The sequence below is a fragment of the Trachemys scripta genome, chromosome 5 (assembly GCF_013100865.1).
Source record: "Trachemys scripta elegans isolate TJP31775 chromosome 5, CAS_Tse_1.0, whole genome shotgun sequence".
NCBI lineage: Eukaryota > Metazoa > Chordata > Testudines > Emydidae > Trachemys > Trachemys scripta.
The window spans coordinates 60175916-60248004 of record NC_048302.1 but is presented as its reverse complement, the minus strand read 5'-3'; the positions used below and the strand labels follow the sequence as shown (position 1 = coordinate 60248004).

General features: G+C 39.8%; 2 protein-coding genes across 3 annotated transcripts; one reads left to right on the top strand and one right to left on the bottom strand.

The window, feature by feature from the left end:
- The first annotated feature begins 29858 nt into the window (after positions 1-29858).
- CTSO (cathepsin O) lies at positions 29859-44038 on the top strand. Its single transcript, XM_034771526.1, has 8 exons — positions 29859-29903; positions 30932-31040; positions 32973-33106; positions 36011-36178; positions 37176-37297; positions 38852-39015; positions 39538-39630; positions 42042-44038. Exons 1-8 carry the CDS (start codon positions 29859-29861, stop codon positions 42074-42076), a joined length of 870 nt encoding a protein of 289 aa, XP_034627417.1. The 3' UTR covers positions 42077-44038.
- A 1465-nt stretch (positions 44039-45503) lies between these two features.
- Positions 45504-68536, bottom strand: TDO2 (tryptophan 2,3-dioxygenase). 2 transcript variants are annotated; one of them, XM_034770973.1, is made up of 12 exons: positions 68417-68536; positions 59860-59968; positions 57184-57274; positions 56293-56363; positions 53668-53795; positions 51443-51629; positions 51035-51142; positions 49811-49922; positions 49435-49492; positions 48948-49027; positions 47854-47944; positions 45504-46517 (listed from the first exon to the last, which is right to left on the bottom strand). In XM_034770973.1, the coding sequence occupies exons 1-12, from the start codon at positions 68476-68478 to the stop codon at positions 46364-46366; spliced, it is 1251 nt and encodes a 416-aa protein (XP_034626864.1). In that variant the 5' UTR covers positions 68479-68536; the 3' UTR covers positions 45504-46363. The 2 variants fall into 2 exon arrangements, with proteins under 2 accessions (XP_034626864.1, XP_034626865.1); XM_034770974.1 differs by lacking the exon at positions 68417-68536 and adding an exon at positions 60349-60509.
- Positions 68537-72089: the final 3553 nt, after the last annotated feature.

Sequence of the window (72089 nt, the reverse complement as noted above, 5' to 3'; positions counted from 1 at the left end):
TTGATGAGAACTAGCACGAGTACGTGTATGCAATATGGGTAACCTCTAGCTCATAGTTTAGACATAACCTGAGGTAACCAAGCAGATGTCTAAGTTACACTGCCCAATAGCAGCCCAGCATAAGAAACTAACATTTTCTTACGCTCTGTTATTTACTTTTCTTCCTCCCACCACTATTCTGGTCCCTTGACATGTGATTTACAGAAACCTAGACTCCCTTACACTTGTTAGGCTCAGGGAGCCATATTCAGAGATGTAATGGAAGAGGGACATTTAATTACATGCTGGTAAGTGGGTGAAAATCAAAGTAAGTCAGACATGGGAAATCAAGATAAGTCTAAGGAGGTATAGAGGGAATTAAAGCTCTGGTAACATATACATTTAAAGGAGTTTGAAAAAGATGTAAGTTACACCAGTTTAGACTCATGTAAACATCTTAGAATCTGTCCCATTCTCTTACTTCAAAATAAATATTTCTATGCTTGTATAAAATAGTATTAATAATGCACAAAGGAATTTTAATAAATTAAAGTAGAGAAAAGAAAACATGGCAATATTTAATGTTGTCATTTCCTAAAGCATATTGTATTCCTCCATAAATGCCCAGTCCTTGATAGGAGGAGAACACTAGATTGGATAGACAAGAAAAGTCAGGGCCTGATTCTCAAATGTTTTACACATAGTCATAGTCATTTATACTTGTGAAAAAATGAGCGCAACACATTAGTGTTTTGACTTGGTAGTATTTTATACTCTCTTTGCACAGGTATAAATCACTACACAAAGTGCAAATCAGAGGAGCATCTGAGTCTGAGGTTCCATCCATTAAATGAACGCTTTCCAGCAGTTAATCTTGACTGCAGTTTTCTGATGCTAAAATATGACTTGCTGTGTTTAGCTACTGGAGACTGGGACCATCTAGTATGAAGAGCTACTAAACTATCTTATTAGGGCAGGGGTTATCAAACTGTGATCTGTGGAACATGAGTGGTCCACAGAGAGTTGGCAAACCACGACTCATTATTTCCTCTTGCTATATTGCATTTTAAAAAGCTGAAAAAATAGATTAAAGTTTCCTAACATTTTTCCAGGGAAGCAATTGCTGTAGTAGCCATAGAATGCTATGGAATCACAAGCAGGAAGGCAGGCTGTCTATAAGACCATCTCTGTATCAAATGTTTCCAGTGTCTATGGGGATCTATGATATACACCCAGGCCTGAGAGGAGAGGAGACTCCAGGGAGAAAAATCACCAGTATGTTCAAACTGGCACCTCGATGGTATGAACAGAGAGATTGCCTTCCTCTCAAAATTATCAAGCACATAATTAATGTCAGTCTGTGGTGCATAATCCACTATCTGAAATTCAGTCACCCTTCATAAAGAATACAGAACACTCCTTACTTTCACTATCTGTCTTTGCTAATGCATTCCCCTAGGGATGACAACTTTTAAAGGAAATGAAAGCATCACATCTTCTATGCCTGTCTCAACTGCTTTAATCTTTTATGCCCTTGTTTATACGTCTCAGGATAGTCTGTACATTTCTAGTTCACCAGGAGAGATTTGATGAGATTATGGCAGTGTTTAAAACCCTGTCATTTTCATATGTTGACTTAATAAAGTGAATTCATAATAAGATTAAAAAGAGGCCCAAAAAAATGTAATAAATACCTGTGCAGGTATTTCAGTGCTGCCAGTATTGCTCTTCTGGTGGCACAAAATCATGGCCTTATTCTTCTCACCAGTATTAGGAAATAAGGGGAACTAGATCAGGTAGATGAAGTGGGATAGGTGTGGAAGCCGGTTGAGCATAACACTCTGCAATGTGATCCCCTTACTTGCTGAGTCCACAGAAGCCCCTTCATCCTAATTACGTAAAATCAAGGTTCTGAGAGTCAGAAAGGGACATGACCAGGACAGAATGAGGAGGAAGTGGAGAGAAGCCACACTGCATGGTGCCTGGGGGCCTTGTTACCAGAGGATGAAGCCTTGTTACCAGAGAATATGATGTGATTGACAAAGCTTCTAAGAGAATCAGTTCTCACCTGCAGAGGCTCAGAGACCCAGTGGATTGGAAGCAGTGATCCTTTTGGGTCCCTGGGCTCTGCAGATTTGGTGCTTCATAACCCCCTCCACTGAGGTTAGGAGGAAACCTCTACTCCTCGCTGAATTTCCTGTTTCCTCTATCCCTCTTTCATGAATTTTCCCTGGGAAGGGGATAATATAGACCTCAGAAAAGAACAAACAAGTCAATTTTATTTATGTCTGCAATTCATCTAAGATATTAAGCCTGGTACAGTACTAGAAACATTTTTAGAAAGCTCACTGATCACACAGACCAAACGGAGAGGCATATATAGTAAAATCAGCTACTGTAATGCTCAGCAGCACATCTGAGATCAGAATTTAAATCAAAACCTACAGGTTGTTTGTGCTGGTTGATCAAGCAAGATCTTTAAAATAAAGAACTCATTCAAAAGCAAGTGTGTTGTCCATGGAGGTAGAATATTGAAAGACAAAAAGACAAACCCAATGAGTCATAGGTTCTAAGGCTAGAAGGGACCATTGTGATCATCTACTTTGATTTCATGTATAGCACAGGCCATAGACCTGCCCCAAAATCATTTCTTAAGCAGATCTTTTAGAAAACCATCCAATCTTGGTTTTAAAATGGTCAGTGATGGAGAATCCATCCCAACCCTGGATAAATTGTTCCAATGATTAATTAATTTCACCATTAAAAATGTTCACCAGTCTGAATTTGTCTAGCTTTAACTTGGAGACATTGGATCATGTTATTCCTTTCTCTTCTAGATTGGAGAGCCCATTATTAAATATTTATTCCCTATGTAGGTACTTATAGTCTGTAATCAAGTCACCCCTTAGCCTTCTCCTTGTTACGCTCAATAGATTGAGCTCCTGGAGTCTATCAACATAAGGAATGTTTTCTAATCATTTAATCAACTTGTGGCTCTTTTTCTGAACTCTTTCCAATTTATCAACATCCTTCTTGAATTGTGGGCACCACAACAGGACACAATAGTCCAGCAGCAGTCGCATCAGTGAAATTTCAAAGGTAAAATAATCTCTGTGCTCCCAGTCAAGATTCCCCTGTCTGATTATCCACTATGACCCCCAAATATTTTTCAGAGACACTGCTTCCTAGCATAGAGTCCCCCATCCTGCAAGTATGGCCTACTTTTTTGTTCCCAGATGTGTACCTTCAGACTTGTCAATTTTTAACGTTCTCTCTAAGAAGTTCATGACCTTAAAACCAACCATTTCAGCTGCAAAGGGTTAATAATTTGTTTTCCAGACCTGTTTAAAATCCACAACATAGACTTCTTCATTATTTAACTATTATTGACCTTAAAATGCATTCTAGTTTGAACATGGATAGAGTTAAATGTGAAAAAGACTTATATAACACTTAAATGTTCTGGCTGTTTTAAAACTCCAGTTATGTAACAGTTTTCTGAAAAAACTAACACAGAATGCTACAAGAATAGTGTAACCTTTTCTCGGCAGTTTCCATAGCAACCCACTTGAACATCATTTTAAACAAACTTCGGTATTCTTTTTATTACTTTGAAGTTTATCTTACTGCTTTGGTTTATAATGCAAGATAAAATGTTGCAAAATATGAGTTAGATAACCCTGCTACTAAATTTTATTTGCATATAAACAATAATTCACTGATGTCTACACAGATATAGTAAATACACAGATATCTGTGTATGTAAGAAGCTATGTGTATGTATGCTTGTATATATAGCAGGTGAGAACAGTATGGCATTTTGACCCCCACTGTTTCCTGAGTGGAGCATTCAGCATGATAAAGCTTAAAGAAAAAGTACTGTATACTAGTCAGTCAGCTCACATCCATCCCAATGAAACTATTTTAACAATAATTTTATATCCTCTTTAGATCATTTTTAACACACTGGGAGGTGCCACTTACTGGTAATTCTTCTGCAAGTTATGGTTAAAATATATAGTTTTTATAGTACTTTGAAAACTGGCAATCTGAATAGTAAATAAAAATGCTATCCAATGGCCTTTAATCGGATTAGTACTATTAAACAGGGGGAAATCTTTGCCCATATATCACTCACTGAAATACAATAATTATTCAGTTCCTGTTTCCTGAAATAGTACTGGACATATTTTTGTCTCCTGCTCTCTCAAGTTCTTGTTCAAAAGAAGCTGAAGATAAATCATTTACAAATCAGCAACAGTGTTTCTAAATCCAGTCCCAGCGAGACTCCATCATTTATTGAAGGGCTGTCCAAAAATGCATTACCAGCTCTAATTTGATGTTTTACTTTTAGGTAAGTACAATCTAAGCCATTACTGGGCCACCACAGTTTGTCAAGTTAACTTATTCATACAGAAAGTGTTTTTCCTAAAAATGAAATAGTAACAAAAAAGTTACAAAATATAATCATTCCTTTCAATTATTTCTCTCACAAGTTACTATGAGTGTGAATAAATATCTTACAATGATGTGCATATTTAGCAGTATGCAGGACACATTCAGCAGATATAAGTTTACACTACTACTATGCTTAGGCCTTGGCTACACTTGCAGCTGTACAGCACTGTGAGATAACCTCTCTTCATACAGCTGAGTAGGGAAAAGTGCTGCAGTCTGTCCACATGGACAGCTGACAGCACAGTGGCGTGGCCACACTTGCAACATTTGCAGCTGTGTTGGGAGTGGTGCATTATGGGCAGCTATCCCAGCATTCATGTGGCTGCAACATGCTTTTCAAAACGGGGGCGGGGTGGAGTGTGACAGGGAGTGTGGGGGGAGAGGGTGTGCTTTTTGGAGCGTGTTAGCACTCTATTTTGCAAGTTCCGAACTCCCGGCCCCCTGCTCATTCATTCACTCACTCAAAGCATACAGCAAATTGTTTGCTTTTTCTCTGAGGTATGATCTTTGAAACCGGCACTTCGCATTCCCGCAGCCGGTCACAACAATGGAGAGAATTGGCCACTTGACAAGGTGATTAGTACAGCGCTGCAAGCATTTACACTCACACCCATGAGTCGTAGCCACTCCACTGTATCTCTTATGCTTCTTGGGGAGGTGGAGTACCTGCACCGGTATACCCAGGGAGATACAGCGCTGTAAGTGCCCTGCCAGTGTGGACATGGAGTGAGTTACAGCGCTGGGGGAGGCTTTACAGTGCTGTAACTCGCAAGTGTAGCCAAGGCCTTAGACTCATGGTGATGCTGCTGCATCATCAGACTCTAGAATAGATGCAAAGACCCAGCTGCACTGGAAAGGACCAAAGTGGGATATCAAAAACCATGTAATCTCCCTAAGAACAAATCACTTGCAACTAATCAGTATTCTGGGGCTAAACTTGCATTTGAATCACTCTATTTTTTCCCTACAGTTACTGAAGACCATTTCACAGCCTGGGGCCTAACTCTGCAATGAATTGAATACATTCATAAAAGATGCTTGATGTGTCAAGCAGTGTGTGCATATTAGATTGTTATGGTCTCATCAGATTCCCCTTTCTAGTGCACAAAAGTGGTGTTTTAATAACAAAAGGGCCATTCCCACACAAAATGATTATAGGCCAAAACTCACTGAAGACATTCTTAATGTACTTTAGGAAAGCTAGACAGGCAAAGTTGAGATATATATAACTAGGGTTACCATTCGTCCGGATTCCCCCGGACATGTCCGGGTTTTTGAGCTAAAAATAACGTCCGGGGGGAATTTGTAAATGTCCGGACTCTCCCGCCCCCCGCCCCCCCATGCAGAGCGCGCGCAGCTAACAGGGCAGCCGGACGGATGGTGTCACTTACATGGGGCTCCGACAGCCAGAGAGACCCCTCCTCCCCCCTGCAGCAGAGCTCACTCCCTCCCTCCCTGCATTCCCTGCCTCCGGCAGTCTGGAGCTCCTCCCCCACTGCTGCCCAGCGTGCCGGGACGAACGGCTCAGGCAGTTCCTGAGCAAGTTCACAGAGATGTTAGGCGAACCGAAGGCCAACAACAAGGGGACCAGGGGGTCGGAGAAGGGGCAGGGAGGTTCTGGAGGGGGCAGACAAGAGACGGGGGGGTCGGGAGTTGGGGAGGCTTTCTGGGGGTGGGGGGGTGGATAAGGTTTTGGGCAGTCAGGGTACAGGTAGGGGGTAGGGTGCTGGGGGGCATTTGGGGGGGTAGTTAGGGGACAAGGAACAGGGAGGCTTAGGTAGGGGGTGGGGTTCTGGAGGGCAGTTAGGAGCAGGGGTCCCAGGAGGGGGCAGTCAGGGGACAAGGAGCGGGGGGGAGGGAGCAGAGGGGTTTTAGATGGGTCGGGAGTTCTGGGGGGGGCTGTCAGGGGGTGGGGAGTGGTTGGATGGGGAGTGGGAGTCCCAGGGGTCTGTCTGGGGGTAGGGGTGTGGATAAGGGTTGGGGCAGTCAGGGTACAGGTAGGGAGTAGAGTCCTAGCGGGCCAGTTAGGATTGGGGGAGGGTTTCAGGAGGGGGCAGTCAGGGGACAAGAGGCAGGGAGGCTTGGGTAGGGGGTGGAGTCCTGGGGGGAAGTTAGGGGCGGGGGTCCCAGGAGGGGGCAGTCAGGGGACAAGGAGCAGGGGGAGGGTTGGAGGTTCTGAGGGGGGGAAGTGGGAGGGGCAGGGGCAGGGCTAGGGCAGGACAGGGGCGTGGCTAGGCCAGGGCTCCTCCCATCCTCTTTTTTGCTTGCTGAAATATGGTAACCCTATATATAACTTACCAATGACTTACAGACCAGTCTCTGTTTAAAGTTTGCCTTTGCAGTTAAGCACCATAACTGAGATTGGGCAAGAGTCACCCTTATGTCTATTACAAATAGATTAGTCCTTCAAAGAGTGTTAATCTATTTCATATTTTGACTTGCATAAGAGATTGAAGAATTATCTCCTCTTCTCAAGACAACCAAAAAAATTAATCAATCAAAAGTAGTATTAGTGAACCTTTTAATTAGTGCTGTAGAAAGTCCAATTGCATTTCATGCAGATTTTGCAGTTAGCTTGCAACAGAGATTAGTTTCAAATTGTAAAGGATTGCATTAAGCATAATTAGAAACATCACACTCCTAAAAAACATAACAAAACAAAACAACGCTTTTGAAAGAAAGAAAGTAAGTTATTAGGAAAATTTGAACATATCGGTGGTCTGAGATGGCAATGATTTTTAAAACTCTGGCTGAAATGGCTGGAGTGAAAGTCCAGTTTGAGACAAATACATTAGTTTTATGTATATTTGAACAAATATTGAAAAATGTTTCCCACAAATATTTGTTCAAATCTTCTAAAGAGGTTTTGTTTTTACTTCAGACATGTTGGTGCCCTATTTGTGATTGTTTTTCATAAACATTTGTGCAAATGAACTTGGCTACCACAAATGAACAAGGAAAACAAATTTTAAGCTTACATGCTCAAATGTTCATATCAAGTGAATTTAAAAGTTGGTTTCTGCAGGAATTTTTGCAGAATTGGAGTTATAGAGGGCAGGTTGTGATCTGGGAGTCTTAAGTGGAAGAAAAAAATCTTATGGCAACCTTAATCAGATCTGCTTATAATGCATCTTAAAAATATTCTCCATTCTCAGAGCTGGGCTTAATTAAGTATCTCTTACTAGAGCAGTTATTTTTCTTCTGGACTGACCCCAACAGTCTTTAATTCCACATGCTTCAGGATAGAATCAGCTCCAAATTACAATGCACAGTTAAGGCAAAGAACATCTCAATTATTTAACTGTTGGGGCCAGTCAGTCTGAGCTTTTAATACTAGGGTTACCATACCTCCTCTTTTTCCTGGACACGTCCATCTTTTCGGCACTCAAACCCCCGTCTGGGGGGAATTGCCAAAAAGCCGAACATGTCCGGGAAAATGGCAGCTCTGCTCCTCCCCGACTCTTCGGCTCTGTTTAAGAGCCGGGCTGCCCGAGAGCTACCGGCTTTGGGCAGCCCCCGTGCCTCCGGACCCTGCGCCGCCGGAACCCGGGAGGGGAAGTGCCCGGCTGGGGGCGCAGGGTCCGGAGGCATAGGGGCTGCCCAAAGTCCGAGTGCTACCGGCTTCACGGTTTGCTGGGCAGCCCCCAGACCCTGCGCCCCCGGCTGGGCGCTTCCCCTCCCAGGCTCCAGCTGCGCTGGGGAAGCGCCGGCTGGGGGCGCAGGGTCTGGGGGCTGCCCGGCAAACCCTGAAGCCGGTAGCACTGGGGCAGCCCTTTCCCCCTGGCTGGGAGTGGAAGGGAGGAGGGGGCAGAGTTAGGGTGGGGAAGGGGCGGGGTTGGGCGGGGCTAGGGGTGGGGAAATGGGCGGGGCCAGGGCCCATGGAGGGTCCTCTTTTTTTATTTTTGAGATATGGTAACCCTATTTAATACTGAAGAGAATGTACAGGTCTGTCGCATCTTAGGCGCATTTAACATGTGCGATTTCAGCTTTACACGGTCGGCAAAACCAAAACAAAAACAAAACAAAAAAGAGAAAAATAACAATTTAAATACTGTTTCTGTAGTACGGGCAATTCCGCCCACCATTACACTCAATGTAATTTTGACTATAGGCGATTTTTGCTTTAGGCACTGACTGCGGAACGTAACCCCAGCATAAGATGAGACAGACCTGTATTCTGTATTTTAGGAATTACCTATTCTTCCTGCTAACCGGAAAATAGGGGTAGATGAATTACATCAACATTTGCTATGATTCATATTGACGTAATGGTAATAAATTACTCAAAGTACATTTAAATTGCACTCAAATTCCACTGCCTAGCATCTAGTGTAGTCCCTTAAATGTATATGATGTGGGTGTAAAAAATCTGATTTGGAAGCATTTTACACCCACTTTGCATTCACTTTATATGGGGGGGTGGTGGTAAATGATGACACAAAATGCCTGGCAGTGGAAAATCAGCCTCTTAATATTTAATCAAACATTGAAGGTATAGCAAAATCATGTATCATCAAACTTAAATACTACTACTACTGCAATAAGACATTTATTAGAGCAAGTTGTATCAGACATAGCTGCAGAGGGTTGAACAATAAGGTGAGCACCCCTCTTCAGTTCTTAGAGGCCTTGAACTGATGACGTCTGAACAATCCACAGAGCTAATGCATTGTTTCAGGGTTAGGAAGTATCAAAATTGTTGTTGCACCGCCTGCTGCCACCTGAGCTAAGGAGTGTTATTGATATTGTTTCAGGCCAGTATACAACACTCTCTTCTTCAACCATAACTAAGAAATTCAGGTTACATTAAATTATACAATAGGAAATCTAACACCAGAAATGAAAAAGAAACAGTATCTCTACACGGTAACCTGTCAACAGGCAGAGCAGTGGCTGAGTCAAAGACAGATGGCCACATGCCATGAAAAATAAAAAGAATGCTTTATCTTAAATAGACAAGCAGGAATGTATTCTGATCATAATTACACATTAACACCTGTCCACATAACCAGACAAGCCTGATGTTAGGGTGCCATTTTTACTTAATTGGCCTCTCAGAATTGGTAAGACAACTCCCACCTGTTCATGCTCTCTGTATGTGTGTATATATATCTCCTCAATATATGTTCCACTCTATATGCATCCAAAGTGGGCTGTAGCCCATGAAAGCTTATGCTCTAATAAATTTGTTAGTCTCTAAGGTGCCACAAGTACTCCTGTTCTTTTTGCGGATACAGACTAACACGGCTGCTACTCTGAAACTTGACAAACGAAGAACACTCATACAAATACATTTCCATAAGCAATATGCTCCTTCAGGTATACCTGTGTTAACTAGAGCTGTTTGGAAAACAGAAAACATGTATTGACAAAAAAGAATTGCTTATTTTTAACTGAAATTTCGAACATTTCTGACCACCTCTAATATTAAGGATTTTCCCCCTCAAAACCTAGCATCAGCGATTCTGTGGAAACAAATGTGGTGTTTCAAATGCCAAATTATTTTATTGCTGCCCTGAAGCATCCAATTTGATAAGATGGACTGAATGGAGTAAACTCTTGTTTTATACTTTGGCAATTAAAACATACAAAAAGAAAAAAATTGAGACAAAAAATGAAAATATCAAATTATTTCTCTATTAAGATGGATATATTTATTGAAAGCCTTTTTTTAGGAATGCCCTTTTTTAATGTTCTCCTAAGTCTCCCTCAAGACAGAAGGTTGCAACTTTAATAAACTCCCAGCCTCTCAGCTAGAGGACCCAATTACAACAAACCTGAAGTAATAGGTTTCTTCTCCGTCATGGGAGGCATGTGCAGAGACAGTTGCTCTTCTAATTTTCCATCTGTTCAGTTATACATCAAAACAGCAAATAACATGAGCTGATTGGTGCTGAGAGCTTTTGAAAATCTGGCTACATCATTTAGGAATCTAAGTGGTAAAAGAGCTCTTTTGAAAATGTGACTTTCAGAGCCCCTACTCTGTGGGCAAAGCCAAAGAGCAGTGCAATATATTCAGGAACCAAAACAATGCTGATGGATCTAAGTTTAAGCTTGATAGATTTGACAATATTCCTTTAAAATTGGGATTTTAAGACCTAGTAACATAGGAAGGGTGGAATACATTCTTAAAATGTTTAAAATAATCCCAAATAGAGTAAATATTCCTCAGTAATTAATGGAACTTTGTTTCTTTGTGGAATGGTTTCTGACATCATCTAATTTTTTCAAAACAATGTAATTTAATCTTCTGGGAAACTTCACTTGCACTACCATTTAGGGAATTATACTGAAAGCTGAAATTGCTGTTTTGTAAGAGAAAGACTAGAGGCTGTAAAAAGATTTTACCCTTCCCCCTAACAACTGAAGCTGCAAGCCAAGGTCCATAACTAAATAAATACATAAGACCTGATTCTACTCTCTAGGACGGGGTAGGCAACCTATGGCACGCGTGCTGAAGGCGGCACGCAAGCTGATTTTCAGTGGCACTCACACTGCCTGGGTTCTGGCCACCGGTCGGGGGGGCCTCTGCATTTTAATTTAATTTTAAATGAAGTTTCTTAAACATTTTAAAAACTTTATTTACTTTACATACAATAGTTTAGTTATATATTATAGACTTATAGAAAGATCTTCTAAAAATGTTAAAATGTATTACTGGCACACGAAATTTTAAATTAGAGTGAATAAATGAAGACTCGGCACACCACTTCTGAAAGGTTGCCGACCCCTGCTCTAGGACATTGATTTTACACCAGGGCAATTTCATTGACATCAGTGGAGCTATTTTTGTTTTACAGCCATGTAAATTCAGAATGAGGCCCACAAAATAATTGTGAGAACACATATTTGTTTACAGCATTGGAAAATGCATCAATTTTACAACATAGTCAATGTTTCATTTTTAATCATTCTGAATATTGTTTAAATCCAATGTATGCAACAAAAAAATAACCCCACAATTGATTTGGCTGAGTGATTTTCATGCTGTTAAAATTTATATGAGCTTAGTTCATTGTGGTACTTCCTTCTGAGTTGCAGATACGCTCAAATTCTTATTCATAAAATGATTGCATTCATTTCAGTGAAGGAAAACCTATCTCAGCCCCTGGGAATTCTGCCTTTCAGTATAGTAAATTAATATTTGCCTTTAATTTTGGCTCCCACTTTTTAATCAGTGTAATAATTCTGAGCTCTTTGTATGAGATGCATTTTTATTACTTGTTTTTTCCAAATAGCAACACTTGAATAACGAATAGCCCAAAATAAAGATGGCATTCAACTGAAAGCACGGTCATTGAATAACAGAAATAAGGACCTGAAGGTACCTCATGGGTCATCTAGTTTATTTCCTCACCTCTCAGCAGGGTACTATAGGTGTAAATGAATTGTTGGGGAAAGTATGGTATTCAATAAGAAATTTTCAATAGTTTTTTTTAATAGTTGTGGTGGCTGTAGTGCCATAATGTAGATTCTTCCTACAGCAATGAAAGGGGTTTTCCTGTTGTTGTAGGTAATCCATCTATCCAAGTGGCAGTAGCTAGGCTAACAGAATAATTCTTCTTTTGTTCTAAGTGTGTATACACCAGGGTGAGGTTGGCATAGCTGTGGCTCTCAGGGGTTTGAATCTATAGCAAGAGCTAAACATTACCAGATCCACAGAGGTCACCCTAACATCCTTTCAGTTACAGCTTTAATTTTATTCCAGATCCATGTACTCTGGCTAACCTTGAAAGATATTAAAACACACAAGCAAAAAATCCACCCTACATTAAAATACAGTATAGTATTAGTGCATGGATGGCATGCTTGTTCTCAACTTATTCTCAAAGCACAGTGTCACCCAAACACAATGGTATGGGTTAAGTTTGGAATAAGAAGCCTTAACTAAGAATTTCCTACATTTAAGTCAGATGTCTAGTGTTCGTTTTTTATAATTGTGTTTAATTAGAGATACACTACAAATGACGCTCACTGAAACCAGTAATTTCTTGCTCAAGAACAGTCAGAAGAAACATGTCTAATATAGTTGTTCAACTGCAATTACCATACACAATGTAGAACTTAAGTAGAGCAAAAAAAAAAAAAAAAACACCAACAACCTTGCAGCAGCAAGTCGGAGTCCAAGTCAAAAGACTCGGGCTCTCAAGACTTGAGCTGTGGGGCTAAAAATAGAATAGACATTCAGGCTTAGGCTGGAGTTGTGATGCTCCCCTCCTCACCAGGTTTCAGAGTCCGGGATTAAGGTTGCCAACTTTCTAATCGCACAAAACCGAACACCCTAGCCTCGCCTCTTCCCTGAGACCACGCCTCTGCCCCAAGGCCCTGCCCCATGTTCACTACATTCCCCCTCCCTCAGTGGCTCACTCTCCCCCACTCTAACTCACTTTCACTAGGCTAGGGCAGGGGTTTGGGGTGTGGGAGGGCTCTAACATGTGGTGTGAGCTCTGGGGTGGGGCCAGAAATTAGGGGTTCAGGGAATGGGAGGGGACTACTGGCTGGGGAAGCGGGTTGGGGTGTGGGAGGGGGTGAGGGCTCTTGGGTGGGGCTGAGGGTGTGAGCTCTGGGGTGAGCTGGGGATGAGGAGTTCAGGGTGCAGGAGGGGACTGTGAGTTGAGACAGGGTGCAGGGGGGTTGAGGGCTTTGTCTGGGGGTTCAGGCTCTGGGGTGTGGCTGAGGATGAGGGGTTTTGGGTGCAGGAGGGAACTCCAGGACAGGGGTGAGGCAGAGGAGTCCAGGGCCTGGGAGGGGGCTCTGGGATGGGGGAGGGCTCCATCTGGGGGTGCAGGCTCTGGGGTGGGTCCGGGGATGAGGGTTTGGGGCTCCAGGCTGGGGCTCCAGGCTGGGGGATGGAGCAGAGGGGTTTAGGGTGTGGAAGGGGGCTCTGGGCTAGGGGTTGGGTTACGGGGGGGGGTGAGGGCTCCCTCTGGGGCTGTGGGCTCTGGAGTGGGGCCAGGAATGAGGGGTTTGGGGTGCAGGAGGGGTCTCCAGGCTGGTGGTGGGGAAGAGGGGTTCAGGGTGTGGGATGGGGCTCTGGGCTGGGTGAGGGGTTTGGGATGCTGGGGGGTTGAGGGCTCCATCTAGGGGGAGGGATGAGGGGTGCAGGAGGGGGCTCCAGTTTTGGTGGGGCTCAGGGCTGGGGCACAGGGTTGGGACGCAAGCTTACCTCCACGGCTCCCGGTCAGTGGCATAGCGGCGGGACTAAGGCAGGCTTCCTGCCTGTCCTGACTCTGCGCTGAGCCCCGAAGTGGCCAGCGTGTCTGGCTCCTAGGCAAAGGCATGGCAGGCAGCTCTGCACGCTGCTCTCGCCCTCAGGGACTGCCCCTGCAGATCGCATTGGCTGTGGTTCCTGGGCAATGGGAGCGCGGAGACGTTGCTTGGGGCAGTTGCAGTGCACGGAGCCCCATGGCTCCCTCTCCCCCACCTAGGAGCTGGATTTGCTGGCTGCTTCTGGGGCGCAGCGCAGAGCCAGGACAGGTAGGGACTAATCTACCTTAGCTCCACAGCACCGCTGACCGGAATTTTAATGGCCTGTACAGCAGCACTGACCAGAGCTGCCAGGGTCCCTTTTTGACCAGGTGTTCAGGTCAAAAGCTGGACATTTGCTTACCCTACCCAGGATCCAGCCCGAGCAAGGACTTCTACACTGCTATTTTTAGCCCGGGAATGTGTGTGCCCCTATCCTGAGTCAGTTGACCTGAGGCTCTGAGACTCGCTGCCCCGGGTCTTTTTTTGCTGTGTAGACATACCTATTAGTCTTGTCTACACTGAGAATAAGTCCCCGTCTCAGCTTTCATTCATGATTCACATCATGGAGCTTGATATTGGGTAAGTGTCCGGGATAAAATTCTGACCACATCTAAGTCAATGGCAAAACTCCCATTGACTTCAATAAGGCCAGGATTTAACCCCAGGAGTGCAATTTTGGTTTACCTTGTGTACACTCAGAAATTATATAATTGCAACTGCATTGGTAACTGGCATAGGGCATATTCTCAAAACAGGCAAGGCATTAGGCCTGGTTTACATTACAGAGTTAGGTCAATGTAAGACAACTTATGTTGACCTGTAAGTGTCTGCACTACAGTGGTGCTCCCGCCAAAGTAAGTTGCCCACCACAGTGACTTAACTCCACCTCCACAAGAGGCATAGTACTTAGGGCGATGTATTTAGGGCGACAAAGTGTCTGTGTAGCACTGCATTACGTACATCGCCAGTTGGCTTTCAGCTCCGCACAGGGTTCACAGTTGCTCCCATTCCACCCTGGTGCTGACAGCCCAACCTGGGGTGAGGAAGGGGCAGCTGTGAGCCCCGGACCCAGCTGACAGCTTGGGCTGTCAGCACAGGGTTGGGGGGGAGCCCCAGCTAAGAACCCCATGTAGAACTGAGAGCTGAGGCTGTCAGTCTCAGCGCTGCCAGGCTCCAGCTGTCAGTGTCCCACAATGCCTCACTTCAGTCGGTGGAAGCGCTTCTGGTGAGGATGTGTACCACCCACAGAAGGAGCATAGTGTGGATGTGAACCACCACTTTAATTACTGTGGTGGCTGTACGTCGACCTAACTTAGGTCGACTTAATTTTGTAGTTTAGACAGGCCCTTAGATTTACTAACTCATTACAACAAATATTCTTAGGAAAAATTGCTCAGGGCTTGTCTACACTTGGACAGCTGCAGTGGCACAGCTGCAACAGTGCAGCTGCGCCACTGTAGCAGTTAGTGAAGATGCTGCCTATGCTGATGAGAGAGCTTCTCCGACCAATGTAGGTACTCCACCTCCCCGACCTGCAGTAGCTATGCTGAAGGGAGAAACCCTCCTGTCAACATAGCACTGTCTACACTGGGGATCAGTGTAGATAGATAACTATCCATACCCCTGAGTGATGCAGTTATACTGACATAAGTTCCTAGTGTAGACCAAGCCACAGTTTGCCTCCAGGTGTGTCATTTGGGAGTTTGCAGGTGGACATAAAATGTCTCTTCTTAAAGGTTGCCGACAGTACAGTACAAAAAGAAGCAATTTGGCAAATTTTGCACATTATTTTAACATCTTATTTCCATGAGATTGCTGTTCATAAAAGTTAATAGACCTGGTTACTGCTGCTTAACTCTCTATCAGAATTGAAGGTAACATTATCTCACCAAGTGCCTTAAGCAGTTGCTATTTAACACAGCTCATTATTGGCTATGGGTTTAACACCTTCTAACAGAGCATATCTCATCATCTCAGACATAACTTACTGCATTAATTTGTAAATCTACCTTTCTGTGTCATTTGCTATGATATAGTAAAAACTGCATATAATTCTTATCTTTGATCTCCTCACACTCTGGCCATTAACAAATCTTAGCTGAAACTATTTAAAGCTCTGGGTATTTTCTAAACAGCAGCATTTTAAAAGAAAATAGGCTACAAAATATTTATTTTTTGCCCTCTGCTGATGTGGAATTGCTCCTCTTCCCCCTCCCCCCCCCTCCCCCCGGCAATGCCCACAACAACAACAACACTGTTCTGAGGTTCAGAACAAGACAGAAGTGGGTCCTTTATGTTATCAAGAAGTTGGGCATTCCCCCTTTGTAATCAGACATAGTGCTTGGCTCATAGCAAGGTACTAGCCTTAAAACTGTAACATCAGCTTTACATGTTCCTAAAATGTAATATTTATCAGGACTCTCTCTTTCCACACTATGAAGCTGGACCCCTGAAGTGAAGAGGACATGGCTTTCCAGGAAGGTGAAAGGATATGGAAAAACACCAATAAGATCAATTAAATGCTGAAACCAACCAAATATAATTTTACACATTTCTTAAACTAGTTTTTCTGTAAAATATTGTGACATAAAATACACAATAGAATGGCACAGTAAAAAGGTTTTAATGGTGCTTGTTTGGGATTATCTATGTAATTGATGCATGGCTTTCCTATGTAATACAGTCTATACAAACTCATGTCAAGAAGATTTTATATCACACCATTATGTATCCCTCTTTATGGGTTTGATTCTGATCTTACTTATACTAGTGAGATTCTTTTAATTTCCATGGAGTATGTCCAGATTTACACTGGAGTAACTCAGTACACAAGTAAGTGTTATATCTGTATCTATCTATATCTATAAGGAAAACAGCCTGGAAAAATAAAGCATTGTGAAGCAGAACAACAAATCAGTACTTTGCTTTGTCAGTCAGTCCCCTACCTTCTGTTATTTGTTGTTCTTCCATTCTCCCAGATAAAACTGAGTCTCATCAGAGAAGAGCACAAGCATTATTATTAACACTGTCTCTCTGTCCCCATGAGCAAGATAAACTGACACACCTGTTTAGCACACACAGAGGGCAAACCCAGCAGAAACACAGTTTCCTCCTGATCTGCCACACAGAATTTTTATTGTAAATTAGCCTGGGATACATGTACTTTTCCAATAAAGGCAAGTTTTATAACAGCATCTTCTAAAAGTATTTTCAAAAGTCCTTTGCTGCCCTCATGTGCTAAGTAAAATATTTCCTTCATACTGAATCTTGAGATTGTCTGTGCATGAGTTAGTAAAATATCTTTCCTTAACAGGACAACTGAGGCATATATTTAGAACAATTGTGTGTAGTCATCAGGTAGCGCCAAATTGTCTATTTTAGGGAGAAAAAATATATTAAAATTAAGCAAATATAGTTAAATTTGTAAGCATCATTTGCAAATAATAGGAGTACTTGTGGCACCTTAGAGACTAACAAATTTACTAAGGTGCCACAAGTACTCCTGTTCTTTTTCAGATACAGACTAACACGGCTGCTACTCTGAAACTTGCAAATAATAGATTCCCAGTTGTACTGGTATAAAGCCAAATGCTCTGCTGGCAAAACTTCACTGAAGTCAATAGTGTTAGGCTGGAAGGGAATTTGGCCCACGGTATTCAAGACATAGTGGAACAATTTTAAAGTTTCCATTAGAATTAATTTCAAAGTTATATTTAAATGTGTACATCTTTGTGCTGTTTCTGAAGTGACTGGCAAAACGAACTGTCATGTGCAATTATATTATTCAGTGCAAAAATGATGTGAATGCTATTTTAAATCTGAGATTTTAAACCCCCTAGTCAGGAAATTCAAAATCAAGATTCTCACAGAAGCCTTATCTCTGACAGTTATAATTACACTACCAAGTAACATTGGGTCATGTGACATAGTAATCAGGAAAGGCTGATTTTATAAATATTGATTAACTTTGTGGAGGTAGTTTAACCAGATGGGGGGTGATGCTGAAGATATGTAATGCTTGTTATATCCTGATGCTGAATAATGCAAATGTTAACCCACTGTTTTCTTGCAAACATTTCACAATAATTATAAACCGTACAATACTCTTATTGAAATGAAATGACATGGCATGAAAATTTTCAAATGAATACTTTGTATATATATTTGTATGGACTGTAAACCATGTATCAGGTTTCATGGCTAAAATATAAATTCCAATAAAATGAATCCAGTGGGCATTTTTAAATGATAAATAAAACCAAACTTATACTTTTGTAAAGTCCTCATTATTTCTATATAGTCTTAAATGCTGAAAATGACTTATCAGAAAGAGAAAGGAAGAAGAAAATAACTTTTCTGAAGATTCATTTGGACATATGCAGCAGTGCTTCTATCTACTCTTCAGTTATTTTAAGTGTGACGGGTTGCATCACAGAAACCCCCTTGGGAGCGGCCACCTGATGTGCAAAGACTACCTCTGCTCCTGTTTTCCCTGCCAGCTCAGGACTCCAGCACCCTGTCTTGCTGAGCCAGACTCTCCCATCTGCTCCAACACGGACCCAGGGTCTGAATCACTTGCCCCAAAGCTGCAAGTTTACCTGAAAACAGCTTACAGAAGTGTGTTTGTCTCTAGCACTCAGATGCCCAACTCCCAATGGGGTCTAAACCCAGATAAATCCATTTTACCCTGCATAAAGCTTATGCAGGGCAAACTCATAAATTGTTCACCCTCTATAACATTGATAGAGAGATATGCCCAGCTGTTTGCTCCCCCAGGTATTAATACATACTCTGAGTAAATTACTAAATAAAAAGTGATTTTATTAAATACAGACAGTGGGATTTAAGTGGTTCCAAGTAGTAACAGACAGAACAAAGTAAGTCACCAAGCAAAATAAAATAAAATGCACAAATCTATGTCTAATCAAACTAAATACAGATAATTTCCTCACCAGTTCCAGAGCACTCCCTTTTACAGGCTAACCTCCTTTTAGCCTGGGTCCAGCAATCACTCACACCCCCTGTAGTTACTGTCCTTTGTTTCAGTCTCCTTCAAGTATCTGGGGGGAGAGGGGGGTGTGGAGAGGCTCCTTCTTTAGCCAGCTGAAGACAAAATGGAGGGGTCTCCCACGGCTTTAAATAGACTCTCTCTTGTGTGCGGAGACCCCTCCCTCCTATGCAAAGTCCAGCTCCAAGATAGAGTTCTGGAGTCACCTGGGCAAGTCACATGTCCCTGCATGACTCAGTCTTTACAGGCCGAAGCCATTGTCCACATGGTATCTGGCATGTCTCCAGGAAGACTTCTTATGTGGATTGGAGCATTCCAAGATGCATTGTTCTCCAAATAAGAGGGGAAAAAAAAAAAAAAAACTTTTGAAGTGATCATCAAGATAGCCCAGTACAGACAGTTTGATAAGAAGTGTGAGAATACTTACAAGGGGAGATAGATTCAATATTTGTAATGGCTCAGCCATTCCCAGTCCTTATTCAATCCTTTGTTGATTGTGTCTAGTTTGCATATGAATTCCAGCTCAGCAGTCTCTCGTTGGAGTCTGTTTTTGAAGTTTTACTGTTGTAATATAGCCACCCGCAGGTCTGTCATTGAATGACCAGACAGGTTAAAGTGTTCTCCCACTGGTTTTTGAGTATTATGATTCCTGATGTCAGATTTGTGTCCATTAATTCTTTTGCGTAGAGACTGTCCGGTTTGGCCAATGTACATGGCAGAGGGGCATTGCTGGCACATGATGGCATATATCACATTGGTAAATGTGCAGGTGAACGAGCCCCTGATGGTATGGCTGATGTGATTAAGTCCTATGATGATGTCACTTGAATAGATATGTGGACAGAGTTGGCATCGGGCTTTGTTACAAGGATAGGTTCCAGTGTTTTTGTTCAGTGATGTGTGGTTACTGGTGAGTATTTGCTTTAGGTTGGGGGGTTGTCTGTAAGTGAGGACAGGTCTGTCTCCCAAGATCTGTGAGAGTAAAGGATCATCTTTCAGGATACGTTGTAGATCTCTGATGATGCGCTGGAGAGGTTTTAGTTGGGGGCTGAAGGTGACAGCTAGTGGTGTTCTGTTATTTTCTTTGTTGGGCCTGTCTTGTAGGAGGTGACTTCTGGGTACTCGTCTGGCTCTGTCAATCTGTTTTTTCACTTCAGCAGGTGGGTATTGTAGTTTTAAGAATGCTTGATAGAGATCTTGTAGGTGCTTGTGTCTATCTGAGAGATTGGAGCAAATGCGGTTATATCTTAGAGCTTGGCTGTAGACAATGGATCGTGTGGTGTGTCCTGGATGGAAGCTGGAGGCATGCAGGTAAGTGTAGCGGTCAGTAGGTTTCCGGTATAGGGTGGTATTGATGTGACTATCACTTATTAGCACAGTAGTGTCCAGGAAATGGACCGCTTGTGTGGATTGATCTAGGCTGAGGTTGATGGTGGGATGGAAATTATTGAAATCATGGTGAAATTCCTCAAGGGCTTCTTTTCCATGAGTCCAGATGATGAAGATGTCATCAATGTAGCGCAAGTAGAGTAGGGGTGTTAGGGGACGAGAGCTAAGGAAGTGTTGTTCTAAGTCAGCCATAAAAATGTTGGCATATTGTGGGGCCATGCGGGTACCCATAGCAGTGCCGCTGACTTGAAGGTATATATTGTCCCCAAATGTGAAATAGTTGTGGGTGAGGACAAAATCACAAAGTTCAGCCACCAGGTTAGCTGTGACATTATCGGGGATACTGTTCCTGATAGCTTGTAGTCCATCTTTGTGTGGAATATTGGTGTAGAGGGCTTCTACGTCCATAGTGGCCAGGATGGTGTTTTCTGGAAGATCACCGATGGATTGTAGTTTCCTCAGGAAGTCAGTGGTGTCTCGAAGATAGCTGGGAGTGCTGGTAGCGTAGGGTCTGAGGAGAGAGTCCACATAACCAGACAAGCCTGATGTTAGGGTGCCAATGCCTGAGATGATGGGGCGTCCAGGATTTCCAGGTTTATGCGGATACAGACTAACACGGCTGCTACTCTGAAACCTGTTCTCTAAGTGTTTCCTGATCAGGTACTTAACCTGGTGAATTCCTTCCTAAAGAAGCTGACCAAATGCCTCCCAAAGCTTACTTAAAAACCAAGCAAGCATACAGCCCATATTCTTAACCTTAAGTAGAAAATGATATATATATGTACAAATAGGATGAATAGATATAGTAGACCATAACCTTTACGGAGATATGTTACATGGCACAGGCAGCACAAAACATATTCCAGTTATGTCATACATACATTTATAGGTTTCAGAGTAGCAGCCGTGTTAATCTGTATCCGCAAAAAGAACAGGAGTACTTGTGGCACCTTAGAGACTAACAGATTTATTAGAGCATACATCCGAAGAAGTGGGCTGTAGTCCACGAAAGCTTATGCTCTAATAAATTTGTTAGTCTCTAAGGTGCCACAAGTACTCCTGTTTTTTATACATTTATAAGCACTTCCTCCCCATAAAGCCTTATGGGGTACACTGTCACATTAAGAACACTATGATCTGCTTGAGCAGATACAGCATTATGTCCTCTATTTTTAAAATACTGAGAATTGATAAATGCAAGTGATTTTATGTTTTTAAATAAAACAGCATTGCACTTAAACCAAAAAGTTCAAATGGCTTCTGCATTGTGAGCTTGAATTCAATTCATTCTACTGTAGAACTGGAGAGGGGAAAATATACAGAAAGCCAGATTCTCTCCTATGTTGGGAAGAAACCCTCAAAGGAGGCAGGAAACTCCTTGAATTTTAGGTGCATAGTTTCTTCATGGTTATTTCATTAGAGAGTCAGGGCTGCCCTAAACTCCCACAAAGAGGACAAAATGATTGGTAAGTCCCCTAATGCAGAGAATCCTGTCTGATTAAAATCATGGTTATAGACTTTGGTTGTTAAGGTTCAATATCTCCACTCTCTGCAATCAGGGCAAGAGACATTCCTCCAGCTCCTTCTCCCTATGGACATTCCTTTCTTGTAATTTCTACTAATGTGTCCCATCTAATGGATTAAAAATATTGTGATTTATGCAACCTGTGGGACAGCAACAATGAGTGCCCGAATTGGAACTTGATGATATTGGGCTATTCAGATCATTACACCCTAGAAAACAAAGATTAAGAAGAAAAAAACTTTTATGTATCTATTTGCTTACTAGCAAGATACAACCAATTGCTCAGGGAACTGCAATAAGTTGAATTTGCTAAAGATGTATCTTTTCAGACCAACTGCCTTGTAATCCTTTGATTAATAATTTCATTGATCTTGTATGTGGTGATTAAATTCAGTCTGTTCTTTGGGCCAAGATCAGGAATAACATTATGCTAAATTATCTCTGATCTGGAGAGATGTGGATTCTCTTCAAGCATTTTTTTGTGTGTGTGTGTGTGTGTTCCTGACCAGAAAGTAGACAACTAGCTTATGAGCCAGGACACCTTCCATCATAAAATCTTAGCTAATTGTCTACATTCAAATCCAGCTATCTACTAGGACACATGGATCAGGCATTTTTTCTGCCCAGTGCAAAATATCTACTGGTTGAATTAGAAAAAGATAATTACATCTTATACTTATCAGATCAGAACTCATCAAGTTGTCTAAATGATGTCAGATTCCATTGAGCCCTTGGAACATCTTCCAATAGTATTTCTAAAAGCAGACACTGTGGTTGCAATAATTGATTGTTCATCTGTTTAACCTTTGCATCTCTACATTTGCTATCACTGATACTATTCCTGATATCCAGTTCCCATTCTAATCCTCTATTATGTGTTCACCCATGTTGTGTTCTCCATTACACCACTGTAAATTTGTGGTAACTTCACTTAAATCAATTCTGGATTTACATCAGGGAAACAACTATCAGAATCTGAATGGTTCAAACTCTCCAAGCTCTTGCATGTGCCTCAAGATATTCTAGCCAAAGAGAATTAGAGCACCAAAAACAGCACTGCTCTAACTTAAGCAGCTGGAATGGTCCCCTGATAGCTGTTCCGCTGGGCCAGAATCACCGGAGTTTGGTGAACTCTAGTCTTACACTTTCCCACCCATGGTCACAACCCTGGCCCACTCCCGAACACTGCTTATGTGGGGGGTAAGGAAAGAGGTCATAAAGTCAGATATGATCACTTTACAGCGCTGGCAGATTTATCTGCGACAAGAACTTCCGTGGATTCCATTGTGATTACTGGTTTATTCTGAAGTGTACATGTAACTCTGCATTCCAGGTCTAATATTAGGGTTCTTTTCAACTGTCTCAGCCTTACTTTTTAATTGCAAATAGTAAGTTAATCTTCTTCACTATTAGTCCGAGTATGTCAGAAAAATTGCAAACTACAAAATTAACTTTTGTTTATCAACTTTCTTCTGAGATGGTGGAATATTACTCATGTTACAACCAAAATGTGCTCAACTTAGTTAGAAAGTTGGTTTTGTCAGGTAACTTTCTTCAACCAAACACAAACAAACACAAAGATCAGAAGAAGAGGAGAAAGGAAAAGGAAAAAAGAACAGATGCTGCTTTGGCAGTCTGGTGGGAATTATCTGGCAACCATTGTCAGCTGCAGGCTGAAATGGTGGCTTTTTCCTCAAGTAGCCAGGATCTCTGAACCAACTAAAATCTGATTGGAAAGGCTGATTTGGAGGTGTAGTCACATGGATAGATAAAGTTTCTCTCTCTCTCTCTCTCTCTCTCTATGGTAGGAACTCGCAGAGACAGTGTCTGAGAAACAGACAAAACCAAACCTTGGACTGGCTATGGTACATTGATAAAACCCGAAAAACATGCTGGCCTGACATTCAATAGGTTTGATACTTATAATATGGATCAGAAAATAAAGACAAGTGGAAAAGGACAGATACAAAACACAACCCAACAAAAGTAAAAACATAGATAAAATAAGCCCTTGCCCACTCTTTGGGTTATTCTGGATTTTATGCTACACATTCCATGGAAAGCATCTAAATTGTTTACAGCAGCTTGTCTAGCATTTTCAATAATCTTTGTAGTCCAAACAATCTTAAATCAGAATAAGGAAACCTTGAACAAACTCAAAATATGCATGCCTTAGTACCCCTACAACATATCGACAAATATCCACTTCCTGTAACAAAGTTCAAACAATGTTCCAGCATGAACTGGGCTCTTCACAGCATGATTGGGTAAATGATTTTTAAGCTTTTTCTCAAAGTTTAGGAAAATAATGCATAGTTCATTGGTCTTAAATCCATTACAGCATCTCTATGGAAGGTAGGCTAATGTATTTGATCCCATTGTAATGATGACACTTATCAGATTAATAATAGGAACTGGCAAGTCAAAGGAGATTCACCAGCTAAAGAACTACAGAGATAGACCAGCTGGTAGCTGAACTCCCCACAGACTTTCAGCTACCAGGATCCTCATCTGCCTACCCCTACAAAACAGGTAGCTGCACTTCAGTGAGGAGTACAACTACAATACAAACTCCCTCTACAGTTCCACCGTCAGCAAATCATCAACCATTAGCTGGCACATGGCAAATCAGACCAGTGGTAGCATTGAGGAGAGTAAGAATGTGGCAGTTGAAAGGACATAAATGAGCGTACATACTCTCTATTGTTTTCCGCACAGACACATAGCTTACCATTACCACAACTGGTGTACACCACAGTCCACTAATCACAACCTTAACTCTGCCCCCACAGGGATAACATCCCTTTCCAGTACTCTTACCCCATCCAATACACCAAAGTATTCCCCAACCCTTCCTTCTAATCAGTGGTAGTAGAACTATGCCCTGTATCATTGACTGACGGTTTTCATTACTTTCATTATTTTTTTTCTGACAGTTTTCTCACTTACCCTATTCTCCTTGTTTTCCTACCTTTTGGGGGCAGAGAGGAAAAGGCAGCTATTTTTGATTGCAACATTTCATCTCAGCATAACTGGAGGTGCTACTATGACAAGTAACTTCTGACTTTTGACGCCTGAACAAATGCTTGTAAGTAGACACTTTTTATATAGTAGTCCAAAACTGAAATTTACAAGTCTTACGTTGCATTTAGATAGCATTTTTTTAAATTTATGTTTATATTGTCAGCAGAAGCACTGAATGTCACAAATGGTCATCAGCACTAACACTGTAGTTTGATTTTTAAAAGCAGGTACTATGACACAAAGTTTGTAGTTATATTATAGTGTACAAGCAAAGGTAAACAGCTTCATGGTTCAGACCATTCACCTTCAGAGTCGGTAAAACAACCCTACTTCCTATCCACAGAATCACGAGATTGACTAGGTGTGTTATGGCCAGTGAGGCAGGAAAGAGAATGCCTTTCCACATTTTTATTATGCTTTAACAAATACATAAGGGAAGGAGCAGAAATGTTTATGAAATCAAACCAGCTGAAAAGTAATGCAATAAATGTAATCATGTAAACATATTACTTATTTATAAATAAAACCTGAGATAGCTAATGACAGGTTTCAGAGTAGCAGCCGTGTTAGTCTGTATCCACAAAAATTTGTTAGTCTCTAAGGTGCCACAAGTACTCCTGTTCTTTTTGAGATAGCTAAAATGTTCACCTTCTAGAGCTTAAGTGATAGAAATTTACAAAAGGATTTTTATCCTTTTCACATACACTCAGAGTGTAAACAGTCATAGGCATTAATCCTGCAAACACATACCTACATGCTTAACTTTAAACTCCTGACTAGTTTCACTGAATTTAATGGGACTGAAGTCCTTAATGTTAAGCATGTGTATAATTGTTTGCAGGATTAAGTGACAACCCAAGATAACCAGGAAAAACAAAAACCCAAACAAACAAAAAAAGTTGTTTAATCAAGACAAAACCGTATAAGGGTCAAACAAAATTGTGCTGGAAATCCTAAGGCTCTTTTAAAGTAGTCAGGAAAGATGAGGGCCTATTTAGGAACATAGGACTTGCCAGACTGGCTCAGCCCAATAGTGCAGCAACTATCTCAGTATCTTGTCCACAACAATGGCCAGTTCCAGACCTTGGGAAAAGCTGTAAACCCCCCACAATAGGTAGAATCTAGATGTGTGATAATTGACCCATGGGAGAATCTCACCCCTAAGAGGAGTCCTTGTGGCACCTTAGAGACTAACAAATTTATGTGGGCATAAGCTTTCATGGGCTAAAACCCACTTTATCAGATGCATGGAGTGGAAAATACAGTAGGCAGGTATAAATACACAGCCCATGAAAAGAGGGGCGTTGCCTTACCAAGTGGGGGGGTCAGTGCTAACGAGCTAATTCAATTAAGGTGGAAGTGGCTTATTCTCAACAAGAAGAACAGGAGTACTTGTGGCACCTTAGAGACTAACAAATTTATNTGATGCCTGGCTTTTCACATTAAATATATGGCTTATTCTCCACTATCTTTCACCTTGTGTAATGATTTACAAATGTTTTAAGTGGGTGTGAAATATCAGCAAATCAGAATGGTTACAGCTTATGCATTCTTTGCATGGATATAAATAGATAACACCAGCCAAAACATAGTGGAGAATTGGACCTATCATGTCTTGTCTACCCTGTTTTTTCTGGAATTTTATGGATGACTGGAGAATGAGTAGAATTGTAACATTGCAAGTGACAAGTGATTACAAATGGATCAATTCAGGAAGGAAAGGATATTTAGTCAGAGGATTGAAAACACTTTGGGCCTCATTCACCATTGTGTACTAAAGTTTGCATTGACATTTTAAAGAAAAGGAAAACTGAAATCTTCCTTCAAAATAAAAGTAGAGGCATAGCAATGGATTTCCTGGGCCACAAAACCCTGGCTCTGTTTGGAGGAAAGCTTTCCCCAAACTACTACCTGTATTTTTCATTTCCCCCATAAGGTGTCAGCCTTGATCTAACAAAACCCTCTGAATTTGCCCAGTTCTCAGTCAGATGATGGTGGCATTTGTTACTCTCCTCTTCTAGTTTCCAGGTTTGATGCAGAGCAGACTCCTTTCATAGTTTGGAATTTCATAGTCACTCCCAGTGTGTAAGGTTGTGGGACTAAATTCTGTATACTTGAACTCTGCCAGCTCCCCTCTCATTGGCTTGAAACCCTGGACTCATAGAGGCCACATAAGAATGGCCATGCTGGGTCAGACCAAAGGTCCATTTAGCCCGGTATCCTGTTTTCCAGCGGTGGCCAATGCCAGGTGCTTCAGCGGGAATGAACAGAACATCATCAAATGCCCTGTCACTCATTCCCTGCCTCATATTTTCAGATAATAGTGCTGTTTTCCTTTATTAACACTAATAATATTTTACATGTACATAGGTGCCTTTCATCCCAAAGGACCTTGCAAACTAATATTTTAAAAAATACAAATGTAAAAAATGACCAGCAGTTTTGCAAAACCCCAAAATGATCAGCTAGAAAGAGCAAATTAAATATTACCGCAACCGTAGCCCAAAACACCCTCGTATGCCCATATATCATATATGCAAGCCCTTTTCGAAACCCCTCCCTTTCTAAAAGCCTTGGTAAAAAGATGCACTTTGCAGCATGAGCTGAATGTCAACAGATTTGGGAGGAGGGATGGAAGAAATGCCAAAGATGAGGGCCTCTCACAGACAGTGTAATGTTGGCAACACCTCTTCTATAAGAGGGTCTCTCCAACTCCAGGGGCTCTGCTGACCAGAAGTGTGGCTTGGAGGGGGAGGTGATCTCTTCGATGCTGTTTGTTTTGTTGGTTTGGAGAGCAGCACTACGCAAACAGTAAAAAGGAAAATCCTTGTTTTTATGGAAAGTGGTGCCATGGGTTCGTGTGTGTGTGTGTATGTGTGTGTATATATATATATATATATATATATATATGAGGCAGAATCTCAAATTTTTAAGGTTTCATCCTAAAATTTGTGGCTGTAAAACAAGTTGAAACAAGTCAGATTGTTTTACTAAGTTTTGTAGTTTATAAGGAGATTCTTTGATGCAAACCTTTTAGAAATTCACATTTCCTCATCATTTGGGGCAGATTTTTCGAAGTATTTAGGCATCTAGATACTTTTAAAATCTGGCCCTTAGTTCCCTTCAAATGTATGTAGCGGTCAAGGAGCCCTCTTCCTGGTCCTTTGGGGCAGCTGTAGTGAGTGTCCTGTAGCATGCTTTTTTCTTCCTCAGAATCTAGGAAATAGGATATAAAATGTATAATAATTACACGTCCCTTGCATTTATTTAATGTGGACTGATGCTGTCCAATATTTTTAAATACTTTTGTAATGTTACATACAGTTGAGCAGTAACTGCTGCATCTTTCAGCATAAATACTTTTCACAATATTCTGTGGTGCAGAATTACTACTTTATATTCTGATGCATCTTCAAACTGTTGAGTATTTTGATTTCTGAGGTATTTTAAAAAAAGAAATGACCTGTCATTCCAATTTGATATTCTTTCAAATAAGTAGCCAAGTCAGCTGCTGGATACTCATAAGTTAATAAGTGAGCAAGTACCAGAGATGACATGAATGTTTGTCATCAGATGCAGCAGTTCTTGTTCAGCTTTTTCAATTTGCAGACCACTTTGTCCTTTCGTGGCCAGCTTCCCCTTATAACACCCTTTTGTGCATTGTTTACTCCTCTAGGCTATCAGAAGCTCCTTGGGCAGCAGTTTTAGGAACCCAGACCTACCAGAGGAAATATCTGCAGTCCATTTTGTATTAGTATATAAATCTGCATTAGGCTCCACAGGCCCTACTTTGCCCACAACCCTTTTTTGGACCCTTTTTTTGCCCACAACCCTTATGTTTGACCATAAGTGTTTGAAAATTTGCTTGTAAAATATGCTGCTTCTGCAAGATCCTAAGAAAATAGAACCTTACTTCTAGGAGGGTGTCAAGACTGAGATCCCCACTTTGAACTTTAGGGTACAAATGTAGGGGCCTGCGTGAAAAACTTCTAAGCTTAATTACCAGCTTAGCTCTGGTTCGGCTGCCACCATTTTCAATGGATTCCCTTCCTGGGAAACCTTGAAAAACCTTTACCAAATCCCTGGTAAAAACAAATCCAACCCCTTGGATTTAAAACAAGGGGAAATTAACCATTCCCCTCCTTCCTCCCACCAACTCCTGGTGAATCAGTTCCAACCCCCCTTGGGATCTACAACAGGGAGAAATTAACCATTCCCCCTCCTTCCTCCCACCAACTCCTGGTGAGTCAGGATCCACCCCTTGGATCTTGAACAAGGAAAAATCAATCAGGTTCTTAAAAAGAAGGCTTTTAATTAAAGAAAAAGGTAAAAATCATCTCTGTAAAATCAGTATGGAAATTAACCTTACAGGGTAATCAAACTTAAAGAGCTCAGAGGACTCCCCTCTAGTCTCAGGTTCAAAGTACAGCAAACAAAGATAAACACTCTAGTAAAAGGTACATTTACAAGTTGAGAAAACAAAGGAAAACTAACACGCCTTGCCTGGCTATTTACTTACAAGTTTGAAATAGGAGAGGCTTGTTTAGAAAGATGTGGAGAACCTGGATTGATGTCTGGTCCCTCTCATTCCCTGAGAACGAACACACTCCCAAACAAAGAACACAAACAAAAGCCTTCCCCCCCCAAGATTTGAAAGTATCTTGTCCCCTTATTGGTCCTTTAGGTCAGATGCCAGCCAGGTTACCTGAGCTTCTTAACCCTTTACAGGGAAAAGGATTTTGGAGTCTCTGGCCAGGAGGGATTTATAGTACTGTACACAGGACAGTTATTACCCTTCCCTTTATAGTTATGACAGAGGGAAAAAAGCATGATTTTAGATTCAAAAATTCTTCTAAAGATCCACTGCTTTTTCAAGTCCACAATAGAAAAAACAATGAAAAATATTTTGAAAAAATTATTTAAGATAAACCCTTCCACTGGTTCTCCAACTTTCTTTCTATGGTTGTCTTCTATACCATAAACTCTTCAGGACAGGGATTGTAATGATAAATGGGTCTTGAACGTGAATGTGCTCACTTAGAATGCTTAATAAATAATAAACAGATGAACAAAGTTTGAAATATTGACTTGCCCAAGTAGAGAGCTTTCCTGTGTAATTGTCATCAGCTTCTCTGGTACCTTAAATCTCTAGTTTTAAATACAAATTAAGTTTCCAACCATGTGGTTGCATAGAAAACCTTCCAAATGTGAACTCAGTTCAAAGTGATGCAGTATTTTCCTGCCAATCTACAGATTAGATTCAGCACACTGGTAAGACTCTCAGCAGATTGGCAGAGAGTTGGCTTTTCACTTAGGCAGAGGGACTTCCTTCATGTCAGCCTTTGTCCCTTTTAGGTTTTGTTCTCTGGCTATTTCGTTTGTGTTAAACTTTTCTAGTCCATTGTGTGAATGAATACATTGGTTGGATGCGTAAGTGGGAGTGGGCAGGGGAGAGATGAGGAATTGATGGGATAAGTTAGAAGAGAGAAGATTGTGTGTATATGTATGTGTGTATGAGAGATACAATCGGTACATAAAATGTTAGAAACAAGAAAAAAATTACTTCAAAAACAATTGCCCATCCATAATATTAAAAAATGCATTTCCAGTAGCCCACAGCTGAATAAATTGAGCCAAATCATGTATAGAGTATAATATCTAAACTCCAAACAAAGGCATACAACCACTAAACATAAACAAACAAAACAAAACATCAGCAACTTCCATACCAGATAACTTACATCTTCTGTTTTTCAAAATGGCCATATTTGCTTGACCCAAAATAAAGTTTGCAAAGTATTCTAAATATCTATATGTGAACCTATACTTAGAGAGAGGGAGGGGGTAGTGGAAGAAGAGAAAAAATATATATGGGAGGAGAGAATAAAAGAGAGAGTGGTATGTGATGTAGAGAAAGAAAGAAAGAAAAAAGATGTAATGGTTTTAGGAAGAGAGAAGGAAAAGAAAAAATGAGACCCCAAAGGCAGCAAAGGAAAAGATATACTGTGCTCTATAGAGGAAAGAAAAAGTAAAGTGAAGCCAAGAATGGAAAGAAACTACAACAAAAGTAAGAGACAGTTTAAAACACAGAAAGTTGATAGAAAATGTTACAACTAAATACAACACATAATAAAGATGACACAACTTTGTTTTGTCCCTAAATGCTGCAAGCACTGGTGGTTTTCACCTTGGTTAATATGCTTAGTACTCAGACATGTAGATGTTGGGCAAACTCTACAAGCCCTACAAAGATGGTTACATTTCTTAAAGGAATAGGAATTTGTAATTTTCTTTTCTAGGAAAGTATTAAAAGAATTGGGAGTTTGAATTCTTTATTATCAGATGACAACACGACTGCTTTCTATGGAATAAATCAGTTTTCTCACTTGTTTGCTGAAGATTTTAAAGGTAAAGAACTAGCATGCTGCTAATCTCATATTTTTATTATTTTGCTCTGTAATTTTTGCCCTTCCCTTTTCCTGTGTCATATTAACAAACTGTTTCAAATTAGCAAAATGTTAACTATATTTAGTATTGATTAAAGTCTCTGTTTGTAAGTATGTCTGAATGCTACAGCAGTGCTCTCCACACTCGCTTGGTTTTGCAAGGTTGGATTGTCACAGAACTTGAACCTGATTCAGAAACCATACAGTTGTCTGTTTCTTTCTGTTGGTTATTAAGAAGGTCCTTTAGCTACAGCTGTCAATTGAAAGGCTGATCTGTTACACATGAAGTATTAAAAGAATTGTGCTGAACTGATTTTTATGCTGAGAGAGAAAACATCTAGGTATTCTTAAAGACTGATTGAAAATACTTCTGCATTGTGATGGTCCTTAAAGAAACACACACATTTGCTATATATGCTGGTCTAGCTGTGTTAAATCATGTTTAGGCTTTGTAGGACTGACTCTCCAATTTAATGCCTGATCCAAAGCTCACTGAAGTAGAGAGAGACTACCACTGACATCAATGGGCTTTGGATCTGACCACACTGGGGTGACACAATGGAATTGCCAATCTGTGAAAGAGGTTTGGATGAAAGGTCCATTGCCAACCCTCCAAACCTCTGTCAAGCACCACCACACAAATAAAACTATATGTCAAGTGGAAGGTCATAGAGTATGGTTTTATGTACAGACATACAAAGAAACAGTTTTACAAAATCTGATACAAAAAAGAGTAAAATTAATGCCTGTGACTTTTTAAAAAATCAGTCTTCTTTTGCCCTAAATCTTAAACTGTCTTGACTGTTACCTCTTTACAGCACAGTAATAATGCCTAGCTCTTCTACAGTACTTTTTATCATTAGCTGTCATTATCCCCATTTTTCAGGTGGGGAAACTGAGGCACAGAGAGGCAAGGTGATTTGTCAAATATCACCCAGCAGGCCAGTGGCACAGCTGGGAATAGAACCCAGGTTTCCTGTGTCCCTGTCCACTAGGCCTGGATAAATGTGTGGCTTAAGTGGCTATTGCCTATTGCATTCATAAATGTATCTGTTAAACACTTCTGGAGTTAAATCCTTCCCTTGTGAAGCTATTCTTCATCACTTTATGCAACTGAAAACTGTGCATCATCTAAACTGGAAACAACTTTGCCATGCCACAGCTGTACTTGTTTGCAATTAGATATCTGTGGTGGCCAAAATCGTGGTGGGTTTATCTATTGAAATTTGTGGGCTGTTTTTTCAATCCATCAGCCTTTTGGAAGGAAAAATGATGGCCTAGACTGAAATGATGAGTGAAATAGACACTGGCACTGGCTAGTAAGATCTAGAACAGATCAAAAATATTTTTGCTGAAAAATGAGGCTTCAATTGCAATGAAAATTTTCATTTGACAGCCATTTGTTTTTCAGTGCTTATTCATTGTTTTTATTCCCTCCCTCCTTTTTCCAGTGAGCGGGGGGGAAGGAAGGAGTGAAGGGAAAAATTAAGAATGAATGGGATTTTTTCCACCAAAATGAAAAATAACAAATTTTACGAAAAATTTAAAAGTGAAAAAAATCAGGTTGTTTTCCAAAAATCAATTTTTGGCCAATATATATATATATATATATATTTTTTACCAGCTCTAATAGAACCCCTTAATAGAGAGGCCCACACTCAAATTCAAGAGATTTCCCCTTTGCTAGAAATTCAAAATATTTTAAAATAGATCTAGAATATAGTGATTGTTTTGGATTACTTGAATTTTATCTTTATATGTTTGAAAAGAATTTAAAATGCGGTATGGTACTCAAAACTACAGCTCACAAATAGATTTTAATAACTTTCTAGTGTTCTTTTTGTAATGTTATAAACAATTTTTAAACTGTAATAGCTTGTTTGTCTCTCTTTAGCTATTTATTTAAGAAGCAGACCTTACAGAGTTCCCAGATACACAGAAGTGCTGAAGAGAAAGGAAACACCGTTACCAACAAAATTTGACTGGAGGGACAAGAATGTGGTCACCAAAGTGAGAAATCAGCAAACAGTAAGTTCTGGATTTTCTTTTCTTCCTAACATCCAGTATTTTATCGTTGCACATATTATGGACTGGGATTAATACATTTCTCCTACCTGGACTGTTCCTGGTAGCATGCTCAGGCTTGAAAATGAGTTCTACATGGCATATGATGCATCTCAGCGTACATCATTGCCTGATTAATTTGTAGAGTGGCATTGACTGAAGGTAGGCTTAATCTAAGGGTCCTGTTCAAATTCAAATGATAGAGATTATATTTTGCCTACCTAAAACTCTCACGTAGTGTCTGTTTATTTGCTGTACACTAATGTTGCTGTGCTCTGCTAAAAATATCGGTGTATTCGTCCTCAGAGATGGCTGCTTTTCAATGGTGGGTGGTGTTATTTTTATGTATAGTATTTTAGGATCCTTCTAGATGAAAGGCACTATTAAGCTTAAAAAGGGTACTATGATCATAGCGATCAGAAGGGGATATACAGGTGGACAGGGATCATTTCCCAAAACAATAAAATATTTGGAACTGCCTTAATTTCATTAAATGATGTGACTACCATGTATCGACATACTAGAGCTAGCTGGAAATTTTCTGTCTAATGGTTTTTCTACAGAAAAATGTGGCTTCTGCAAAACCAAAATTTTCTGTGAAGAAAATGTTAATGTTGCCAACATTTTTTTATTTTCCTTTGAGAAAATCTAAACAAAATATTTTATTTCAAGTTGGTCATCCTAAATCAAAACATGACCAGGGAGTCCATCCCACAGAGAGCAAGTGGGTCATGAGGCACCCTAACCCTGATATTCTCCTGTACCTCAGATGGACGCAGCTCAGTGCAGAACTCGGTTAAAATGAAATGTTTTGATTTGCTGTGAAAAACTGAAATGAAATGTTCTGATTTAGGAGTGTTGGAATATTTTGTTTCAATACAAGTATCAAAACAAAACACTTAAATGCTTCTGAATCCAAATTTTTCAGAACATTGTCTGTGAAAAATGTCGATATTTTATCCGAATTTGGGATGGAAATTCTGATATTGAGATCGGTTCTGCTCTACACTGTATGAGTTACTGACTCAAGAGCAGTTCTTTGAATGCAGTGCTGACATGCAACAGTAAAGCCTCTTGAGATTTAAACAGTTTGTTTTCACAAGTGTATGGGAGGGCTGGTCTGAAAAAAATAACAACATAGACACAATAAATGTGTAAATTCATTAAAAAGAGGAAATCCAACTGATGTAAAAGTATTGATAAGACAAAGCTCTAATTAGCTAGATTTTACAGCATAATGAAGTTTCTTGGAATATATAAAGGACTTCTAAACTCCTTTGATTATAGGCAACAAACATTACTTTTTAATGTATGATCAGAACAAAAATACCTTATATAATATATGTTTTGCTTATGTACTGCTTTTTAAATTACACCAGTATAAGGAAAAGAATTACTCCCATATACATTATATTTGAGTACCTTTACCTGTGTAGAGGTCAGTTAAAATGTCTACAAGCTATAGAATTATATAAAAGTATGTACTTGATACATCTATGGTTTTTAAATCTCCAGTCTGATTGACTAAAACTATTTACATCCCCAGATTTACATGCTCAAGCCTTTGTATTTTTCTAAACAGAATGAGAAAGATTTACTACTCAGCCTTGTTATTTGCATCTATTAGTGGCTCAAAAGGGAGCAGCTATTGACCGTAGACCCTCTGCTGGGAATTCCCTCAGTGTGGGGAAGTCTCCAGTGGATGTAGAATTCAACTCCAGTGCCTCTCTTTCCACAAACCCTACAGGTAGTCTGTTGGGAGCAGGCAGGGACATATCAGTGGCAGGGCAGAAGGGTAGCCAGAGCAAAGTTGGCTCCAGCTATCTCCAGCTGGTTACAGTCCCTTGGAGACCATAGCTGGCTGAAGCAAACACTAGGCTGCTCTAACCTGCATCGAAGACCAGGAGGAGAATCAGGGAGTCATTATTCACTCTGATGCCCCTCATTCAGTGCTGCATTATCTGTAACTTGTATAAAGCTGAGAACCTGGCCCAGTACTATTCTCTCTTTTGACTCTTCATAGTATGATAGACCCTATGGGTATGTCTGCACTGCAATAAAACACCCATGGCTGACCCAGGTCAGCTGACTCGGGCTCGTGGGCCCCGGGCTGCGGGGCTATACATTTGCAGTGTAGATGTCTGGGCTTGGGCTGGAGTGTGGGCTCTGGGAACCCGTGCGTGGGGAGGGTCTCACAGCCCAGGCTCCAGTCCAAGCCTAGACATCTATGCTGCAATTTTAGAGCCCCCGAGCCCCGTGAGCCTGAGTCAGCTGATCTGGACCAGCCACGGGTGTTTTATTGTGATGAAGACATACCCTAAATCATGCTCCTCAGATCATTTATGCCTGGTGCCTCACACTTTATGCGTTGTCCTTTCATCCTTTCACCTAGTTGTTGCTTTTCAAAATATAAACTAGTCATAGCAACTTTCTGTAACAAGAATTATTTAAACATAACTGTTGAAAATAGCGTAACAAAAGAGTCAAAACCCAGATTAGGACAATATTATTCTAGGACAGAGAGTGGTTTAGGTTCTGTATACTGAAGAGATTGTTTTAGTGTTAGCAAAGACAAATTGGGGTGGAGTATAGAAAGAGTTCTTAGAATAGGAAATTAGGAATGCTAAATCATGGAGAAGAAAATTCACAGTTCTATAACAAATAGTAAAAAGACTAAATTAATTTTAAAACATGATATTGGATACAAGGAGACACTGTTTACAGTGATTTTTGGCTGATGCTTCAATAATTAAAACAATAAGAAGAAACATACTATATTTAAACTACTTCCTTTTCTTTTTTTGTTTTGTTTAGCAGTTATAGGCAGAAAACTGTTCAATGACAAATATTGGATTTTTTCCCCCCCAGTGTGGAGGCTGCTGGGCTTTCAGCATTGTGGGTGGAATAGAATCTGCCTATGCAATCAAAGTGAATATTCTGGAAGAACTCAGTGTACAGCAGGTCATTGACTGTTCATACAACAATTACGGCTGCCATGGTGGCTCTACTGTTAGTGCTCTCAGCTGGCTGAATCAGGTCTGAGTCTTTTCATAAATCTTAAACTGTTCCTTATAGATTTTCCATACTAATGTATTTTATAAAAACAAAAAACAGCAGGTAGCACAAAACGTGCATGGATTACAGCATGTCTAACTTATTGGAATCTAGTTAGTTTCACATGGAATCCAGAGTCACCAAAGTTTGAAGCTATGTATAAGTGGGAAGATTTAAATGCATTGCTTATGAATTCAACAAATCAGCCCCCAGGGATGCACTGTGAGCAAAACAGCATCTGGAATTCAACAGCATCTTCATTTCAATTCACCCTGAATTTTAGGGCCTGATTTTCAGTGGTGTTAAGAACCTAAGCTCCCATTCAGACAAACAGAAGGGGCAGGCATTCCATGCCACTGTAAAATAAGCCATTTATTTAACAGTCATAATATGGATTTACATGCCTAACTATTCTATTTAAAGAGCTCTCCCATCCTGAAGAATAAGGTGGATGTGAGCCAGGATAGTAACAGCTCCAGATGAGAAATTTAATTTTTCATTATATGGAGTGTGCATCCCCATTCTGCATGGGCTCCTTGCATAGCAGCTCAGGAAGCTGAACTGCATAGAGACATTGCTGCATAGATCTTCTGCCCTCCACCAAAGGCATACAAGACGTACAGATGGTGTTTCATTAGCCAGTAGGTGGAAGTAGCCTGTGTAGAAGGTCCACAGCTGCACTGTGGCTGGAGAGGAAGGATTCCTCTGTGAGTGCTCCCCTGCCAGCTAAGCCCCAACTGTTCAGATGCTGGTTTGAGGTTTTGGCCATATAAGATGAATTGTTTGTAAATACAATATTTTACAGAGGTTCTCATGAGGGGTCAGTGATTCTTAAAACTTCAGTCGGGGGTTAGTGTGCATGAATGCACAGGCTCCACACCACTTGGAATTCTGCAATGCCAGGAGATTACTCAAGACACCAGCTTTTATACCCTCTTTGGCTTTAGCACCAAACATTCATTAATATATCTTCTTACAGACACAAGTAAAATTGGTGAAAGATTCTGAATACACTTTTAAAGCTCAAACAGGACTGTGCCATTATTTCCAGCCCTCTGATTTTGGAGTTTCAATCACAGATTATACTGCGTATGACTTCAGGTAACCACTATTCATTCTTTTTATTTGCTGTACCTTTTTCCTGTGTCCATGGGCTATGAAGTGAAGTCAGAGCCTTCACTGCATTGGGCAGCCAAAGGTTATTTTTACTGATGGCATTAGTCAATCATGCAGGTATATGTTAATCCTGCCACCGTATATAAAATCATATTCATTTGGGCATTTGTGGTCTAGATTTTTTTAAATCACAGTAAGAGTAAAATGCAGTTGTTGTAGCCATGTCATTTCCAGGATATTAGAGAGACAAGGTGGGAGAGGTAATATCTGTTACTGGACCAACTTGTTTGGTGAGAGAGAGAAGTGTTTGAATTACACAGAGCTCTTCTTCAGGTCTGGATCAGAGTAAAAATCATTTTCAGCTACTAAAAAGTCAAAGTGCACTCTCTCTCTTTGGTTTCAATTTTATGCGTATACTTTTTGAAAGTTAAGTCACCTATACCTCATGAACAACAGATCCTAGTGCTGTCATCAAACTTCACTGAAAAAAAAAAACCCAGTGAGCATTTGATTACTTCAGTCCATATCTATTTGCATTCCTTTCCACTGCAAACATCCCTCACTTTCCAGCCTGTGACTTGAGCAAACACTGCTATTGACTGAAATTGGTAAAGACAACTTGTTTTCTTTTTAATTTTGTACTAAGTTGACTTTCTAATTTTTTTTAATTGTCAGTACAATACAATTTGCTTTCAGAAACAACATATGAAAAATCATTCCAGTAGCAGGAGGATGACAACCAAACATAAATAGCTAAAAATAAGTAATTCTATAGCTTTATTACTGAATAATTTTGGTAATAACCAAATTAAACATACTTGGAGTGGCTGAGAATATTTTAGGACCATTGTATAACTCCAGTAAAAAAAAAATTGTGAGAGGGTGTTAATCACTTGATTTAACTGATTTTGTTCTGAGAGCAGTACATTTAAAATAACCATAGAAAAGTGTAAGTGGATAAACTAATTTAGAAATTCCTATTAATGATTGACCAGTGATGTTACCAACACATTCATTGTATAGCATATCCTTTTACACTAAAATATTTAGTTATATTTCATTAGAATTGCTCATTTTGTTAGCTAAAATGTAATGTTTAATACATATTCTAATACAGCCTTAGTTACCAGTTGTCCAAAGCCTACATTTTGGGCGGAAAGCTGCTTTGAGCTTCAAAGAACATATTAAAGACTCATTAAGGTTTTCTTTGTAGTGTGTTAACATATTTCATGGATTGTCAAAAGCCACATTCTAAGTGAGGAAGAGGAGAGTCGCAGCTACATAGTACCTGCTGTTCCCCTGCAATTGTACCCAAAATCTACTTAATTATCATTTCTTTAATACAGGCAAATTCTTCGCTTTGTATCTCCTACCTTACCCTGTTTTCATCTTGACATATAAACCTGTGAAGTTTAACTTTTACAGGAAACAGCTTGGTTATTTGAATATTAAATTGGACAGAATCAGCTGAGTGACTTGGAGATTGTTTTGACACATTAAAGTTTAACAGTTATGGATTATGACTTATCTTTTTCATAGTGGCCAGGAAGACGAAATGATGAAGAAGCTTGTTAACTGTGGACCTTTGACAGTGACAGTAGATGCAGTTAGCTGGCAGGATTATCTGGGTGGGATCATACAGTATCACTGCTCCAGTGGAAAAGCAAATCATGCTGTTCTCATCACCGGTTTTGATAGAACAGGTAAAAATTTCATTAGCTAGAGTCACAAAACTGTGGCTTTTATATGTATTTTGCTTCACTGAATAATGTTGTCTTTTATTTAAAAAAAAAGAGGTTAGAAACTAGTATATTTAAGCTATCTATCTTAAAACAAAAAATAGTTAAATGTTGAGCCCATCTAGGCTCTGTACTTGCAATGTGATCCATGCAGACAGACCCCCAGAGCATCCTTGCAGAGCATAATTGACAACATAGCAATAAAAATAGAGGTTAGCACAAATTCTGTTAATTTAGTATATGATGTAAGTATAGTGTTTCAATATTAGTTCCTCAAGAATGAGGCTATGCTGTACCAGCAGCAGTATGACATGAGTTTGTTGGCTATACTGTTAATAGTAGATTCCACTATCATTACATCAAGTCAGCATAAACTGTGAAACATTATAATGACTGATAAATTAGACAATGCGTTAAGAGTTTTATTGGGTTTCCCAAATTTGCTATTTTCTGTAATTATTTATGAAAAAATCTCTCTTTTTACAGGTAGCATCCCTTACTGGATAGTACGCAACTCGTGGGGGCACACATGGGGAATAAATGGTTATGCTCATATTAAAATAGGTAGTAATGTCTGTGGTAAGTCAAACAAAACATTGGTTTGAACAGTAAAGGCACATGCTGGGCTATATTTTTCCATATAAGTGAAAGGATCTGGAAAACACTTCAGCTAGAAGTTCAGATGATAAAAACACAAAATCACTTTATTTATAAAAAGAGGACGAGATGAGTGCAGGTAAAAAAGAACACGTAAATAAAACAAAATCTGTGCTAAAAACAATGAGGAGTCCGGTGGCACCTTAAAGACTAACAGATTTACTCGGGCATAAGCTTTCGTGGATAAAAAGATTCATCTGAAGAAGTGGGTTTTTTACCCACGAAAGTTTATGCCAGAAAAAATCTGTTAGGTTTAAGGTGCCACCAGACTCCTCGTTGTTTTTGTGGATACAGACTAACATGGCTACCCCTCTGAATCTTTGCTAGTGGAGCTAATTCATACATTTAAATGATTAGTTAATATTTATAAAGCACTTTGGAAATGTAAAGCTCTAAGGCATAACAAGTTAAAGTACATGTTAGTTTAGTTAAATTACATGGGCACAGAAAACCTTATTATGCAAGGATTCAGTCCTGCAAGCAAATCTGCAAACATGTTATACCTGTGCGCAGCCCGGTGATTCTGCAAAGGAAACAGGGTTCTTGCCTGTAGGTTTTCCTTCAAGAATAGTCCCTAAATTACCCTTCACCAAGTTTCCTGACAAAGACCATCTGCCATTTTTATTTTGAACTTTTTTTAGGGTCTGATTCTGTGAGGAGATGAAGTCTCGTCAGCAGCTCACAAGATCAGACTCTTATTCCCAAATGAGGGTCTCACATCTGATTACAATAATTGAACTAGTAGTTATTCTGTCTACCTTTTGTACAGGAATCCTAACAGCAACTAATGCAATGTTGGGTTTGTTAGTCTGTCTCAGCTTCGGTGTGTCAGTTTTTTGGACTTACCTACCATAAAACCCCATATCTCACTCGTACAGGTCCTGATTCATGATTGCTCAGTATCTTGGCTGGTCAATTACTCATTTTGCACTAGAGTATAAACAAGTATCAAATCAGCCTGGATAACATTTTGCACCCACTTTGCAATGATGTGATTACACAAAGATCAGGGCAACACGAATTGGGCCCCTAAGACCCAGTCCCACTTGGAAGGAAGTTTGGGCCCTTATTTAGATGTTTAAATTTGATAATATTCATTTATTATTGTATGAACTAGCTACCTGGTAACACTGTTAATTTGAGTCATGATAACTAAAGCAAGCCGGCTGTAGAGGTGGACCAAGAGAACAATCAGTAAAATTAAAGCTCGCTAATTCAATAATTCTCACATTAACCCAGTTGTCTCTTAACCTTCTTCAGCAAAGAAACAAAACCAAATTGCCTGTGCCCTAAATTCACCAGAGGGGAGCAGTAGAAATTCTGTGAATTTATTAATCTTAGTTTTTCTCTGTTCAGAATTTCTCTTTTTTTGAATTAGACATTAGTTCTGATTTAGGACTAGATTGTGATAGGCCCTTATATGGATGCAGAAGCCTTCCCTTCTATCTCCCACCTTCCTCATTTCGGACACGAGCCTGTCACAATTGCACTCAGATAGAATACAGGGACTGTTCTTTGGTGCACCCTTGGGAGAAGTACAGCTACTCAAAGAGGGTTGAAATGAACAGGGGTGTGGACTTCCTGCACTCTGGGCATCCTCAGGAAGGATTGCTGAGTCACTTTCTCTCCTGGAGCTTTTGGTGGCGAAAACGTGGCATGCCCACCACTCACTACACATGGCTGTTTAACTCACCCTATCTGTCCACTACCTTTTTCCTGGAGGATGTTTAGAAGGGCTAATAAGAGAGTAGGAAAGGGGGGACAATTGTAGTAGGGCCCCTCAAATATCTGTAACTTGGATGAAATGGGGGTAAAATGGGAGGGTGGGGCCCCAGAAAACATGCTATACTGGGGCCACAAATTTCTCTGTAATGGGCCTTGCGTAATCTGTGGAGGACCTAGAACATGACAGCACGTTGGAATGGTAAAATTTTACCAACAGTTTTTCCAGTCCGTAGGGGAAAAGGGAAAGGATTTTGAGTCTTAGACTAGGAAAACTACAGCTCACATTTCAACATCCTGTTGTGCTAACACATTGTAAGTTCACCAGAATTGCATTAAATTCCCCAAGAAAAGAACCGAAGAGCTCTAATGTGAAAAATAAAGGAGGGGGGGGGAGGGTGAGAACTGTAGCTGTTTTCATATGATATAAAAGAGTAAAAGGCAAAACAGTTTAGTTTTGTTTCCTTTTTCTTTGCATTTCACCTATACTGGCTCATGAAGTAGGATTTTTGGGGGTTAAGTTTCAGTTGGCTATGAACAGCAAGTTTAGTTTGAAATAAATGTATTCTTAATACTTATTCAATATCTAGTTTGTGTTTTACTTCTTCTAGGTATAGCAGATACAGTTTCATCTGTGTTTGTTTGACACCGACTGGCCAAACAAAAAAACACCCTGCTGGCAGTCATTTGGCAGATACTGGTATTCTGTAAATTTATACTTATTCAATATGAAGAAATTTTACTTCAAAATTTTTAAAAACTATTTTAGTATGAGGGATTGGTCTGCTGGGCATTACAGACATGGCGCATCCAGAATTCAGGAAGATACTTCAGCTTCCAGAGTCTGTGACCCTAAATCTGATTGGGGTTGCACAGACAACTCAGCAGAATACCATACACTTGACCCTCGGTTCTGAGAAAGAAAGATGAAACAAGAGTCACGCTCTGGTGGTCAGTTTGGAAGTTTGAGCTTTATGCACTGCCTGTTGAAATATTTTAAATGGGAACCCTAGATGGAAGGCATGGAGCACTGGAAGTTTCTCGGTCCCAAATAATGCCCACTTACAAATCCTGGCAGCGAGTCCTAAAATGTCACTAACATCACAATTGGTTCAGAATGAGGAACAAGGGAAGAATTGACAGGAGATAATGTTGTTTGCTGAAAGTTTTCAATCCAGAAATCTAGCGGTATGGCAGGGTGCAGTCTGAAGGCACTTTAATGAGAGGAGAAACATGATGTGTCTTTCCATTTCCTCTTGTCTTTCATTTTCAAAACCCTTGTGTGAAATGACAGTTCTTTGTTATCACTCCTGCACTTTCTGAAGTGCCTGAATTGGCTTTCTTGTAACTTTGTTTGACAGCAGGTGCTGTTTGCACTAGCATGGACTTTCTCTCTTCTGCTTTCTCTGCCTCTCCTCTTCAGTTTTCTTATGGGCCAGTCTGCATTATATACCTAAACAAGCAGGTTGCAACTACATTATAATCTCTCCTAACAGCTCACTTGTATCGTGAAGGCTAAAAGAAGCACGGGGAAGGAAAGAGAGCACACCACATAGTGATGGAACCATCAAAATGTATATATGCCTTCTTGTGTAACCATGTAACTTCATCTCTGCTCACCCTCTTCCTTTGAGTGTCTTTGACCCTCGCCTCTCATGTCTTATTAAATCTAGTTTTTATGCTCTTCAAGGCAGGAAATTTTGGGGGGGGGGGGGGGTAGTGCCAGGGCATTTTGGAGAATTCAGAATGAATTAATAGTTCTTGTCTTCCAATGTACTTGACTACCTATTAGTTCAGAGAGCAATAATTAACCTGAGATATGAAAGCATATCTGCTGTACCCTCTCTTTGCATGTAAGGTTGCAAATGGGCCATTTTGTTCTTTAAAAAGTGTTGGAGTGGCACCTGTTTCAATCTCCTCTCTCTACCTCGATTAATTACACTTCTGCCAAAGGCAAAAGGGAAATTCAGACTATGATTGTCATAGCTAAAAGATGCCTATAACTCACTAAATTTGTGTTCTACATATTAATATCAGTCTTCTAACAGTCCATCCTTTTTCAGAGCTAATCATCAATTGTTACTAATTATTAGCAGGAGAATAAAGAACGGCTACTGAGATACCTCATTTTCTCTGTATTTCCCCAATTAGCACCTTTAACTGGCTTGTCATAGAGATCATCCCTCTAGCCATAGATTGCTGGATTAGTTTCTATACAAAACCCATTTATCTCTGCCCTTCTCCATGTGTTGGTCAGAGGAAATCTCTGAAACGTGATTATAAAGGCATTGAACTTTTTGATCTGTAGAACATAAGAGTAGAAAGCAATGTCATTTCTGAATTTTAAAACACTCCAGTATCATTTATTTATTTAGTAACTTTTGTGAATTTTTGTTTTTCTTGTCTGTGGTAGTCAGTTTTTGCTGTGTGGAAATAATTGTGAATCAATGTTTACATTTTTTATAAAAACACATTTGTAACTTTTAGTTAAATTGTGAAGAGATTTTACAAATATTTTGCACTGTTAAATTTGAACAGTTTGCTAATTACAATGTTGAATATGTGTTTTAACAATATTCTTTCTAAATAAAGAATTTTTGAACATTCACTTGTATCCTATTCTTATATTCCAAGTGTACTGAAGGGATAAGAAAAGCTTTATGAAGTTCCAGTAATGGCTGCTGTTTCTGTTTACTTACAGTTTTTTGCTAACTCTCCCCAGTTTATCCTGTGTCTCACAATATTTGCTGTTTGTGTTGATGCTATGCTCCATTTGTCATTCTGGTTTAATAAAGAAAAGGTTAAGGGGTGACTTGATTAGAGTCTATAAGTATCTATTAAATATGTGTTCCTCTTATAAGTAAAGTAATGTGCTCTTCAACCTAGCAGAGAAAGGTATCGCATGATCCAATGGCTAGACGTTGAAGCTAGGCAAATTCTGACAGGAAATAAGGCATAATTTTGTATCAATGGGTAATTATTCATTAGAACTACTTACCAAGGGTCATGGTGGATTATCTCTCTGACCATTTTAAAATCAATATTGGATGCTTTTCTGTGGCCTGTGTTATTCAGGAGGTAAGACTAGATGATCATAATGGTCGATTGTGGCCTTGGAATCTATGAATCTGTTAATCAGATCTTGGATTATCAAAATATAGGAGGGAAAATTCCTAAGTGCAAAAGTAGTGTTACTTTAAGTTGTCTTGCTGGTAACTTGTTCTGCTAGCAAAATTGAGTTAGTAGCAATACATGTGTCTAGGCTATTAAGAGGGAGGTTGCAACTTCACTTTTGTACACCAGTGAGGTAAGGCCACTCAGTGGAGATACTAAAAAGGGTTCTAACTACAGACAGTTACTATAGCATCCAGTTTCTGAAAGGCAGACTTTAGAAACTAAAACACAAAGGAGGCGGAGTACAATGCCTCCATTTGGAACACTTTTCTATTGTTTCATAGAATTATAGAACCAGAGGTTAGAAGGGACCGCAAGGGTCATCTAGTCTAACCCCCTGCCAAGATGCAGGATTTATTGTGCTTTCTAATGAAGCCCATTTGCTGTAAGAGAAGTTTTCCTTGGATATGAAAAAGACTGGTGAGAACAATTAAGCAGTAGCATTTATTACTTATCGGAAGAATAGCATTAGTACAAGTTCCATCTGAGGTTCGATAAGAGCAATAATGAATTTTTTTGTGTTTGGGTCTTATGTTTAAAAGTTGTTGCTATCTGACTGCTATTGATAGTCTATTTCCCAGTGAACAAGCATGAAGAGTATTAAAACTTCACCTGATAATTTGTGACTCAATCTCAACAGGCTGTAGTGTTCAAATACAAAGACTTAATGGACAGAAATACCTACTGTCTCCACGCTCTCTAAGGTAATGTGTTTTAGTCCTGATTTGAGGCAAATTAGCAGAATGGTACGATGGAACTTTGTATTACTGCTATCCTTACTATACCAGTACTTTGGATAAATAAAAAGGACTTCTCTTTCTAATGCCTTCATTCTGGAACTATTTTATACAACTAAATTCCTTTTAAAATAAAAAGAATTAATAATAAGAAATAAAGAGTTAAGTTTTTAACAGCCATTTATTTGAAGTGAAAAAATGAAGTATGAGACAAAGATAAAGTATATAACAAGTATTTAACAGAATATCAGATAATTATTTTGTTACTGTTTTATAGTTATTACACTTTTATTATGACATAAGAATCGAGATTTTTCTCTTTTCATATAAATTATTTAGGGACACTGTCAGGTCCAATTTAGCTCAATATTTAGACTTTCTAAAATGTAGCTGTATAAAAATCTCAGTACAATAAAAATGCCCAACAGGGACATATTTAAAAAGTAAATAATAATCATCCTCAAGCATTTGCTACTGTGTGAAAACCTGAAAATTGACGAGAAATGAACTAAACAAAAGTAAAACTGATTAGTCCACTTTCATTGTCCGAGCTGCCAGAAATGCAAAAATAAGCATAAATATGGAAGAGTAAATTTAGTTTAAATAATCCAAAGAAATTTTAGAAATCCTAATGTGATTTTTGGTAACAGAAATATTTCTGTAAAGATACTGAGCAAAATGAATCCCTAGCATTAACCACAGAAATCCAACTGATCCAGTATTGCTAAATGTCATTAATATCTCTGTATATTGTTTCCTTTAGCAAACTCTGCCTTTTTATTTCTGTAATGTTTTAAAAATACCTCAATATGCAAATGTAGTAGTTAGTATCATCTCTAAATCATAGTATTTTTAATGTGTCCAAAATTTCATCACATGCTTTAAATCTTACAGCCTGGCGTGCATAAATATATATACATGCTTTGTAACATTTAATAAATTTAAGGGACCTCACAAAAGGTCAAAACCAGTTCATATGACAGTTCAAAGTTCTTTAAAATGGATCACCATGGAAGGGTTCTTTAATCTGAATCATCACTACTAAAGTAGGAGCTGTCACAATATTCTGCTGTGTAAAGGAATTTATGAATAGTTGGGTTCATCTTTGGTATCCAGTGTCTCGGCACCAAAAATGTTGAGAGGTTGAACAAATCTACGAACACCTTGTACCTGTCACTGAAAAAATAAAATCAGATGCATTAACTTTAATATGGTAGCCTAGAGAGGCCATAATTGGCTCTACAAAGCCTAATCTTGGTTCAGATCTATCAAATTACATTACAAAGGGTCCTGGGGACTCCCAATGTGTTTGAATGATATACTACACAAGCTAACCCCCATGATCTTCTAATGGAAAACATCCACTAGTTATGACTTCAGATTTTTTCCACCAAGTGTGGCAGTTCAGACTAGAGCTGAATGACACAAAGTTGATTTGGATTCATGTGGTTTCAATCTCCATGATTTTTCATTCTTAAATGAGCCACAAAGTGAAACTCAACCAAAACTGCCTTCATGTCAAAACCATGTTTTTTCATGGCTTCTACTCACAGTCATTAGCTGATTTAGGCTTGAAATTTAGGTTCACTGGAAAGCCTAAGAGCCTTTTGTAACCCTAGCCCAAGTTACATTTGTAATAAAACCCCAAACCTGGTGCATTTCTACTTTGACTGTTTGATGAAAATTACAGACAATTACTATCTCAAACATCATTTCAGGGGAGTGAGCTAAATCAATATGAGAGCTGTTGGCAAAAGCAACAGAGTGTTTGAAACTAATAGTTGCATAATACCTTCTACCAAAAAAACAAAACAAAAAGATTCCAGCTCGAGGAAGAGATGTTTTCATGTATGCTTCAAACAATTCAAAGTGTTTTTTGCATTTTGCTCTCCAGGCACAAAACTCAACTGTCAAGGTGTAGGTACAGATATAAGCTTTAGGGTTGACCGACTGACTGGATATGAGAAAATATTAAATGACTGAAACTGTGCATTTTCAGTAATAAATCAATCTTCACATCTGCATTGACTTCTATGGACTATCCCCTCCTGTCACTTGGAGGAGAAAAAAAAACAAAACCCCTCTTCTTTCTCACAAGTTGACTGACAAAACACAAAAAGGAACTGAAAAGCCATAAACAGTAAAGCTAATATCTTTTACCAGCATATGTTCAAGTGTTCCCGGTCCCTAAATTCAAAGAATAGTTTAGCTTTTAAGATAAAAGGTCACCATTTTCCTGCTATTTATACACAGCTATTTATATAAAGACGCCAATGTTCAAAGTGTCGGTAGACACTGGTTATGTAATACTAATTGAAAATAAGCAATATGTTTGGGCCTATACTCTTTTTTTTTTTTTTTTTCTGGAATCTTTCACTAATACTAAAATACTTTTTACATGGATATGATGAAATGAAAAGTATTATTCATATTAATGTAATGTACTGTATGCAGATTAAGGAGTGGTAAAGAATAATATTGTGAAGTTTAAATATTTTTTCTTCATGCTTACCTCACTGTTGAGCGCAAATACTGATAGCCTGATGATCCTCCAGTGCCAGCCTTGCTGCCAAGCATTCTGTGCACCAGGCAGACATGGTTGTCTAAGCAACAGAAATCAATAGAATTTGGCATTTATAACTTACTTTTTATATTAAGTTGCTGCTTTAGGATACAAACAAGGGTTTGGTTATAATGGTGTTGACCACTGAAATTCCAATTAAAGCTGGCCAGATAGAAGTTGTATTGTATCACAGTTTCATGTGAGGTACTGAGGTTCAGGGGAATGCTTATGACCATTTTCTTGGGACATCAGAGATAAAGGTCATAGAGAGAGTGACCCACTAGGTCATCAGGGAGACTTTATCACTCTTCAGCATGTTGCATATTGAGTAAGGAGTACTGTTAACTGTCATCCCATAGATTGCAACATGTTTCACCCTGTTATGTAGACAGAGGGTAAGAGAGTGCAAAGAATGTTTGGGTAGAGAAGAGTCATGAGGTGAGGGGAGAAACTGGGAAATATACAGTAGTTCTCTTAGGGTACATCTACACTACAGCGGGGAGTCGATTTAAGATACGCAAATTCAGCTACGTGAATAGCGTAGCTGAATTCGACGTATTACAGCCGACTTACCCCGTTGTGAGGACGGCGGCAAAATCGACTTCTGCCGCTTTTTGTCGGCGGCGCTTACTACCACCTCCGCTGGTGGAGTTAGAGCGCCGATTCGGGGATCGATTGTCGCGTCCCGACGGGACGCGATAAATCGATCCCCGAGAGGTCGATTTCTACCCGCCGATTCAGGCGGGTAGTATAGACCAGGCCTGAGATAAAAAGATGGTGCCCCAATTTGAGGCACATCATGGAGGTGATAGGTTTAGCTTCAAAAGGAAGGCAATAGCTGTTCCATGTATATGCATCAACAGCTAAGGAAGTGTCACACCTGCCCTCTAGATCAAAGCAAAAGCTGTTGTCCTTAGAATAAGAAGGGGAGGAGGTCTTCTGAATTCTAATTGAACACACCTTGGTTACAACTATAGTAATAAAGGGAAAAACAATCTTGTACCTAAAAGAGATACTACCACGATAAAGAAGGGGAAACTTACATCTCCATTTGGTCATGAGTATATCAATATCCATGAGAGAAGAAAGAAGCTGAAAAGGAACCTGAAAGCGAGGCTCCTCTCTTGAAAAATGAAATACAAGACACAAAGAAAGTTCTTATTACCTTACTGATATTTTCTTATTGTGCCATGTTTGTCAAAGTACCACTTCAAGTGTGCATAGCACTGACTTTGGTAATTCCCCCCCCCCCCCCCCCAAATTTCTTCTACCAATACAAAATCAGTATTCTAATAGGTGCTTTCACCCTCCTAAAATGTGAGTTGCATTGTGTTCCATGTTTATAGCAATTTGGCCTTAGGAGAATTTAAGGACCCTGCTAAAGTACAGTATATGATTTAGAATAGCTTTTCAACAAATCGCAAATTGTGTACATACACAACTTGTGGTATATAATACATCATCTACCCTTGACTTCTTCCTTTTGTCACCATTCCCACTAAATCTTGCAGAAATATCACCTTACTGTACCTGTAGAAGTAGATCATTAAAGCTCCTTTCAATGCTTTATAAGAGAGTCTTCTTTCTCCTGCAAAATTACAGATGTTAGTTTTTGCGTTAATTTTCCTGCAAATGTCCAGAGTCCACTATAGTATACAAAAATATATGGTAGGAAAAAAAGTATACATTCTAGTGTTTAGCTATCAGAGTTGCTTCAAAAGTAGCTGTATACAGAATTCCACCATTACCTGGAAAATTGCCAAATCATAAAACTCAAGATTTAAAAAAAGCAAATCACAAGTAACTTTCTAAGATAACTTTCTTCCTTGTATTTTTAAACTTCTTTTCACAAGAGGTCCAGTTACTGTTATCAAATTATCTTTTTCCAGATGTGAACATAACCTACCTTTACTAAGAAGATGTTCATGGCGTTTTTCATCAAATAATGCAATAAGAATCTCTTTTTGTTTTTGAAGTTCAGCCAGTAGGTCCTCTTTTTCCTCTGACTCTTGTTTGGCCTTTAAAATATAAAACAAAATAATTGTTTTTAGAAGAGGCCTACAGTTTTTGAATTATTTATTATACAGTTGCAATTTTCAGCATCATACCTCTATGAATTTACACATTTTGAGTAAGGACCAGGTTTTCAAACAAGTTAGATATACCACTGCCTATGCAAAACACAATTATTACAACCAGTGCATGCACAAATGTACCTAAATCACCACATCAGTTAGCCAGTTTTCATACCTAGTTGAGATCAATGCATGCACAAGATGGGAACACAATTACATAATTCTTTTTTTTTTTAATCTGTCCTTAAGTTCTTAGAAGTCTGATTTTATAGTTTCTTCATTTGAATGAAGAAAGAAAAAGAAACCCAACATTTAGAAAGACAATCTTAGAGCTGGTCAAAATTTCCTGGATTTTGTTTACAGAATTATTTTTTTCATTAAAAATATGATTTGACCTAAAGAAATTCATTTCCAAAAATGAATTCTCAAAATTCACGAGAGAATTTTGTTAGATACATAATCATTCACATCTAGATATTTTTTGTCCTCTTGAGCAACTAAATGATTTGTTTTTAAAAGCAAAACATTCTTCTCATGCTAATATTCATATATAGTTCAATAAGTTCAATATCAGTATGTGGAAATCCCTTCTTGTCAAACCCATATATACCATTTCGTAAAGCTATGTGAAACAGCACAGTTCCACCTCACAATGGTGTATGCAAACATTTCCTTCCATACGGATTCCCATGGGCTTGTTCTTAGAAGAGCTGCACTTTGATCTTCAGACTCAAGTGCCTGGGGTGAAATTCTGGCCCCAGTGAGGTCAATGGCACAACTCTTATTGATTTCACTGGAGTCAGGATTTCAACCCTGTTTTTTGCAATCAAAAAATCACTCAAATAGCACACGTTTTAGAAGTCAAATTATAAACTGGCCCATATATGCCCGAAACAAGTGCATAGTTCCATTGCTCCTTAAAAACAAAGTTTGTTTAAGACTGAATGAACCAAGGGAAAGGAACAGTGATTGGGTTAAAATGTTAACTAAAATGGCAGGATCTTCTTTTATCACATATCTTATGCTTATTGATAGACTAAGGATACATAATTTACCTGAACCATTGCCAGTTCTTCTTCTAGACTTTTTAACACATTCACTTCAAATTTTCCCCAGAAATTAAATCCTTCTGGTTCTAGTCCTGGTGTTCTTTCCAGCCATGCCTTAAAAATAAAATAACAAAGCAAATAGGTGATACAGATCATGAGTTTACTCTTAAATGATCCCAGAGTTGGAAGACAAACTTCGCACTTCTAATCCCATCTAACATTGACTCCCTCTGTAGACCCGGACAAGTCACTTCAGCCCAAAAAAATGTTTAGGCATCTCACTCCCATTGATTTCAATAAAATGCCTAAATACCTTTGAGAAACTGGGAATTTCTCGCTCAATCAATTTCTCCTTCCAAAAATAGGGTAAGAATACTACTTTAAAATAGGGCAGATCTACACTTAAACACTTACCTCCACTAATTGCAGAAGTGTTGGCTCCTGCTCTGATTTAAGCAGCAGTTCATTCTCATGTCCCTTGAAGTTATCACGGTAATGCCTTCTGTTATAAGGGACTCTCAGGCTCTGTGGGACACCAATCTTATTCTCTAACAGGCGAAACTGCAGGCTCTGAAAACCTGATGCTGAGCTTAAGTAATCTCTTTGGGTATGGAAAAAGATAGAGTAATGACATATTATTTCAAAAATAAGGGTATTTTGTGGTTTTCCTATCCATAACTAAAAAAAACTATTTAGACATTTCTAACATTAAAAGCATATCAAATAGACGCTCTGATATACCGCAACATTGACATTTCCTTTGTTGCAACCCAGATATCACAATGAAAATCTGATTTCTTTATTTTAAAATAAATAACAACAAATTATATATTGAAATTAATATTTAAAAAAAACATGTTCAGAGGGAAATTTAATATGAATATTAATTTATTTCTAAACATACATAGCCAAACAGGTATTAAGAAAGGTGTCTTGAGTCATTAAAATTAAAATAAACTATAATATGTTCATTGGTGTTTAAATTATTCCATAGATCAGAACAATGTTTTGTCTGGGTTTTTTTCTGGACAAAAGGATAAGGTGTCGGTGTCACCATGGCTAGTTTTTTATTATGTGGGATTGATGTAAAATTAAACCATGTTGGCAAGTTGGAAGAATTAATTAATAAGGATAGCCAGGATTCCCATTTCCTGGCAAATTTAGTGGTTCAAAAATAAGGGAGACTGTGGTTATAATAATGGAATTGAAAGTTGTTGACTTGGTTGTATAATTGCCTATTATACAATAATACATTTCTGAAAATTGCATTTGAGGATCTCTCAAACTAGAAGGTTAATCCACTTATTTTCTCTCTCTCTCCCTGTTTTTTTTTTTTTTTTTAATTTAAAAATGGGAGAAAAGGATTATGGCAACCTTTAAGGACCATGAGTGATGTTTTCTGGGGTATTATGAAGTGGTAGTAAAAAGTGGAGAATTAGAAGGCAAATATATAGGTTGCCAAAAGGATCCATGAAGGGATGGGAACTGGATGACATGACCACATGTGACCCAAGTGGAAACCACGGGAAAGTTAGAAATGGGGGTGCATTGAGCAATAGTGGAGCTTGGGTGTGAAATTAGGAGTTCTTTCCTAGAAGCGAGACAGGCAGATGGATCCCAGAAGCCAGGCCAGCAGCCAGAAAGAGCTATACAAGCTTCCAGGCAATACTGTCTGCTTCTATCGGTAGATGGAGAGGAGAAATTCCTGGTAGGGAAATGGGGAAGTGTAGAGAGATGGAGGGTCAGTGGCAAAAAGCTGGCAGCAACATGCTGCTTCCCACAGGCTTTGGAAACATTATATTTCAGTGATCCAGGACCACTGCAAACCTTTTGAAGTTTAGATGTGTGAAGCCCCAGAACCAGTGGGTTAAAACATCTAGCTCATGCGCTAGATGTGGAACATGGGTTTCTCTCACCCACACAAGTTTATGAATTGACATAAAATGTTGCAGAGAACATGTGGCTGTGAATAGTGTAAGGAAATTGCTAAGTCTTAACTTGGCATTACCAAATGACAGGACATTTTGATTATTTACATACTGTTATTTTAGTTTTGTAATGGTGATCTCAGCTAGCAAAGTCAGATACAAATAATTAAGACAAACATCTGTTTAAAAACCTCAGAATACATTGGACTTGCAATCAAGTTAGAGACCATTATTGATCTTTATCTTTTATTAATACAGCTGCTTCTCTTCAAAATACACACTCATTGTGCTGACCAGGGACGGCTCCAGGCACCAGTGCAGCAAGCAGGTGCTTAGGGTGGCCAACGGAGAGGGGCGGCACGTCCGGCTCTTCGGCAGGAATTCGGCCGCAGGTCCCTCAGTCCCTCTCGGAGGGAAGGACCTGCTGCCAAATTGCCACCAAAGAAGAATGAAGCAGCGGCGGTAGAGCTGCCGCCGAAGTGCCGCTGATCACAGCTTTTTTTTTTTTTCTTTTCTTTTTTTCGCCGTTTGGGGCGGCAAAAACGCTGGACCCAGCCCTGGTGCTGACCTAATTGATTTAGTTCTTCAGCTGAGTGGTAGAGGCTCAGTCTTTCAGTTCTGAAAGTCCTGGATTCAAACCGCACTGTTAGCTCTAGTGAGGACAGTTACATAAGCATTGATGCTAATCAATAAATAATAAATAATATTTACCTGAAATCAAAGAAGTCCAATGCAGTCATAGTTTCTAGAACCGAAAATTGCTCCACAAGTAATTTAAGGATCATTGAAATTCTGTGCATTCGAGCAACAACCTTGAGCATGTTTCTCTCATCTCTCACCTTATTAGAAAAGAAATATTTATGACCAGATTGAGAATGTTGAGCTGATAAGCCATTTATACCTGTGTGTTCTACCCATCAATCTCTTTTAGGATGTTATTCACCCATCACTGCAGTATCTCAGTGTATTCCGTGTAAAAATCAATAGCAAAGTTTGTATTTAATGTAGACTCATGCATATAACTAAGATCATACGTTTTAGGCTTTATATATACACAAAAGATCAACTGTGAGGGCTTTTTGCTCTGGCTGCTTACTCATTCTAATTGGGTCAGTTATAAAGGAGTTATTTTTCCCATGTTTTTAACTCAAAAAGTTACTGAAAGAGTTGTGACACCTTATAGACTAACAATTTTACTTGGGCATAAGTTTTCATGGGCTAAAACCCACTTCATCAGATTCATGGAGTGGAAAATACAGTAGTAAGATATATATAGCAGTACACAAATCAGATGTCAAGAATTATACATTCAAGAAACAGTAGCAGAACGCTTCAACCTCCCTGGACACTCAACAACAGACTTAAAAATGGCAATTTAAAAAAAATACCCTTCAAAAACAGACTCCAAAGAGAAATGGCAGAATTGGAATTAATTTGCAAACTGGACACCATCAAATTAGGCCCGAATAAAGACTGGGAATGGATGAGTCACTACAAGAACTAAAAAAAAAAAACTAATTTCCCCATGCTAATTTGCCCCTACTGTTACTCGCACCTTCTTATTAACTGTTTGAAATGAGCCACCCTGATTACCACTACAAAAGTGATTTTTCATCCTGTTGATACTAGCCCACTTTAATTGATTTGTCTCAACTCCCCACTGGGTAAGACAACCCCCATCTTTTCATGTACTGCTATATATATCTTCCTACTGTATTTTCCACTCCATGCATCTGATAAAGTGGGTTTTAGCCCTCAAAAGCTTATGCCCAAATAAATTTGTTAATCTATAAGGTGCCACAATGACTCCTCGTTGTTTTTGCTGATACAGACTAACACAGCTACCACTCTGAAAACTGAAAGAGTTGAAAGTCTAGGCCAAAGTCATTCACAGTGTAATTCAATTAGAGTAAATGGAGAAGCAGGCCAGAGGAAACAGGAGAGGTAACGTGGCTAAGAAAGTGGTGTGGCACAGCTGAGAAGATGCTTGCTAGCAAACAGAAGAGGGGATAAAGGAAGAAATAGGAGAAGTGAGTGGGGAAGGAACTGCAGAGCAGTTCCCAAGTCAACTTTGTGTCAACACGGCCATTGCCTTCAATGGGGTCAGGCTTCCACTTGAGATTGCTAAGGCAGTCAATGAGTATAACCAAGAAATACCAAACGAGGGATGAAAATGCTACATTTTAATCTTTTTCATAATCCTCCCACTGGTTTCTGAATTTCAATTTTTCAACAACATTTTAAATTACATTTCAACAAAATATTACTTTCATGGAGAAACATATCCCATTTTAGAGATGGTTAAAATTTTCTGAATTTCAGATTTCAACAAAAAATAATCAACATATTACATTTCAGCAAAAAAAAAAAAGGGGGGGGGGAATTTTTCATGAAACTTTTTGCATCTTTTTCCCCACATTTTACTACAAGGTCTACTTCCAAACAATGCTATGTGTCTTTATAATATCCACAAGTGCTGGATTTTCATTTACAACTATCAGTTTATTATTAAAATCCCATACAGCAGCCATCTCTGATTGACAATGCATCAGAGGAAACTCAAGAGTTTGTCATTACAATTCATAAGTGTATAAAGAATTTCACTTTGGGGCAGTGTTAATAAATGCTCAAAATATTCACTTTTTTTTTTCAGGTTTCATCATATAACCATCTGCTGTTGATGTGATAATTCCCCTCAACAGTTTCATCAAATCACATCCAAATACTAGAGATTTTTTTCCTATTTTATTTACCAGCAATTTATATACTGATGGATAAAAAAAAAACATTAAATATTTTGCATAATATTTTCTGGACCAGAAATTTCAGAGGTAAGGGACACTTTCAACATACAAATAATAATTTTAAATAATTTTGCTATTTTAAAAAAATATAGACAGATAGATGGCCTATGGGACATTGAATTGTATAAAATTGCTGGTATATAAAACAGGAAAAAGTCCTCTAGTATATTATTTATAATTTTTCTCTTAGCCATGCTTTTTTGGCAGTAAAATAATTCTAGGTTAGTATTTGCAACCCACACAGATAACCATCATCAGAGCTCTTGAGTAGTTTGGCCAAAGTGATTGCTCCTGAAGAGTGATCTGTGTGGGTCAGTTACTTTAGAGGATACAGTCCTCAGAACAGTGCATGATTTTACAGATCAAAATATGTGGACTACCATTATGATAGTGGTATCACTAAAGTGGTATCACTAAAGAGCTGAATTTCAGCCTTAAATCTCATTTTTGGGGTATGTGTTGATTTGGTAAAAATCAAACTTTCAGAAAGAGGCTTGGGTTTTCATACAATAAATATTTGTATATAACTTACACGGCCATTCTGAAAGATCACCCGAACTGAGTCCAGTTCCCACAGAATCTGCTTAAACCAAAGTTCATAAGCTACAATAAAAAAGGCATTGTTAGTGTTAATTTCATTGCCATTGCTGGTATGTAGAAAGAAGTTAGGCAAGTAGATTAGGAGGTTAATTTTCAAATTTATTGTTAAACCTTAATTTAAAATTAATGTTCTATTTCCATGTGATTGGGTTGTAAGAAATACTGATTTACAAATGTACCTGCTGTTTAAAGAATCTCTCCCTTCTTCAGACCATTGTTGCATGGACTAATTTAGCACCTGAGACTGTTAACAGAACTAATTACAGTATATTCTCTTTTAGAACTCTAGGGTGGCATATAGCATATTAACAACAGTTGGGCAGAGGGGAAAACCTGGCCAGGCTACCAAGACAAACCAGTCCTCTTACACAAAGCACCATGAGATGTGTAATGTCCAAACAGCTAAGACAGAACCTCAGTTTTAGGATGTCTTCTAAAAAAGACCCAAATACAGTAAACAGCATAGTACTCATTTTACTATTTTAGATGGCTGAATCTGCTCCACCACAATTGAAGCTACAGTTCTGAGGAGTCTAGGTGTTCTAAACCTGAGACTTAGGTCACTAAGCCATCTCCATTCTTATGTATATAATTAATTATGTTGAGGGGTATTCTCATTCTCTACTAAAACTCTTCAGGTATGGATTATGGACTCACACACACAAATACTGTATTGGCATGGAAATGGAAGAGAAAGCTGGTATTCGTGTAGGAATTTATAACTGTATCCAAAATCAAAACAATTTCTGTGCACGTTTTAGCACCAAACAAACAAATGGTGTGATTGCACCAAACAACAACCTTTTTCTGTCCTGTAGCTTACCTTGATGGGTCACAATGAAAAGATGCTCATCATGGATCTTGTTTCCTTTTTTTTCACTCTGCAGCTCTTGAGCATTCAATATTTTGTCCAGCTTTAAAAGAAAGAATTTTTGTAATAATCTCAAACTCCACTGTTGGTTTTCAACAAAATGTTCCTGATGGGAACTTATGTGAATATTACAAAAAACAAACAAAAACAAAAAAACCCACAGGTTTTTAGTTGCATTTTATTTATTCTGCACTTTAATAGTGAACCAATCCATTGATTTTTTCTGTTGTTTATATCTGGGAGTAGATGAAAGAAATATGATTCTCCCACCCTCAGTGGAGCTATTGGCAGAGTAAGATACTATTTGGAAAACATACCTTATGAGAAGGGCCTTCCCAAATTCATGGCCATGAAAAACATGTCACGGACCATAAAATCTGGTCTCCTCCCGTGAAATCTGATCTTTTATGTGCCTTTATCCTATACTATACAGATTTCATGGGGGAGACCAGCGTTTCTCAAATTGGGGGTCCTAACCCAAAAGGCAGCAGAAGGGGGGAGGGTCACAAGGTTATTTTTGGAGGGTCACAGTATTGCCACCCTTATTTCTGCACTATCTGAGAGCTGGGTGGCCAGAGAGCAGTGCCCATTAGCCAGGCACCCAGCTCTTAAGACAGCATTCTGCCAGCAGCAGCGCAGAAGCAAGGCTGGCAATACCGTATCATGCCACCCTTACTTCTGTGCTGCTACTGGTAGTTGCTCTGCCTTCAGAACTGGGTTCCTGGCCAGCAGCTGCCACTCTCCAGCTGCCCAGCTCTGAAGGCAGAGTGTCGCTGCCAGAAACGGCACAGAAGTAAGGGTAGCAGTATTGCAACCAACTGTACAATAACTTTGTAACCCTCCCAACTCCTTTTTTGGGTCAAGCCTCAAGGGGGGAGGGATAGATCAGTGGTTTGAGCATTGGCCTGTTAAACCCAGCGTTGTAAGTTCAATCCTTGAGGGGGCCACTTAGGGATCTGGGGCAAAATCAGTACTTGGTCCTGCTAGTAAAGGCAGGGGGCTGGACTCAATAACCTTTCAGGGTCCCTTCCAGTTCTATGAGATATACCTATCTCCATATATTTAATTACAAATCCATGAAATTTCAGATTTAAATAGCTAAAATCATGAAATGTATGATTTTTAAAATCCTATGCTTGTGAAATTGACCAAAATGGACCATGAATTTGGTAGGGCCCTAATTATGAGAGATACTGGAAGTCTAGACGCTCAGTCTATTTAGTTTATCAAAGAGAATGTTAAGGGGTGATTTGATCACACTCTAAATACCTACATAGAGAAGAGAAATTTGATAGAGGGCTCTTTAGTCCTGCAGACAAAACTATAATGAGATCTAATGGTTGGAAGTTAAAGTTCAACAAATTCAGATGAGAAATAAGGCACAATTTTTCAACAGTGAGGACAATTAACCATTGGAATAAATTACCAAGGGTTGTGATGGATTCTTCATCACTGGAAGTTTTTAAATCAAGATAGGCTGTTTTTCTAAAAGATATGCTCTAGTTCAATAACTACTATTGAACTTGAAGCAGGAATTAATTCAGGCAAATTGCCTGTATTATGCAGGAGGCCAGATTGGATGATCACAATGGGTACTTGTGGTCTTAAAATCTATTAATCTTTAACATGAAGAAAAATGGCAAAATCTAGCCATCTATTGACTTTTAGATACTCATGCGTTCTTTCAGGCAGTATAGTTCAGAAAGCCATTTGAACAGCTTTTTCATTTGCTTTTTATTAAAGAAGATAAGGAAGGGATGGGAAAGGAAAATAGCTAATGTAGTCTATAAATCATATGTGAATGAAATTAATTTTCAGTGAGGCAGAAGCCCTGCAGAAAAAAATGCTCTGGTGATCATCTTATTAAAGACCGTATTGTATGCAGACACACAAACATGCTGAATCAAAGTTGCCCGGGAATCATATTACTGGCATTTCCTAAATTCTGAGTGCTTGACATTGTTCTTTTAATGAAGGTTGTTTTTTTAAATGTAATTATATAAATTTTAGGACAAATTCTGTATAAGTCTAGAGTAACTTAACTTATTTCAGTTTACATCAGTGCAACTGATGAAAGAACTGGGTCCATGAGCTAAACTTACAACATTTTACAAACACAAACCTTTTTTTTTTCAGATTACTGCTCAGGGATTTAATCACAATGGCTAATGAGAACTGCAGAGCCCCTGCTGAGCATACTGAAAGTTTGCCCTGGGTAACCATCTGCCAAAACAATGAATCTTCTGCTTTGCTGTGATTTATCAAGGTGATGTGTTATATGCATCTCAGTGTAACTCTCTACTTGAACCCTTCTCCATTCACAATTTAGCTGCAGGGCTAAAATAATTGTTTTCTCAACAAGTTAAAAAATAATCAAGCATCCCATTAATATTAACGGGTATGTGAGCTGTCATGGAATCTGGGGTGGGAGTTTGTTTAACTCAAAGGACAAGAGATATAGATGCCTGTGGATACATCCTGAGAGCTGGGAGTGGAACAGGGATCAGAAGGACTTGCCTTGATTGTTGGCCTTTGCTGGCAGAAGAAGGGAAAGGAAAGTGCCATATGTCAACATCTCAAATTGTAACAGGCATCAGGGCAGTAACATAATCCAATCTTCACACTTACATGTAGATAGTCGCAATAGATAAGTCCACCTTTGCTGGCTTTATTCAGCCCTTCTTGTGACTTGTCTTCTCCTTCCTCATCCTCCAAAGACAGTTTATTAAAATTAAATCTAGGAATAAAAGAAAATTACTAAATAAAATAACTGAGCTAAAAATGTCAGAGCAGTAATTGTGCCTAAAATTTAAGCATTGATCTGCTTCGGTGGCTCAGTTTCGCGAACATATATGATAAGCAAAATAAACAGCATGTATCTATCTTCAACCTTTATAGCATACACATCACTATAGTATCTAAGTACTTTCATAGCTACTATATCCCAATAGCCAATACTCAAAAGAATTCTTAGTCCAGCTTCCTTCATTCAGTGTTGTCTATATAGTTATTTAAATCTTGGTAGTTAATATCCTCCTTTTGAATTTTAAACTTAACATTCACATTGTATCTATCCTGTTAACTGACATTATGCAGTAAATAAAGAAATATACTCACTGATATTTGTTCCCCCAAAATGGGCACCCACTCATGGCTCCAGAATCCAATAACTCGCTGAGCAATGTTCCCCAGGGATATATTCTACTAACATTCCCAAACCTGCTGTAGCTGCCTTTTATGTAACCTGATCTTAGTGTAAAGGCCAATCCCCTACTACTCCATCTGCCCAACCCTGTCATTCAGTAATTATTACAGAAGGTACCCGGACACAAACCTCAGTAAGTATTTGTTTTATTAGCTGTTTAGTTAGTTGAGTCACCCAAAACAAGAAGAGTTGCAATGCTCACATTGGTCAAATATCACATACTGTGAGCAGCTTTCACTAAAGTTCTTCTGACCTTGGTCATTTTCAGTCAGGCACATACTCTGGGATCAAAGCTAATACAAATAAAAAAAATCAATGGGAATTCTGTGCATGAGTCAAGGGCAGAATATGGCTCTAAATATTGAATCTCATGGATTACTGAAACAGGATTGTAATCTTTAAACCCAAAGTCAAAATTTGAAGGCACTTTTGATTAAAAAAGAGTGAAGTCTGTATTGGGCAGAGATGGACTATATCCCAAAGATGGCCTGAACCCCTTCTGGAATTAACTCCAAAAAACATTTTTTTTAAAGATTACTTACACAGTCACTTGCCAATTAAAAGCAAAACAATTATTTTATTAATAAATATCCATGTAAATTCTCATAGGACAAATAACTTCCCAGTGGTTTAAATATAGTAGGGTTTCTTAACTCTTGAAATATATTCCCAAGTAAAAATCCCATTCATATTAGTTGACAATGGTTACGCAGTTCTGTTTAATCATCAGCTTAACCACAATGGAGTAACGTATACATATGTTGGAGTAGTTGAGATATGGCTCTTTCTGCTCTGTGCTCCCAAGTTTCCAGGATTTTCAAGAGAAACATTATCAATGTTCTGTTTTATTGTAAACACTTCGGCCGCTCCCCTAAGCATCAGAGTCTGCCTCTGATACGTCATGAGAACCCTCTGGTGCCGTCAGCTGCTCTTGCCCCTATGAACTAATACATTTTCATACCCGGGGTGTGTGGTAATGGAAGATATAAGCTCCCAAATCAAGTGACTTTAAAGTCTTTACAAATAAAAAGATAAATTGTGCTTTTAACACATTAGCCATGTAAAGAGAAGATTGAGTGACTGGAGCAACCAAGCAGGAATGATGGGGCATTCTGCTGATGCAGTGCAAAAAACATCACAGTACTTTGAACACTTTCTGTTCTGATTCACCAATAGCTGAACAATCAATCACATAAGGTATAGGTCAGACAGAAAATTCCTCCTGACATCTCCAAAATGCTTAAACTATGTTAAAGGGCTAGGCATCTGATGAGACCCAAATAGCTTTGGGGGCGGGGAACCCCATCACCTTCGTAACACCCATAAAGCATAATAAATGGAAATGGAAAATATCACAGTACTCTGAACACCACTGTCGCCTCATTGACAAAGATTTATAATTTCCTTCTGACTACTGGCCCCATTTGGCTCCTCAGCTAGGTGTGTATTTTTGAGGGATGATGCCAAGTACTTTCCTGTTTATACAGGTGACTCTTGACATTTCAGTGTAATGATGTGAGAATGGTGGATACATTTCTCCATGCTTTTGGATGAGACATATGGAAGCAGGAGTGTGCCTGCCAGAAGTTGCCAAACAAATTTTGTGGTGCATAGGGGGAAATATCCTCCACTTCCCAATAACAGCAAACAAGTAGCTTGTTTGTATACTGCTCCACTGTGGCATAGCTCAGAAAACATTCAATTCACCACGTTTCCAAATGCCCTAGTTATGGGCAGCGCATATAAGAGGCTTGGGGAGGCTAAGCCTCCCCAAAATAATTTGCCCAAATAATCAGGAAAAAGAGGCTGGCCATGAAGGGGGGGAAATGCTGGATGCGTGTCACCTCCCTTTGGAGGCTTATCATTTGCATTGTTTTTCACTTTTCAGCAACCCTCCATGCTATGGCGGGTGGATGCCCCTCTTCCTTTTCCTGCCTTTGCCGGGTGGGTGGCCTGGCTCCCCCCCGTCCTGCTGCCTGCCCTCGGCCTTGCCATCCACCTGCTCATGGGTTCAGACTGCCTTCCTGCTCCAGAGGGAGGCTTTGGTGCTGCCTATGCAGTTGGCCACCGCCCCTGCATTCGAAATCTGTCTGTCAGCAGTACTGATTTACTAGAGATTTCAAATGAGCTTTGGAAAGCAGGAAGCCCACCACCTTTGCACGTGAGTCTTCCTGTACATCATTTGGTTTAGTAAATACAAGGCAAAACTATGGAGTAGCATCCCCAAACAAAAGACTCACGTGCCACCTATGGCCTAGTGTCCTATATTCTCACATCTGCATCTTCCAGCAGTTTCTCTACTATTTCACCAGCAGCCAAGGATCTCAGTTATGTAATAATATGAAATATAAATGTCCAACAAGATACAAAATAATTATTTCCAACATCTTCAAAAGATCACAAAGATATTGGCCAAAGGGCTGTATGAATGGCTCATCTCAAGTGCTATCTGGGCCACAAATAAAATCTGCTAACCATGCTTAAGGTGCATCATGCTGATATTAAGAAAATATACATGAGAATTCTGCAGACTGTACATTCAGTATTGCTGCATCAATGCAGAAGTGTGGGATCCCCAGAGCCATAAATCAACAAGATGTTCAACCAGACCCCAGAATGACAGAATAATCTGAGCACCAATAGTCATTACAGTCACTTAGTCTTACTCAGCTCCTTTGGCTGTCACCGATCTATCCATGCAGTCACGTGAACTGACATTCAGAAGACACAGGTACCTAAGTTTTCAAAAGTAGCTAGTGATTTTGGATGCCAAAGTTGACATACTTTAAAGATGATGGATTTTCAGAAGGAGCATGCTCAGCACTTTGAAAAATTGAGGCCCTTCTAGAGGGGATCAAATTGAGTAGCCAAAAACTGAGGCAGCCAAAATCACTAGCACCTTTTGAAAACTTAAGTCTACATGTGTTTTATGAATCCTAGTGCATGTGGCTGCATGGATAAATCTTCACTTTTGAAAATTTAGGATGTAATGTTTAGAATAAGAAAATCATTAATAGGTGGGTCCCTCACATAGTGTTTAAAAATCAGTATGATGGCAGAACGCCTTCCTTATTTGACTTCTTGGCTAGGTGTGCGATTTCAAGGGATGATGCCAATGACTTCTCTTCTCTGCTCTTGAGTCTTTATGCTGAAAGGTGAATCTTTTGACATTTCAGTATAGTGCTGAGAGGAGCATGGATACATTTCCCCTTGGTTTCACATGAGATATCAGCAAACCAGATTGTATCCTTCAAAAGTGGAGGGGTGTCAGTGTTGCAAATGTCATTTTTATGGTAGAAAGGCTTTTTCCAAAGAGGAAGTTTTCTGAAGCATTTTCCCAAAACGGGATTCACCTGATCTCTTCTGGAAGATTGTTCCATAGCCAGATCCCCTCAACCAAGAATTCAGACTCCTGGCACACAATAGACTGGGAAAATCACCTCTGGAGAATATCAGAAATATAGGACTGTTATATTTATGGGTGTGAGGGATCTCAGGCCTCAAACCCAGGCCCACAGACACTACTCAGGCCATAACTGCCACCCAGCAGCTCACCTGAGTAATTAGGGAATGGTCCAGGGAAAGGCCAGCTTGCAGAGGGGCCATCTGCCCCAATCGTCAAGGGAGTACTATATAAACCAGGAAGTAACAACAAGAAGTTTTCTGAGCAACTCGAGGAATCCTTGGCTGGTGGCAAATATGAATCCCACTGGCTTACCTGACTCCTGAGCCCTGTATTCCTGACTGCTCCCAGTTCCTGCTTCCCTGCCTGCTCCCGGTTCCTGTCCTCCCATTGCAGACCCCATCTACTCCCAGTTCCTGCTGACCTGCCCTTAATTCAGGACCCTGCTCCTCCGCCTTACCTTGATACTGGCTCTGACCCCTGGCCTGGCACCTGATACGGTCTTTGGTTTTGACCGTCTGTTCTCACTAGGGTTGCCAACAGTCCCATATTACAAGGGATGTCCCTTATTTCTTCATCTCTGTATAATAAAATCAGAAGTTGCTGAGTGCTGCAAAAAGCAGAAAGAAGTACCCCTGGGGAATGTAGGTGAGTGCTTCTTCTTCTTAATAATAAATAATAAGAATAAGAATATTGAGAGGAGAGGTGGGGCAAGGGTGCTAAGAAAACAGTCCCTTATTTTTGAAATGTTGTTGTTCGTCCAAGTTCGAAAATGACCAGGACATCACTGATTGGTTTGGTTTCTGTGAACACATGAGTAGCTGATCAGGCCAATTTGAGCTTTGAGCTGTCTCTGGCACACTGAACAAGAAATGCCACTATGGGTTATTTGATTAACTGCGGACATGCTGCTGTTGCGAGATTTACGCTACTAGCACTTCTGCTCTGCCTCAGTAGTTCTCCTCTGCTCAGAGCATGTAGCTCCAGTATGGACGAGACTTCACCCGGTAGAACAATGATGAGCGAGATCTTCCCAAAACTCTGGATTTATGTTGAAATGCTCAAAGATAACTTGAGGGAGTCCTTGAAATGTTTCTTTTGGCCTCCCTGAGAGCACTTTCCCTCACCATAAAAGATCTTTGGTAGTCATATATGGAGAGATACCTATCTCATAGAACTGGAAGTGACCCTGAAAGGTCATCAAGTCTTGCCCCCTGCCTTCACTAGCAGGACCAAGTATGGATTTTTGCCTCAGATCCCTATGTGGCTTTTTCAAGGATTGAGCTCACAACTCTGGGTTTAGCAGGCCAATACTCAAACCACTGAGCTATCCCTCCCCATCTGATTTCCCTCATCTGACATCCTGGTAACATGGCCTGCCCATCTCATCTGTGATTTCATCTTCATTTCATTTTTGAAATACAGGTTTGTCAACCCTGGTTCTGACCATTAGGCCTGACTCCTGCTCTGACCACTATGCATGACTGCCCACACCCTGATTATTGCAGCTGGCTAAAGTAAAACATAGAGGTTTAACTAGAAGTCTGACAGTCTTAATAGCAGCAGAAAGAGTTTATGAAAAACCATCTAGAAAAAAAATATTGGAATTACTACTTAATAGTTTTTGTTTAACAGTTATTTCAAAATATTGTTTACAATATTTTTCTTTGTTTGTATTAAAGATTTGTTTACTAGCAAATTTTGCAGTACCCTCTCTTTGAAGATGAACAGGAGTTGTTACTAACATATAAATGCAGCGTTTTGAAAACAATTGCCTGGGGTTGCCTCTGTCTAATACTTTCTGGAAAGTCCTGAAAAGACAGAATTCTGGCCTGTGCTTGAACAGGAGTTAAGGTGAGGTGCAGGAAAAGGGAGTTCAATAGTGGTTGTACATTATTCACCCCCATCTCAGTCATTATAATAACACATAGAAAAGGACTGCTTCTGCATTCAGAGGTAAGTTGCCATTTCTTTGCAGATTTCAACTGAAATAACACTGAGATGACGTTTTGGTGATTAAATACACCATGTTTATTCTCGAAGGTGCACAATTTCAGCCTTTCCAGCAGGACTGGTTAGAAGTAGTTTTGTGTTTAACTTGAGGGAAAAAATACTGATTATTGCTCTTTCTGTAAATTACTGTGAAGATGAAGAGTGTGGGACTTAAACTGGCAAGTTGGTATTTAGCCAGGACAGTTCCAGTAAATTGCCTGCTTTGTAAAACCAGCTGGTAATATAAGATGCCAGTGCTCACTGCACCCATTTTTAAAAAGCCACATTCTCACTCGTTCAGACAGACTAGTTTTGTGCTCCAGCCAGTCAAATTCTAGCCTCCTTCACTCTGCCCACCCTAAAAGTGAAAAAAAAGGGGGGCTTAAGTGAACAGTTGGAGACCATTTTAAAACAATAAAAACAAGAGTAAACAAACTGCTGTCATTCCTTGATTGTACGGGCTAACATCAATGGGACTTAGTTGCGATCTAAGGCCCTGTCATAACTATAAAGGGAAGGGTAATAGCTGTCCTGTGTACAGTACTATAAATCCCTCCTGGCCAGAGACTCCAAAATCCTTTTCCCTGTAAAGGGTTAAGAAGCTCAGGTAACCTGGCTGGCATCTGACCTAAAGGACCAATAAGGGGACAAGATACTTTCAAATCTTGGGGGGGGAAGGCTTTTGTTTGTGTTCTTTGTTTTGGGACGGTGTTCGTTCTCGGGGACTGAGAGGGACCAGACATCAATCCAGGTTCTCCACATCTTTCTAAGCAAGTCTCTCCTATTTCAAACTTGTAAGTAAATAGCCAGGCAAGGCGTGTTAGTTTTCCTTTGTTTTCTCAACTTGTAAATGTACCTTTTACTAGAGTGTTTATCTTTGTTTGCTGTACTTTGAACCTAAGACTAGAGGGGAGTCCTCTGAGCTCTTTAAGTTTAATTACCCTGTAAGGTTAATTTCCATACTGATTTTACAGAGATGATTTTTACCTTTTTCTTTAATTAAAAACCTTCTTTTTAAGAACCTGATTGATTTTTCCTTGTTTTAGATCCAAAGGGGGGGGTTGGAACTGATCCAAAGGGATCTTGATTCACCAGGAGTTGGTGGGAGGAAGGAGGGGGGATGGTTAATTTCTCCCTGTTGTAGATCCCAGGGGGGGGTTGGAACTGATTCACCAGGAGTTGGTGGGAGGAAGGAGGGGAATGGTTAATTTCTCCTTGTTTTAAGATCCAAGGGGTTTTGGATTTGTTTTCACCAGGGATTTGGTGAGGGTTTTTCAAGACTTCCCAGGGAGGGAATCCATTGATGGTGGCAGCCGAACCAGAGCTAAGCTGGTAGTTAAGCTTAGAAGTTTTTCACGCAGGCCCCTACATTTGTACCCTAAAGTTCAAAGTGGGGATCTCAGTCCTGATAGGCCCCGATTCATCAGCAGCCCGTTCTGAGATCTGCACAGAGTCCAGGACAGTGGAAGGGAACTGGCTTGTCACCAGGTGGCAATCATAGGGTTACCAGGTGGTAGTTTGGCCAGTGGTGAAGTTTAGAACAGCCCTGAAGACTGCTTTAGATTGTGGGCCAGCTACAATGGCCCTGTGGGCCACTGGCGAGTAATGACCCAGTTATGCCTCCTTCTGCCTTTGACATACAACCTGTGCCAAGGGCTCCTGTTGGGTGCTGGCTCTGCTTTTACTGGAGAGGCCCTTATAGCTGGCCAGGAGGTACTTCATGGTCCCTTTACTCTAGCACAGTGGTTCCCAAGCTTTAACAACCTGTGAACCCCTTTCATTAAAATGTCAAGTCTCGCGAACCCCCTCCTAAAAATGAATATTTCCAGGGATTTTCTCCTTTACCTGAGTATAAATTATAAAAGCAGTGATCTTGGAAATATAAAATTTGTTTTTATGACTTGCTTATTACACACTATTATTAATTATTATTTATCATTGCAGTATTTCTATTACATTATGAAAATGGCAACACTCTTCCAAGATCCCACTTTCGTAGCTTGTATCACTTTGAATAAGCCTGTTATAAGACAAGGCTCCTATGTTTCATCAAGGAGTATCAGATGTGAAAGAGCATGAAGGTATTTAAGAAGCCAACTCAAAGAATTCCTCCTACACAAGCATTCAGGTCTTGAGCAGTCCAGGCAAACAACGCACATTACAACAAAGCTTAAACTTGTTCTTCATAATAATTTAAAAAACAAGACTAGCTACCTATTTAATTTTAAAAACAGCAAAAAATATCCACCTCTCTTTCCATTTCTTATAAGGAGTCTTGAAGTTTAAATCTCCTCAGTGTGATAGATATGCTTGCTTTGGTCTGCTTAGCTCTTGGAAGTCCAGGGGCTCCATGCTGCTCGCCCCGTGCTGCCTGGGGTTCCTAGGGACAGCTCTGTCCACCATTAGGGTATTTTTTCCTGAGAACCCCCTGTAACATTTTGCAAACCCCCAGGGGTTCACGAACCCCAGTTTTGGAACCACTGCCCTAGCACAACCACAAATGGGCTCCAGGGTATAGATAAAGCTCCCTTATGTGAATACATCTCAGGGCAGAATTTAACCGTCATTTTAATTAATAGAATTACCCTTTGCTCTTGAATGTGACATCTTCCTCTTTCCCATTTTCATGTCTGAGACCCAGAATCATTCAGGGTCTGATGCAACAAAATATGCAGCTGCTACTCTTGCTGTGGGAGACTAGGCAAGGCTGTAATGGAAATCAGCTTTGAGTGCTTCCCCCTAACCTTGTTCAGGTTTCTGCAGTGTGGAAGCCAGATGCATTCTGGGATGAACTGAGATCCCAGTCAATAAATAACTCTAATTGTAACTGTACAGTAAGAATGTTCTGTTCCATCATGAGGCTAAACTCAGACTAGGAAAACACTGACATTCTTGGAACTCGACTGTGTGGCCTTCAACTCAACTGCCATGTTCTCTTGGGCAGGGCTTAGAGTTATAATGCTATAGCATCTGGAAACAGATGGCTGGACAGGGGAATAGGCATCCAATTAACAGTGTCTTCTGTCATCCCCACCCCTCACTCCTTCCTGGTGGCTGGATTAGTTTATCCTCTCTCAGTGGTGATAATGTTCAGGCTGATTCAAACGAAATCTGGTTTGTTTGCTTGGACTGAAAGCAGCACCTCTGGTAAGCAAGTCACAAAGGGCTAGATATACAAAAGGACTTAGGCACCTACATCCACCATTTAGACTCCTGCTCAACTGCCCCCTCCCTTCTAGGTGCCTACATTTCCAAAGTTAATGCTCCCTGGGAAGCTGTGTTTCTGTCAGTAGCATGTTGACATGCTGTGTTTCTGTCACCGCCACCTCAGTCTGGGCACCTAACCCCCACCAGGATCCCCAAGCTAGATGTTCCCCCACCTATGTTGACTACAGGATCAGGACCCATAGGCATGTTCAGAGCATACCTGACTCAACACAGAATAGCTAGGGGTAGATGGAGGAGGTGGAGGATGCCTCTCTTATAATGTTTAGCCCAGGGGTTAGGGCATTCACCTGGAATGTGGGACAGCCCAGTTTTGTTCCCTCCCGCCTGCTCCCCAGCCTGACGACAAGAGATTTTATTCCTCTCAGATGAGTGCTCTAGCTTCTGGGCTATGGGATGTTCTGGTGTGGGTTTCTCTCAGTCTCTGCTGTTGCTCTTTCACGGTTTATAAATAATTCATATGCATTGGTCCAGAGAGTGGGAATGATTCTATTGTCCACTTCTTAGGGTACTCACCTGAACAGTGTGTAAATACCTTCTCCACATCAGGTAGAAAGGAGAATTGAATCTGGGTCTCCCATATCACAGGTGAGTGTATTAACCACTGAGCTAAAGGTTATATGGAAGGCTACAACCTTTCTCGCATGAAATAGCCAACTCCATGGAATAGCTAATTCCAGCAGAGGGGTCATGAATCCATGTGTAGGTTGGCAGCTCCCTCCAGCCTGGACTTAGACACCTAAGTCCCTTTGAGAGGTGTGGCTTAGGACCCACCTCTCTCTTCATCATCTTCTATTGGCTAGCTTAGGCAGCTTTCTCCTTAACATGCTGGCTTTTGTGGTTCCTATTTTAAAACCCCTCTCCTCCTCAGGCAATATGTAGGGAGCCTAGGCACTTAATTCAGGGCTGTAGATTTCACTGGGTGGAAAAGCATTCAGAAATAAGATGCTGCAACACTGAGCATTAACAATGCCTAAGTCTTTTTGTGGATCTAACAAAATGCCAAACGGGAACCTCCCTCTGACCCAGCCAATTGGAACTCTGCTAGACTGGGGTCAGCCAGAAGTTATTCTTGGCACATTTTACAGTTGCTGGAGTGAAGTTTACAGAACACATTTTTCTGTGTGGTGTTCTAAATGTAAAATTTTAATGTACTGAAGATAGAGAAGTAACTAAGACCCGCTACTTACTCTCAAGTATCCACTTGGAATTCTTTCTCCTGTTGGAGCAGAACTAGTTTAACCCATCTGTCCAACTTGGCCTATGGGAAATACATTAGAAAAAATATTTTATATATGAAAATGACCTGACCACCAGCATCCTGGTTTCTATACAGAAATTATCATTATGACTAAAAATTTACCTGAACTTAATTTTCATTTGCTTTCACAAAGTTTCCATATTTCAGCAAAGAGCTGGGAAACTCTTCGGCTATATATAAGTGACACTTCAGGCACACCGTACTTATGATTCTTCCCGCACTACTGGTAACATTTTCTATCATTAGTTACACCCATGCAATTCCAGTGAATTCAATTAAAGTAGAATTTGGTCCTGGGATCCCACAACACTTCCAGCATAGTAAATAATGGAGAAGCTAGCAACATTTCAGCCACTTCTCAGAAATTCTGTTTGCAAGTTATACATGATATTACTTCTAGAACCTCATTATTCTGTGCTCTCTCAGCCCCCAGTTCAGGCAAGCACTTAAACATATGCTTAATTTTAAATGTAAACATGTGCCTAAGAGCAGTCCTGAACAGGAATGTTCTTCCTGAATTGAGGCCTCAAACACATAAAGCATAAATGTCCTTCTCCTCTTAGGTTTGGTAATTTTGCAACTGAAAAGCTTCAAAAACGGACTTCAAAGCGAAACTGCTGAACTTGAATTAATATGCAAACTAGATACCATTAATTTAGGCTTGAATAGAGACTGGGAATGGCTGAATCATTACACAGATTGAATCTATTTCCCCATGTTAAGTATCCTCACACCTCTTTTCAACTGTCTGAAATGGGCCATCTTGATTATCACTACAAAAGTTTTTTTCTCCTGCTGATAACAACTCATCTTGATTAATTAGCCTCAGAGTTGGTATGGCTACTCCCACCTTTTCATGTTCTGTATGTATATATATATATATATATTCTTACTATATGTTCCATTCTATGCATCTGATGAAGTGGGCTGTAGCTCACGAAAGTTTATGCTCAAAGAAATTTGTTAGTCTCTAAGGTGCCACAAGTACTCCTGTTCTTCTCCTTTTAGTTTGTATAGTTGTGTTGGATGAGTCAGCATTATCCATTAACTTGTGTTTACTAGGGGTCCAGTCCTATTCCCTTTAACGTGCACATTACCACATTATCTATTTATATAGTTGATTATATTAAAGGAAGTTTCCTTACACACCATCTCTAGTCTTAGGTTCTTTATTATTTTTAATTATTTGTATTGCAAAAGCACCTAGGAGCTCCAGTCATGGACCAGGACTCCATCATGCTACAGTCACAGAACAAAAAGATGGCCCCTTCCCCAAAGAGTTTACAATCTAAGTATCAGACAAGAGAGAACAGACAAATACAGACAAACAGACCAATGGGGCCTCCTTTTTTAATCTAGTTTAATCATGAAAATTGAGCCTAGCATAACTTTTCATTACTATGTATAATGCATGCTCTAATCCAGCAGTTCTCAAACTTTAGCAACCCAAGGACCCCCATTTTGATTTAAAATTTTTTGCAGACGCCCAAGTCCCCTGCTCAGCCCCAGGCCCTGCCCCCACTCCACCCAAGATCCCACCCCACCTCTTCCTGTTCCCACTCCACTCTGCCCCTCCTCTTCCCCACCTCTTTCTGCCCCCTCCCCCAAGCGCGTCCCATCCCTGCTCCTCCCCTGCCCTCCCAACACCTCCTGCCCACCACCGAACAGCTGTTCCCCGGCGAGCAGGAGGTACTGGGAGGGAGGGGAAGGTGTTGATGAATGGGGCGGCAGCCCCAGACATGATTCCACCCACTCCCCTGAGCATGCCTCAT

Excerpts from the sequence above, each read along its gene's own strand:
- CTSO (XM_034771526.1), top strand. The coding sequence starts at position 29,859 with ATGCAGTATTTTCCTGCCAATCTACAGATTAGATTCAGCACACTG. Across the intron at positions 33,107-36,010 it reads AAGTGAGAAATCAGCAAACA|TGTGGAGGCTGCTGGGCTTT; the intron begins GTAAGTTCTGGA and ends TTTCCCCCCCAG. Across the intron at positions 36,179-37,175 it reads CTCTCAGCTGGCTGAATCAG|ACACAAGTAAAATTGGTGAA; the intron begins GTCTGAGTCTTT and ends ATCTTCTTACAG.
- TDO2 (XM_034770973.1), bottom strand. The coding sequence starts at position 68,478 with ATGATTCTGGGTCTCAGACATGAAAATGGGAAAGAGGAAGATGTCACA. Across the intron at positions 51,630-53,667 it reads TTGGACTTCTTTGATTTCAG|AGATTACTTAAGCTCAGCAT; the intron begins GTAAATATTATT and ends CCATACCCAAAG. Across the intron at positions 46,518-47,853 it reads TATTTGCGCTCAACAGTGAG|TGACAGGTACAAGGTGTTCG; the intron begins GTAAGCATGAAG and ends TTATTTTTTCAG.